This window comes from Impatiens glandulifera, chromosome 6 (genome assembly GCF_907164915.1).
Source record: "Impatiens glandulifera chromosome 6, dImpGla2.1, whole genome shotgun sequence".
NCBI lineage: Eukaryota > Viridiplantae > Streptophyta > Magnoliopsida > Ericales > Balsaminaceae > Impatiens > Impatiens glandulifera.
In genome coordinates, this window is record NC_061867.1 from 20,038,190 (window position 1) to 20,110,278 (window position 72,089).

A 72,089-nucleotide genomic window follows, 5' to 3' on the forward strand; every position below is an offset into this window, starting at 1 on the left:
ATATGTATTCCTAATGGACTGATTGACCGAGGAACCAAGTGAATGTGGGTACCAAGTTGTAAATATGTATTTTATATGTACAACAGATAAACTGCTTGAAGGAATCAGTATGGTATCTGTATAATGGATGTTCCAAACACATGACTAGAGATAGACGGCTTCTGACCGAAGTTACGAATTGCTCAGGGCCTAAGATCACATTTGGTGACAATAGCAAGGGTAAGGATAAGATTGTTCATGGTAATCTAACCATTAACAATGTGCTTCTTGTTGAAAACCTATGTTATAACCTAATTAGTATAAGCCAACTATGTTTAATGGAATTATTGTTGATTTTCAAACGCATGCATGTCTGGTTAAGGATTAGTAGGGTAACACTCTACTAATCGGAAGCAGAGTAGGAAATTCTTATAAAATGAACTGGAAAAATAAGATATCTAATCCCGTATGAATGTTAGCCAAAATGATCAAAAATGGCTATGGCATAAGATATTTAAAACCATTAACAACATCTATGTGCATGATTTAGTTTTAGTTTACCTAATTTGAAGTTTTGAAAGGACAAGGTTTGTCCTGCTTGCCAATTAGGCAAGCAGATCAAATCAACGTTCAAGAGTAAAGAGAAATCATAGTCCAACCGATGCTTGGAACTTCTACACATGGACCTATTCGGTCCCATTTCTGTAAAAAGCTTGGGAGGAATGAGATTCACCCTAGTCATCATTGATGATTTTTTAAGATTTACGTGGGTTATTTTCTTACAATCTAAGGATCAAACGGCTGAGAATCTGATTAAGATCCTTAGAAGACTTCAAAACAAAAAATTTTTAAGCATCAAAAAGATTAGAAGTGACCGGGAAACCGAGTTCAACAATATACGCTTAACTTCTTATCTCGAGGAGTCTAGTATTAGACACGAGTTGTCTAGTTCCAGAACTCCATAGAAAAATGGTATTGCTGAGAGAAGAGTCAAAATACTGAAGGAAGCAGCAAGGTCTATGCTTGCCGACTCAAGTGTTCCTCAGATGTTTTGGGCATAAGCCATAAACACAGCATGCTATACGCAAAAATTGTCAATAATTAATAAACGTTTTGAAAAAACACCCTATGAACTCTTTTATAGAAGAATTCCTACATTTTCATACTTTCGAATTTTCAGGTGTAAATGTTTCATTTATAACAATGGGAAATATTATTTGATCGCTTTTGATGCTAAAGCAGATACTGGAATCACGTTAGGCTACTCGTCAGTTAGTAAAGCTCTTAGAGTATATAATAATCGAACACAAACTATTGTGGAATCCTATCAATTTGTTTATGATAAATCTGTTAAAAATAGTTCTAAAGAATTCATTGATATTGCTAACAGATTAGAAACGAAAAGTCTTGAATCTGGTAGTGATGATGAAGCACTAGTCAATAGGATTCATTTGTATGATCAGATGGTTGATCCGGTTGAGAGTCAACCAGACATCCAAACTTTAAATCAGCTGACAGCTGACAGTTTGGACATCGCAGGGTATTCTAACTAGACGTCTGATCCTCTTTGACAAAATTTCAAATGGAATAGAAATCATCCACCTGAATTAATAATTGGCAATCTTAATGCTCCTCTTAGGACCAGACACCAATTATTAGATGAAATGGAAAACTCCGCCTCTATTTCTCAAATTGAGCGGAAGATGATTAATAAAGTATTGCTTGATCCATATTGGATTAATGCAATGCAAGAGGAGTTGAATCAATTTAAAAGAAATAAAGTGTGGTATCTAGCTCCAAGGTCGCTTGATCAATCGGTCATTGGAACAAGATGGGTTTTTCGTAACAAGCTTAGTGAAGATGACTTAGTTATGAGAAACAAAGCCCGATTGGTAGCTCAAGGATATAGACAGGAGGAATGAATTGACTTTGAAGCGTCATTCTCCCTTGTTTCTAGACTTGAAACGATCAGAATCTTCCTAGCTTATGCATCTTTTAAAAATTTAAGTTTTTCAAACGGATGTTAAAGACTCTCATATTTTGTTTTTTCAAGTCTATGTTGATGATATTATATTTGGGTCATCTAACTCCAAATTATGTGAAAAATTTGTCAAGTTAATGCAGGACAAATTCGAGATGAGTATGATGGGAGAATTAACTTTCTTCCTCGGTCTTCAAGTTCGTCAACTTGAAGAAGGTACATTCATCAACTAGGCCAAATACACCAAGGAGTTGTTAAAGAAGTTTGGAATGGAAAGTTGCTCGGCTGCAGCTACTCCAATGAGATCCTCTAGTAAGCTCAACAAGGATGAAGATGGCCAAAGTGTGGACATCACTGCCTATAGAGGAATCATCGGTTCTCTGCTCTATCTTACTGTCAGTCGGCCAGACATCATGGTTGTTGTCGGCGTCTGCGGAAGATTTCAGGTTAATCCTAAACAATCTCATTATGTTGCTTCTAAGCGGTTTTTGAAATACTTAAAGGGAACCCAAAATGTGGGACTGTGGTATCCGAAGGATTCCAGTTTCAATCTAACTAGTTATTGAGACGTAGATTATGCAGGGTGCAAGATTGACCGGAAAAGTAATAGTGGAACTTTCCAGTTACTTGGTGATCGTCTGATCTCTTGGTTCAGCAAGAAGCAGACGTCTGTTGCCACGTCTATAATTGTAGTTGAGTATCTTGTTGCACGAAGTTGTTGCTCTCAGCTCTTGTGGGTACAACAACAGCTGAGGGACTATGGCATTGAGGCAGAAGAGTCATCAATATTATGCGACAACACTAGTGCTATTGCGATCATATACAATACGGTGTTGCACTCTCGAACGAAGCATATCGAAATCAGACACCATTTCATTCGGAAACATGTTAGTCAGAAGCATATTCGCCTTGAATATGTCCCAACACATCAGCAAGTGGTAGACGTGTTCACGAAGCCACTCCCCGAGACTAATTTTTCTCACTTGAGAAATATTATAGGGCTTGTAGATCTCAATTAATTTTCTTTAATTGAACATGCATAAATTGAGGGGGAAATTGTTGTTTCAAGTGACTAGACTGACGTGTGTAGACGGAGGTCTCAATCGGTCTGATTAGATCAGTCGTCTACAGAAAACTACGTACTTAGACATGTCTTTACTTAAGCAACATGCGCTTTAGGATTGGTTAGACGTCTGTGTGTAAGACAGACATCTGAAGCGTTTTTTGACAAGCGTAGTTAGATGTCGTCTGAATAGACGCATGTTAGACGTCTGTAGACGCGCGTAGTTAGACGCCTTCTAAACTAGACGACTATCCAACTTAAACGCATGGTTATGCGGACAGCTTGTTAGACGTCTAACTATGTGTGACTATAGGCCTCTCATCTTCAGACGAGTGGGACAACTATCCATAGTCTCATAGGCTGTCCATGTACGCTTCCCGCCTAGAAATTAAAAAGTCATATCTTGAATAACTTCAAGACACGTGTCTCTCAATATTAAAAATATGACTAATATATTTGAAGGTTTGTGTCTTTCTATCTTCTAAATTTATGATAGATTTTATGATGGTTTTTAATTGATGTCTATTAATTATGATTTTATTGGGAACACGTTTTTAAATTAAATGACGGATCACTTTTAATGATGATTTTCATATTCATGTGTCAGTCATACTCTATAAATAGTAACTCACTCATCCGAACAGATTTTTCATCTTCTTTATGATTCTGAATACTTGCTTTCTCTCACTAAGAAAAAACCCTTGTGATTCTTAGGTGTCTAAATCCTTTAGCACTCATAATATTTGTTCTTAAGTCAAGAAATGGGCTCTCTTTCACCAAATACTCTTCAAGTGAACTTCGAATCTGTTTCCTCTTTGGTGATTCTAAAAATGGTCACGATGTTTGAAACTCTTAAAGCTTCGGGCTTGAAGAAGTTTCATGGGGCTCCAGTCATCATTCATGAACCAGATGTTCGTGAATTCTTTAGGTCTGCAAGGATAATCGACAATAAGCTTATCTTGGAAAAAATTAAAGGAGAAAATGTTTGCTTCAGTGAGGAAACTTTCGCTTTATTCTTCAGGATCCCATCGGAGGGGTTATCTGAGTTCCCCACCTCTTCTGATTAGGTCTTATATGAGATGAAGTTTGTCTTCTCCGATACATCTTTTGAGGGGCATTTCTTCCCTGTCGATACTCATGGACCGAAGTCTTCTCTATAAGTTGAATTCTCCATTCTCAACGATATCATCTCTAAGTCTCTCCTAGCTAAGGGTTCCTATAATACCTACTCCAAAAAGGTATTTGAGATAATGGTGGCCATAACCACGGGAACAACAATCAACTAGTCAAAAATCCTCGTCGGAAACTTGGTGAAGATGATTTCTTCTCCAAGGAAGCCATCTGGGTATGCTGCTCCATTCAGCATGCTTCTCGTCTTTCTCCTAGAAAATGTTGGACATGGGGTCCTCATTAAGTCTCCCAGAGTTTTGGACTATCAAAGTGTCCTTGACTATGTTCTTAGAGTATGAAGACTAAAGGTAAAGAGAAGAAATTGGGTGCTTAAAATAGCTCAAAGAGCTTCTTAGGATTACGTCCCTCCCGATGATGTCAAAAGGGGGGAAAGAAGTGGTCTGATGTCCAAGGGGAAGATCAAGCAAAAAGAACTTTCATCAAGGGTAGAGGTGGTCCGGTGGATAGGAAAGACCTAGTCTAGGAAATGCCCAACTTTTGTTGTTTGTGGAAAATCTTTGCTAAAATATAAAATCGAATCTTTCCTGATTTTTGCTAATATATAAACTTTTGTTGTTTATGGATACGTTCTTTTTCATTATCTTTCAACTAAATTTTATCATCATCAAAAAGAGGGAAATTGTTAAGTCAAATCAAATTAACTAAAATAAACTAAGGAAATAATTTTATTCAATGCTCACATTATTTTGATGATTTATGTTAAATTTAGTTATGATCAAGCAAACCTGAAGAGCTTAATGTCTTATTGAAAACAAAGGTAACTAAGCCGTTTATTTGTTTTGTGCAGACACAAATCTAAAAGACTTTGCTACTTCAGACGAGGTCTGAAGCAGGTAGTCATAGATGTCTTATGTAGTTAGATGAGGACATCTAACTCCTTTAGACGCGGTCTAAAGGGAAACGTAGTTAGACGAGGACGTCTAACTCCTTTAGACACGGTCTAATGGGAAACGTAGTTAGACGATGACGTTTAACTCCTTTAGACGAGGTCTAAAGGGTAACGTAGTTAGACGAGGACGTCTAACTCTTTTAGACGCGGTCTAAAGGGTAACGTAGTTAGACAAGGTCATCTAACTTTTTTAGACGCGGTCTAAAGGGATACGTAGTTAGAAGAGGATGTCTAACTTCTTTAGACACAGTCTAAAGGATAATGTAGTTAGACGAGGTCGTCTAACTCCTTTAGACGCGGTCTACAGGCATACTTAGTTAGACGAGGACGTCCAACTTCTTTAGACACGGTTTAAAGAAGAACGTCTGATGCCTTGCTTTAGCAGTCGTCTGAATGAAGCATCCGTCTAACCACGATCACTCAAATGTTTTTTGTTCCTGCCTTCAGCAGTCCAACAAGCCAACTAATTCTATCAAATGAATGAATTTCACATATGCGGATATCTCTCAATTGCATTCCTAGTACAAGACAAGATTAGAGGATATTCGGCGCATTACCTGTTCGGTACAACCACGATCCAAATACTCAGAGTCTGATGTACTCTCGTACTATAGGCGTTCGTCCAACTGACACATGCCACGTGTCCACAAAGAATATTTGGTTGTTGGTGCACTTCAACAATAAATAGAAGCCCAAGGACAACAGTTGAACTACTGCCTTGAAATCATCGAAACTAACTCGCTTAACTAGCTTGATACATTTTCTTGCTTCACGAACTGCTTCACACATTCTCTTCAACAAAGTCTCTCAAGCTAAAGCAAAAATCTCTTACTGTCTAGTTGTGATCATATTGTAATTACATACTGTCTTTTCTGTGAGAAACCTCAGTGTTATAAGTTGAATAGAGGGTGTTGTGTTCAACAGAGAGTTAGCTAGTTTAGTGAGTTGTATCTGAATTAAAGTCTTAGTGGATATCCTTCCGGTTGTGGAAAAAGGGGTGACGTAGAAGTTTTATCTCCGAATATTCATAAAACTCCATGTGTTCATTACTTTATGCCATTTACATTCATTTGACTAAAGCTTCAAATCCAACGAACAATTCAACACTTGAATTTGTTTCAAGAGTTTGTGAAGATTTGTGAAGAATATAAACAAATACTAATCCCTCAGTCTCTATTGGTAACACCGATCCCAACTGATTTTTAGTGCTTACAAGAAACTTAGGCACAAATATCAAATTTCTTTTTGTCGAGACTGTCATTATCTTAATGTTGTTCCGCTCGGAAGAGTAAAGGCGTGTGGTTTGTGGTTAGTCATGACCTTTATAACTATGTCATTTCCTCAAAAGATGGCATCTCCTTTAGCTTGAACATCTCGTGGTGAAGCCCACAACACTTGTGATATGGGTTTGAATGGTTCGCGTCATGGCATCATTCATCATCCTACCTACACAATAAACATCAAAGACAAGCAAACATGGCGTCATTTTTTTAATGCCATAATGTACTCGTAGGAACCTATCTAATTATATTCATACACGTATTTACATAAGTATAGTAGACAGATAAAGGCTTCTATAAGCACAAAAAAATCTACATCCCAATTTATAATATTAAAATAATTATTTTTAATTATTTTTAAATAAATAAGATTAAAATAAACTAACCCTATGGCCAAAAACCTATTTAAAACAATTAATTATGATTAATTAATGTGTTAATTTATCAAAATAATTAGGGATTAAGGCAAAAAAATGGAATAAATGTTGTACCCATAATGTCTCAAAATAATTTAGAAAAAATTAAAGGATACAAATAAATAATTTAGAGTGAATTTTGTATCCAATTCACCTAAAGTAATTATTTATTAAAATCCTAAAATATAACAAAAAAATAAAATAAATTGGTAAAATATTTGCCATATTTATTTTAATATTTTGTGTATTTATAAATATCAAAATTAAATCCAAAAAGGTATAAGAAAAGTCAATTTCAAACAAACTCTTAAGGTTTTAAAATAAAAATAAATTTATAATCGGGTGTAGATGAAAACAAAAAAATAAGTGCAGCAGGAGCCTAGTCCATCGGATGAATGTTAGGTCCTCATCCAACATGCCAAAGTCCTCCGTGTAGCCGGTTGTAGCCGGGGAGGAGCATGTGCGAGGGCACTAGATCAATTAACGAGACATCAACCTCGTAAGCCGAAAACTCTAGCGCTTGAAGGAACATTGATGGAAGGCCAACGGAATGCCAGACGCACATACAAACGACGTCGTTTTGGCCCTATTCTTCGTCTTCATCGCGATCGACGAGCAGTTAAGCATGAAGAACACAAATTGATCTTGGCTTTTTGGAACACAGACATTTGTTGATGCTTTTGACCCGTTCAAAAGCCAAAATGATCACGTTGAGATCTTGACCATTCTCCTTACGCCCGTAGGCCTCGTCACGACCTACTCCGTCGAGTTGACTGAAGAATAGCCAAAATAAAATAAATATATTTTGGCTGATTCAAGCCACTAGGCTTCGAGAACCAACTTAGGAGTAGTATAAATACCCTTCCAAGTGATTCTGAAACTAACCAACCAATATAGCCCTCTCAAATCGAAAAAATCGAAATACGACATTAAAGCTTGAAGCTTTCGGATTTTTTGAAATTTTTGGTTAGGGCTTAGAAACTCTAATATGTGCATCTAGAAAGCTTTAATAAGGAACAAGGAGTGTTCTCTAGTCCTTGGTAAGGCTCCAATCAACCTTAAATTCATATTTACAGTTTGAATTTGAAATATTTATATTTCAAATTATAGAAGCTTATATGCTTGTTGTTTATGTGATTTAATGACTGAATATTGATCCTAGGATCATTTAGAAACTATATAGATATGATATAATCGATGACTCAATCTAATAAACAAAAACCCAATTTTGAAATTTTCAAAATCAAAAAAACGGGTTTATTGTTCTTGGGTTTATTCGATCGAATCACAGCCCAGAAAACTTCCCAACATGATTGTAATGATGTTGGGGTTGGGCCTACCCACCCTATTTGTTCCATGATCTATGGTCATTTCGTCATAGCTCATTTCGTTAGGCCAAAGTGTTTGGCCTTTCCTTCTCCGCGCTCAGTCACGCTTCGCTGACCTATCCCATGGTAAAAAGGCAAAAAATCCTACTCCCTAATTAGAGTCATTTAGAGGGAGGGATCCTTGAATTCGAATTAGTCGGAGGTGAGTAGTAGGCCCACGATTGGTGGGTAAATTAGTATGTATATATGCATGTGCGTGATAGTATAGGCTGGAGTTGATAGTTTGATTTTCTCTTTTTTATATATATAAGAGTAGGTAAGTAATGAGTTGAAAACGATAGGTTCGAAGAGCGGTCATGTTTGATCCATCCCGATCATGTTTCATCAAAATCGAAATTTTCAAAATAAAATGAAAATTTTGATTTCTTGAATTGATCAAAACAAAGAGCGGTCATGTTTGATCCATCCCGATCGGTGTTCTTATTTTAATACCAATCAAGTATATGTGATATAGGGAAACTATTGCATAGATTCTTTCATTTCATAACAACCTTTAAATTAAAAACCCATTTTTTATCAAAAAAAAAATTTGAACAAATTGATCATCATCTAGGTCAATCCATACCTTGAGATGATGATCAATCTGTTCCTGGGAACTTTGTAATGCTACCCAAACTCTTGGATCAAAAAATTAGAGCTGAAAAAATAATTTTTAAAACTGTGATTGTGGTGTTCTTAAGGACCAAGGCCCGTGAGTTGAGGATCGAGAGTTAGGACCGAGAATCCTCGGTCCTGACCAAGACCAAGGACTGATAAAAATAAACCAAGACCGAGAATTATGATAAGTGTTCTTGAGTTAGGACCGAGACTTAGGACCCATGTTCTTGAGCTAGGACCGAGAAATCCGACCGAGGATTCTCAACTAGGATCGATAAAACTCGGGCCAAGGACTGAGAGGTCTGACATGGGGTCGAGAATCCCAGGATCCACGACTAAGGAATCCAAACCTGGGACCAAGACTCCCAGGACCTAGGACCGAGAGGTCCAAATATGGGACCGAGAATCCCAGACTCGGGACCGAGCCTCTTGAGACCAATGACTGAGGAACTTAACCTAGAGCTAGCCCCGGAACGAGAAGTTTATACACCTCGACCAAGAAACCTAGTCCAAGGCTAGTCCATGACTGATAGGTTTTTACACCTAGAGTAGTAAGATTAGCTAAGGAGCGAGAATCCTTAGCACCTCGACTGAGAGTCTATAGTACTTAGACCGAGAGCTCTTGAGCCAAGACTGAGGGTCTCTAGACCCCGATCGATAAAACTGGACCCAAACCTTAGGACTTCGGTCCTAAGGCTTATATGGTTCCACTTTTCAGAATCCAAAATTATTTATTTTTATTTTGGCACATCAAATTATTTTCTAAAAATAAAAAAAATAGAAAATGCATTTTAAATATTTTTGGGATATTTCCACAAAAATATTTCAAATAAAATCTTGTTTGGTGTTTATTTCTAAATCATAATGTCTTTAAAAAAGACTGATATTCTCCCAGTATTTCCACCCTAGTTAACATCCGCAACAGGTACCAACAGTTAAATATTGATGTTTCAATAGTTTAAATAAATGTTAAAACCTAAAAGCATGACTAGGATCGGAAAAAATAATTGGTTAAAAACTAAAACGTGATAGAACCGATTTTTAAAAGCCAACTTTCAGGTATTGTCAAAATCATTTACAAATAATGTTTTATTTTAAAAGATGTTTGACACACAAACCTTGGTTAAAACCATTGAACCTCGAGCCACCCCTCCCCCTTATTGTCATGTGTCCTCCAAACACGTGTTAAGCTACGGGAAGGGGTGATCTTCCTAGGGCTTACAGCTTCCAATGTGATTCTATAAATCAGAATGACAATCGACGAGTCATAGGAGTAATGTCTGGTTTTTGTGTCTAAGTGAAATCATAAGAGAGAGTTTAGCTTCCTAACATATTAAGAGAAACCGTCAATGTGAGAGAGCATACCTACAATCGGGAATTTCTCCCCCTCCTTTTAGTGCTACTTCTAAAAGCAAACACACTAAAAATATGAAAGAGGGGATTGATCCTAGGACCTAAGTCAAACTCACGAAATATCACTCAATCATTTGTAATTGATCATCATTCCTCATTGACTAATCTTTTCACATAATACTATACGTGCATAGATGACATCGCATAACGCACATTGTGTACTACCTCAAAATAAAGGGTGATATATATACCCAAGATTATAACCAATGCACGTAGAAAGACGAACTTGGGTGATGTAACATTTTTTGCCTTTATTTATTATTTTTCTCTTCTAAATTTTTATTTTTTAGATTTTTTGTTTAAGGTGTAAAATATTATTTTTAAGAATGGCCAAAAATTTATTTCAATTTAAGCATCCAATATCCCCAGTAGAGTCGCTAAAAAAACTGTAACATCAAAAATCGACTCTTCCCGAGAAGGGGTTTTTGTTACTCAATAGTCGCGCCCATAACTCACATTCCTCTCGAGTCTTGAGTAAGACTAAGAACCAAAATGGTAAGCGCAAATATAGTACATTTAAAAATATCAATTTAGACTAGTTTTGACTTTTTAGAGTTGTCACCTAATTTATTATTCGATAAATTAGGAAAGAATAATATTTTGCGTGTTTAAACGCATTTTAGAGATTATATTCTTCGTTTGGTGCTTGGTTACACGTTAGAAAGTCTCTAGCGTTATATCTCACGTGCATGTTACATTATAGTATCTACTTTAAACTTTTGGTCATTTAAAAGAATATTATTCTACACTTTATTTATTTATTCAATCTCAGTGTCGGGCATGCATCTAAAGATAATTCGAACATAAACATGTGTCTAGTTTTGTATTATGTTCCTAGAGCATGCGTCTATGTCATGGTTCTAAATCTAAAACGTAATAAAATAAAATAAAATGTTAGTACCTATGAACGAGGTGCTTTTTATTTCTTTTATAGGTACCACTCTTCGGTCAGAAGACAAACCCATTTTGTTTAACATCCCATTATATAATTTTCTTCCCGGTCGCCAAGCACCTCGGTTAGAAGACAAATGTGTTTTTTTTTCTTTTAAATCTCGATCATAGCCTTGTTTGATCTCCAATATTAACATATATTTTTCAACACCAAATTATCTAATACTATATCATTTATAGAATCATAAATATATAGTAAAATAAAAATGACAGGGAAAAAATACAAAGGAATCAGATTTAACTCTAGATGAACCAAATTGGGGTTTCAAGACTGATGCATTCTGCAAGAGTCTAAAATCAAGGCATCGGTCCTAGAATAATTCCAGCAACCTTTCTCGGCACCCGTTCTCGGTCCTAGTGTGCATGCACATGGGCCAGATTTCTGTTTTGTTGTATTAATATTTTGTTTTGCTTTCCTTTTCTATTTTACGAACCGAATTCTGTTATTTTCTAGTATTTGTTGTAACCGAATATTCTGGGGCAAGACATCACCTATATAAGGCTGATTTTTCTTCCCCAATGACCCATGAATGGAATGATGAAGATGTGACTTCGACCCCATTTGTCTATTATTATTTACTATGCACTGTTTGGCATAGACAAACAATATTTCTCTTTGCACCCTTGGTTCTTCTATCCCCTCCCCCCAAATTCTCTATCAAAACCTTCCGCTGCCCTTTGATTATAGAATTTCCACTGGTCCTAAAGATCAAGAACTTGATTCTTGAACCCATAAACACATCTTGCGAAATAAGTCGTAACACATTCCTATTTGTTTCTTTAATCTGTAAACGTTCTTAAATCTCATAGATAACAAGTTCATCGCAACCAGTGACAGGTCGAAACAAAGGAAATGAAACCAAACGTATAATCTACATAATCGAAATCTAGAGCAGTATGTAATTCCTTTGTTAGTCCTATTTCAATCATTTAAATCCACTCGCCATTATCAAATAAATTCTTGGGACATGATTATGTCATAGAATTGAAGTGAAACGGGATAGACAGAATATCAAATTTCCCATTTTAAAAAAAAAAACATTTTTCAAAAACACACCACACTATGAATTTAGAAAAACATAAAAGGTTTGTGGAGCTTACAAATTTCATAGGAAAACTTTCTTAACTAGTCTCGGATCGAACAAAAGCTGTCGATTTCAGGATGCTCTAAATTTGTCTTCTCTACTTGTCTTTAACAAATATTTTTAGATAACCCTTTCTTTAATTTACTTTCTTTTTTTTTAAGCATCCTTTCCTCTCTGTCCTTTTCGGTGCCAGACGAATCGACAGTCTTTTACCTATAGCCAAATACCAAAAGACCAACCTGGATTAGGGTTTTTGTCTTGGAAACCCCCTATGATGCGTCGGATAATGCCTCAGTCTGATCCTCGGTTTCGTGTGGCCACGATTCAAGAAATGATTGACCCGACAATCCCATTCACCCTCGGTCCTTGACATTGTCGCGGAGGGATTGGTTGAGTTCCATCTCTATTATTTCTCCCAAGACCTTATTTCGACTAAAATTATTTAAATAATTTATACAAAATCAATTTTTCAATCAATCATTATTCATAAATTACATTACTTATTTCATTAAAAAAATACTAAAATACATTTTATTTTAAATTATTATTTCTAATTTTATTTATATATATTAATACGTTTTAAGCTTTTTTATTAAAAATAATCATTAATTTCTCATAATTATTAATTATCATTATTTTTTCTATCTAATTTATTCAAATAACTCCAATCTTAACTAGGCACAAAAATACGTTAGAAAGAAATTACATTATCCCTCTCAATCTTCACCGGATCCTTATATAAAAGAGCAAAAGAAAATCATCGAGGATCTCTTTTGGGTTCGGCTCTGTTTGGTCTGGGTGATTGCCACGTTCAGGCCTTGTTTGATTTGAAGATTTGAGGCCTGGGCAGTTGTCTCATTGCCTAGGTCATATTTGGCTTGAAGCAGTTTTTCCTTCATGATTAATCTACAAAACGAAACAAGCAAATAAAAATAGATAAAATATCATTTCAAGTTATTTTTAATTTGTTGATTTATTTATTTTATTAAATTATCCACATATTTAAATTATAGATTGAGTGTAAAATTTAGGTTTCTACACCCACATGAAAGATGTATCATTCATTGTAAACGAAATATTATACATTTATCTTTCTTTTTATAAAATTATATTTTAAAATTTTACCATTTTTGTTTAATTATTTTTATTATACTAATAATAAATCAAAAATATTATTAATAATATAAAATTATCATAATTAAAATTAATTAACATTATAATTTAAATGATAAAACAATTATATACCATAAATAAATATAAAAGAATATTAATATTTCTTTTTTAACCCAACACTATCATATTCATTATTCATATTCTTCATATTTATCAATCTTATTTCTATTTTAATTCCCTTATTAGAACTAAATACACTATTAGTCTAATATGAATGCATAAATATTTTAAAATATTAAAAAATAAAAAGTTAAAAATAACAAATTTTAAATATTTTAAAGCATATAAAATAAATAAAATTGTAAAAATATTTGAGATTTCATATTTAGAATCTAGATTTGACAAATGAAAGATGAACGACTTTTTTTTCCTATTACTTTTTATCTCACATATTCACATTATTCAATATTGTTTTATACAGGAGAAAAAAAAAATTGAAATGACAAATTAGAGATAAGACTCAAGTTTTTTTTTCAGTCGTCCTCACAATTAAAGCATAGGTACGGATCACATTCATACTTCGCCGAACTGCAACACGCTAAACCTGGTTCAAGTTGGGTATTAAAAAATTTTAAAAAAAAAAAATTTAATAATTTTAAGAAAGTAATAATTATTTTTGATAAAAAATATTTAAAAGGTATTAATATATATTAATAAAATAAAAAATAATAATTTAAAATAGAATGTATTTTGGTTAATAATTTAAGTAATGTGATGGATGAGAGAGAAATGAAATGATATTTAATTTTTTTTTGGGTTATTTAAAAAATTCAAACCGAACAAGGTCTAACGTTCCCTAAATTGCTATAACTAGGGATAACAATTATAAACTTTACTGTAATTTTCTATTTTAATTGTCACGTTAGTGATAATTTTTCTACGGTTTAACCGATTTGGGTATAGGACTTAAATAGTATTTATGTCCCCGACTCCGTTCTGATCTCATATCGATGCTGCCACAAACACTAACACAGTTAAACATATAAAATTATAATATAATTATTTAGTCTTCAAATTTTATAAAAAAAATTAAGTTTATTTTTTTTTATAATAATATAAATATTTAATATATTAATATATATATATATATATTAAAAAATCTATTTATATAATTTTATTATAAAAAATTCAAGAATGTGATATAACGATCCCATTAGATTTTCAAACCGAACTAGACAATAATTATAGTAAAAATTGATTTTTTAAGTAGAATGAAATGCAACCTCCACCTTAATCCGTCTTATTACCGTTCCTGCAACTATTAAATATTATGTTAGTTTAATATTTAACTTTTCATTTATTTGATGACACCTTATAAAAAAAATAGAACACATAAATTTTTATCACGAAATGTCAAGTTTAATTTTAATTTAATATATTAAACTAAAATGAGATTTTATGATATGATTGATTGTTGTGTGAGTTTAAAAAGAACGGAGTAGTACAAATATTTGTCTCAATTATTATTTTTAATATAGATTTAACTTTATATCTTTAACTAAGAGCTTGTTGTGAGAATTGGTTTTACAAATTTTAATTAGTTTAAAAAACATTGAAGGTTTATTTTTTGGTTTAATTGGTGTATTTATTTTTATAAAATTATTAAAATCGTATTAATATATAATAATAAAATATATTTTTTATAAAAATGAATAATATTTATATTTTGATTAATAAATGAAGTGATAAGATAATGGGGGCAGCGGTCAAATGATGTTTTTGTTTGTTGTTGATTTTTTAATAAATTAAATCTAACAAACTTTAAATAGATCTTTTTGGTATTAATTTTTTTGGATTTTTTTAAAAAATAAATTATTTTATAAAAGATAAGTTTTTTAGTTTTTAATTAGTTATATCACTAAAACAATTTTTTGTATTTAAATTTAACAAAAATAAAATAAGAAAATTTTAAATTATAAAATGAGTTATTTGATGGTTAGAATAATATGTGATTTGATAGATAAATTATAAAAAATAGTACAAAATAAAAATTATAAATAAAACTCCAAAAAAACCCAAATCAAACTAGGACTAAACTGACATACAATTTTGTTTTCTTTACAATTAAAAATTCAGCTTAATGAACTAAATATTAACAGGTAAGTAGAATTATGAAGAAAAACTTGAGAAGTTTATTTATATAATTCAACTTTACAAAGATTTTTATTTTCTTGTCATTTATCCGTGGAAACAATCTTACGATTTTTCCATCTAAATTTCAAACAAAAAATATTGACTCTCGATACATAATTTAAATATTTTTTATCAAAAAAGTTCTCCTATCGAATTCAAAGTGTCATGTTATTATTACTTAATATTCATATTGGCTAGTATTTGTTTAGGTTCAAATTTATAAATTCAAATAAAGAAACTTAATTATTTATGACTTTAAAATAATTAGTTCTATATTTTACAATAGTATATATATCTTAAGTGTATATTTTAATTGATAAACGAAAATAGATTATTTTTAGAGAAATTAAAAATATATATTATAAAATTATTTATATGTGATTTATTGGAATAGAAATTTATCAGTTTTACTTAAAATTGAATATGGACAATTAATTATTCTGTGGTCCAGTTCCAGTAGCATGTATTGGGCCTTCAGTAGGATTAGTCCAAGAAATTGACTCATAAAAGTTATGAACCAAATAGGTTCAAATGTCTCAATAACTTGCACTTTACAACCCAAAAAGATCAATATAAGATATATGAAACTAAAACTTTTTCACCGCTAAAATTAAAAAAAAAAAAAAAATAATATTTTTGACAAAAAATGATTTAAGAAATTTTGTTTTTATAACATCATTTACAAATTTATTAAAAAATAAAAATTTTATTATTTATTTTTTCCGTATTTTACACTTAATATTATTAATCTAATTCAATCATATTTTTCATATCAAATTCAAACATGATTATTCACTTTTTACTTTGCTGTTTTTAGGAATGTTTGTGCTGATAATTGTTACAAAATACTTGGTTTCAAAGATACTCAACCTAAACCCTATTTTTATGTATTTTGAATCATTCACTATAATACGATCTATCTTGCATGGAAAATGGTAAAAAAAATTGAATAGTAGCTAATAACCACAACAGAAGTATTGACGGACAATAATTCAGAAATAATTGATTTAACGATAAATATTAGAAAAAAGAAAAATATGAATTAGTTAACTATAGTTAAAGGGACTATCTAAGTGGAAAAGAAATACTTGAAATTAAAGGGTTCAAACTCTATGTTAAAATGAAGACATTATGGATCTAACTCGATCATCTAGGATGAAGCTCTCACGAGTTCCGTGACCAGAGGGGTAGTGTTAGCCTCGCAATCCCTAATAAGGTTAGCGTAGTGTCACGGCCCATTGGTATGGGGTGCACATGTCAAGTCTACAAGGTGCATTTTTCAGAATATTCAAGTCTTGGGTCATTTCTAGAACTATCTACAATCCTCTAGGAGTTCCTGGATTTTGGTTAGTTATGAAACTCTTTAAATTTCTCTAGGAGTTCTCTTTTATTGAGTGAGGTCATTGAACTTTCTAAAATTCTCTAGGAGTTCCTCTTTTTGTAAGTAGGGTCATGAAACTTTCTAGAATTCTCTAGGAAGTTCCTTTTGTATGTAAGGTGAGAGAACTCTCTAGAATTCTCTAGGAGTTCTCATGTATAGGTGCTAGTAGAATTCTCTAGAAACCTATAGGAATTCTTAGGATTAGATTAATAATAGAAGAGTCTAGAAATGTCTAGGACAAGAAAGATCTAGAATGATCTTCCCACTTGTATATAAACAAGTCTAGGTCATAGAATTCAACTCAACCAATGTTCAAAACAACACTTGTAATACCTCACTTTTGTAAGCAATAAACAAGATGTTCTTCAAGTTCTTTCTCTCTCAAATTATTTCATCTTCTTGCATCTTTTAAGAGACTGACTAGCTATGATTGTGGCAATCTAGCCTAGTGTCGCGCGGGACGAGAGAATATTCAGTGACCGAGTTTCTTCCCATGACAGTAGGATGCTAATTAAATACTATTATTATATATTTTTTCGTAAAACCTTTGCGTGTATAGTTTTTAACAAAAGACCATAGTTAAAAATGATAATTAATACTCCGTTTTTCATATGTTAGTATCTTTTGTACTAATGGTATGGGCAGGGGCGGAGCCACCCATGGGTTAGGGCGGGCTCCAGCCCCACCTAAATTAAAATCATAAAACAAATTTGTTTATATATTTGTTTCACATTTGAGTCTTAACCCAGTTTGCTATGTTATTGAAATGTGAATATGAGGTCAGGTGATTAAACCCTGGTTTCACCTTTAACTTATTATATTTTATTTATATAATAATTATACATTATTTTTTATTTATTTCAATATAATTAATAATACAAATTATTTATAAGAGTAAAATATAAAAATTAAAATAATAATAATAATAGTGTTTTATATTTCTTAATTTTAAATTATTTAAAAAATTTATAAGAAAATATAAATTAATATTAATAAACAAGTTAAAATAAAGATTTTGATATTCCTACTCAAGAACTTAACAAATCTCCTAGAATTGATGTTGATGTAAGTTCTCTTAAACTTGATCCAACATTACGTATTCCGATATAGAAATATCCTTTTAATCAAAGAGATGAAATTAGACGAGCTTATATCAAGATGGGGTCATATCAACCTATTAAGGATGAGTACCCGCCGACCAAATTTGGAAATCAAAATCGACGGTTCCAAAGTCATTGGTTTAAGAAATTTACTTGGTTAGAATACTCTCCTTTGAAAGATGCTGTTTTTTGTTTCTCATGTTTCTTGTTTTAACATAAGCAACCCCAAAAACCTACATTTACAATAGATGAATTCAAATATTCAAAATGAGTTAATGATGAGAATAAATGCTCTTTTGTTATGCATATAGGATATAATATTTCACCACATAATAGGGCAGTTGAATATTTTGATAATCTAATTAATATCCTTTTCATATTGACAAAATACTAAATGCACAATCTTCAGATGAAAAACAAAATAACAGATTATGGTTTACAACAACTATTGAAATCACTCGGTGGCTCACTTTGCAAGCGTGTGCATTGAGAGGGCATGACGAGTTTCCATCTTCTAATAATCGTGGAAATTTTATTGAAAAAAAAAACGGAACATAGAAAGTTAAATCTAAGATGCAAGTTGGAGTCAACCCCAGATAATTTTTCATCCTGGCTCCGCCCCTGGGTATGGGGTTCTCCTCAAAGCTGTCTTTCACAATCACATGATAAATATTTTGTGAAGTGTGTTACATCATAATTACTGTGTGTTACATCATAATTACTTTGCAAATTTGGTTGCATGGTTAGAGCTACATATATATATAGGTAGGTTTATATATAATATAATAAGTCAACTAAGTAGCTAATCTAGTAGTAGCCTTAATGAATAATATTCCCAAAAATGGATTTTGATTGAAAAATCAAAGATGTCCATTAATGGGGACCCAAAGATCATGGATTGTGGCCATGGTTTAATCCCTTGAAAAGGGTCGCCGACAAATCTTACATATACGGTGAAGAAAGAAAGATCCATTTCTTCATCATTATTCAAATTGTTGAAATTCATGCACACTAACTCCAATCTTGATAGCTGACCTAAAATGTCAATTCTATATTATTATTATTAGTTCTACTCACATATCATTGTTGATGTGAATTATTCCAATAACCCGTCACTGAATTATTCAAATTATTTTCAAATAATCCATCACTTATTTTCTTTAACTCTTTCATGAAAATACTAAATATATTATATTTTGTTTTAAACTAATTTATTAATTATGAAGGTATATATACTTATTATTATGATTGATGATTAAAGAGTTAGTTTGATTTAGTTTATTTACGTCAACTTATTCACAATTACGTGATAGAATTTAATTTATTTCGTCGCTTGGTAAGTTTAATTCGACATATATATGTCTAGCTTATTTATTTTTTATATTTATAATAATATTTAATGATTAATTTTATATATGTAATATTATAAATATATTTAAATATATATATATATATATATATATTTATAATAATATTTAATAATTAATTTTATATATGTAATGTTATAAATATATTTAAATATATAATTTTATAATATATAATTTTAAATATTAATAAATTATTTAAATTAAAAATAATTTATTTTTAAATAAATTATATGAATATATTAATTTTTATAAATTTTTATTAATATATAAATTTAAACATATATATATATATATAATTTTTTTATTATGATTTATTTTTATTTATGTTTTTAAAATAAAATTTAAATATAACAAAAAATTATTTATTATAAAAATGTTTTTATTATAATGTTATATATATATCACAATATATATATATATATCACAATATATATATATATATATATATATATATAATTTATTAATATTTGATTTTTTTTAGTGAGGGTGAGATATGAATTGTTGAGAGGGCATTTATGAAAATTTAATTTTAAATTATTTCTTTATAAAAGATCTCAAATGTTTAAAAAAAAAATAGTATTTACACTTAAAATACTTAAAATCAAGCAAGCTCTTATCATTTTTATCGTTGAATTATCTGTATAAAAAAAAGTTTTATCAGTGAGTTAAAAATAATAATAATTATATAAAAAATATTATTTATATCTATTATAAACAGCTCATAATTTAAATTTATAATTCTTACTTTTATATAATAAATCCATATTGTAATTGATAATCTTATATAATTAAGGCTAGTTTAATTTCTAAAATTATAATTATAAATAAAAAAAATTACTGTGTATTTTTATTTCATATTTTTCTTAATTATTTTATATATTAAGATACATATATTATAAATAATAATTATAATATATTTAAATGTATGTTTCTATAATAATAATTTTATATAAATACATAAATATATAAAAATATTATAAATATATAGAATAGATGAGAGAGAATTAATAAAATTATTAGAAAAATATTAAATAGATGAGGGAGAATGAATAAAATGATTAGAAATGAATAAAATAAATGAGAGAATAAATAAAAAAATATTTAAAATAATGAGAGAGAAAAGCCGGTGAGATTATAAATTTATAGTTTTAAACACAAAAAGAAAAGAGAGGTAGAGAGAAACAAAAATGTGTTTAATTATAATTTTTTTGAATGAGACAAACTTATTGTATTATCTTATTATAATAACTTATAAATCGCAAGAGCCCTAAATAGATAAGAGAAAATTAATAAAATAATTAAAAATAGATCAAATATATATATGAGAGTTAATGAATAAAAAAATATTTAAAAGTGATAAAGAGAGAAAACAACTATAAGATTATGGCCTTGTTTGATTAGACGTTTATAAATTACGTTTCGACGTTTGTTTGATAAGCTACTATAGTTATTTTGTGTAATAAACTCAGGCAAAAAATTACAATCAAAACACATTTTGCGTTTAAACTCAATTTTATCTCTACTTTACTCTTGAGCGTTTAAGTTTATAATGGTCTCGTTTGATTCGGCTTTTATAAGCAGCCTATGGGCGTTTGCATAATAACCTGCTATAATAAATTTGCATAATAAACTTACTCAAAAAATTATAATCGAACACATTTTTGCATTTAAACTAAACTTTTTCTTTACCTCCGTCTAAGATTATAATCTCAAGCGTTTTTCTCTCTCATCATTTTAAAATATTTTTTATTTATTCTCTCTCATCTATTTCATTCATTTTTAATCATTTTATTCATTCTCTCATCTATTTAATCTTTTCTAATTATTTTATTCATTTTTTCTCATATATTTCATATATTTATAATATTTTTATATATTTATATAAAAATTTTATACTAAAAAAACATACATTTAAATATATTTTATTTATTATTTATAATATGTATATTTGTATAAAATAATTAAGTAAAATATGAAATATAAATACATCTTTTATTTATAATTATAGTTTTATAAATTAAATTAGCCTTAATTAATTATAAAAGTGTTAGGATCGACTTCAATAATAGAAAATGGTTGAATATTGCTGAGTTAATATTACTTTCAATTCGATTTTAATTCTGTTAGGGACTTAAAATCTATTTCTATCATTCACAAATCGTCATAATCTCTTGAACGGATTCAAGTGCGGGAAAGTATTTGCTAGATTTGAAGCGGCGAATGTACGAATGTAAGGTGCAATAAGGAAATAACACAAAGTTTTATGAATGTTCAGAGATAAAACTCCTATGTCGCCCCTTCTTCTTTTTCTAAAGTATTTCCACTAAAAAAATCTTTGATTTGTATAGCGTCTACACAAACCCAGTCAAAACTCAGGACTTAACAGCTGTCTGTTCTGAACTTCTAGCTATCACACTTTGTAGAACAAACAACGTTCTGTTCAACTTACAACACTGAAAATACTTTCAGATAATACAGTAAATTATCTTTCAGTATAGCGTTAATAAAATATAGAATGAACTTATGAAATATGAGCTAGAGAGAGAGTAAATTGATCGAGAGTCTAGAGATTAAGAATTTCTTAAGAGCCGTTGTGAGTTGTGGATGTGTTCGTCGTTGTACTCTAGAGCCTTTATATATTAAATCGTAGCAACGGTCGAATATGATTCTTGGATACGTGATTTGACCAAAAGTCCAGATATTCAGGGATCGTGAATTGACCGAGATTCCAGATATTCAGGGAACGTACCGAGAATCCAAATATTCAGGGATCGTGAATTGACCGAGAGGATTCGCCATTGTACTCTGATGTCCTTTTATATTGAAGCGTAGCAACGATCAAATCTATTCGTATACACGTGTCAACTTTCTGATGGTTGTATATTAGGTGGCAGTCTACTGTTAACGCAACACTGATGTTCGCTACTCTACTGTTAGCGCAAACAGTTGTGCTGAAGGAGCAAGGTTGTTGTTAGCTATTATGTTGTTAGCGCTTCTTCATACTATTGCTGAAGCAAGGCTGTTGTCAGCGCTTCTTCAGATTATTGTTGAAGCAAGGCTACTACCAGCGCTTCTTCAAACTACTGCCAGCGTTTCTTCAGACTGCTGAAACAAGGCTTCTGTTGACGCTTCTTCAACTCTGTTGTTAAGACAAGTCGTTTGTCAGTGTTTTTTAGACTACTGCTGAAGCAAGGCTGCTGCTGGCGCTTCTTCAACTCTATTGTTAAGGCAAAGTCGTCTGTGAGTGCTTCTTCAGACCGCTATTGAAGCAAGGCTGCTGTTGACGCTTCTTCAACTCTGATGTTGAGGTAAGTCGTCTTTCCAGCGCCTCTTCAGACTGCTACTAGTGCTTCTTCAACTCTACTGTTGAAGGAAGGCTGTTGTCAGCGATTCTTCAACACATCTGTTGACGCCAACGTGCTAAAGTCAACTCTACTGACATCAGCTCTGTTGCTCGCGCCTCTTCATCTTTACTCGCGTAATAAACATTTACAGAACTTAGTTTTATTCAATTATCAACGCATCATCAAAACTAAGTTGTATTAATTTTTATTATCTTAATTACATTTTAATCAATTAAATCATTTTTTCTTAAAATTTGTTCTTTAATCTTAATTTAATTGATTTTTCTTTTTTCTTTCTTTAATTTAATCTAACAAAAAATATATATTACAATTAAGATCAATCAAACGTAAATGAATGATAATACAAAAAGGGTGAGAGTCCGAAAATAAATTGACAATCGAAAGATAATAAATAAATTATTATAATAATAATAAATTTTTTTCATTATTCATATCATTTATTTTAAAATATATTATTTTTTAATTTAAGTCATTTATTAATATTTAAAATTATATATTAACAAAATTTTATAAAAAATTATATACTAATATAACTTATTTTGAAATATATAACTTATTTTTTAATTTAAATCATTTATTAATATTTAAAATTAAATTAATAAATATATATAATATTAATTATTAAAATAATATTATAAATATAAAAAATAAATAAATAAGCAAGTACAACGGTTAAATAAGCTGCTGAGAATAAACTTAATCAAACTAGCACAATCTCAATCTCATGTTTTTCTCTCTCATCACTTTTAAATATTATTATTATTATTCATTATCTCTCATTTTTTTTATTCATTTTTAATTATTTTATTCATTCTCTATCATTTATTTAATTTATTTCAAATGATATTATTCATTCTCTCATTTATTCTAATTATTTTTAATATTTTTATATATTTATATAAAATTATTATAATAGCAAAACATACCTTTAAATATATATTTTTATTTATTATTTACAATGTAGATATCTTAATATATAAAATAATTAAACAAAATATAAAATATAAATACATTATAATTTTTTATTATTTATAATTATAGTTTTAGAAATAGAAGGGATGTGAAAAAATGAAAAAATATATAATAATAATAATAATAAATTATTTTTCTTTATTGAATGAATCATCTAAATATTTAAAAAAAAAAATAGAAATAAAATGGAGACAAAACGATGAATTTCAAATGAGAGGGGAGATTGAAAATTTTAAAATATTATTAAATATTTTTATATCATATTTATATTAAATATATTTAAAATCAATATATTTATAAAAATTAATATATTTATATTATTTATTTTAAAATATATTAATTTTTAATTTAAGTCATTTATTAATATTTAAAATTATATATTAACAAAAAAATTATAAAAATTAATATATTTATATAATTTATTTTCAAATATACTATTTTTTAATTTCAATTATTGATTAATATTTGAAATTAAATTAATAAATATATATAATATTAATTATTAAGTAATATTATAAATATAAAAAATAAATAAATGTGACATAATCAAATATATTAAAACTTAAATATATTAAACTTAACTATTAAAGATCATATCAAAGCATTTACAAATAAACTGAATAATTTTAGAATAAGCTGAATAAAATTAGCTTTATAAGTTTAAACGTTAAGGAGAAAAATGAATGTAAACTTAAAAAGTAAAACGTGTTTAATTATAATATTTTTTTTAAAACTTATTACACAACTTTATTTTATCAAATTATTACGTAAAAAGGTCAAATCAAACATGATCTAAGTTCATAACATAGTGTAGCTTTCTCTCTATATACAAAAGGACATAATTAATTTATAAAAAATAATTTATTAAAATATAAATAATTAAAAGTTTTTTAAATATATATATATATATAATATAAATAATTAAATTTAAAGTGTATTTAATAAAAAAATTATATATGAAAAATGTGAAAAAATTAAAATTTAATTTGAAATAAATTAAGTTAGTTTGAAAATAATTAAATAAATAAAACAAATTAATTTAAAAAACTGGTTTGAAACAATATTATTATATTGGAAACTACCCTTGTAATGAGGCTTTTTTTTTCTCTCTACACACAAATTGCATCCAAAGTCCTATGTGACCAAAATTCTCGTGTGTGTGACCCTTATCCCCTTGTAAAGATTGTAATGATTAAAAAAAATTCTAAGGATCCCAGCTGCACAAATTGACAATTCCAAAACTGTTACTTCCTTATGCACAAGGAGATGAAATGACTGGATGATTGTCCCTTTGCATTGACCTTTACCAATACCTATAATTATCTCATTTTCTTCTATTTTTCTTCAACTTACCTTTTATTTTATCATAATTAAGAAAAAAATTATAAATCACATATTTAATTATTTAATAAAAAAAAGTATTAGAACTATCATAGTCATAATTGTTAACTACATATATCATGAATAACATCTAGTCATATACAATTATTAATTTTTTTCTACAAAATTTGCAATTATTGTAATTATTTACTCTATTTCAATACTCAACTATCAATCCGAATAATTGAGGAGATCAGACTATCTATGTTCTTTTGATCACAAATATTGATTTTTTCCGGTTTTTTAATGATTATTATTCATTATAATGTAGTTTTGTGATATTATTGATTAGTTTATAACAAATAGTATATATAGTCTATTTTACAATATGTAGATTAATAAAAATTAATTGAAACCTTTTAACATAATAATAATTATTATTCATGTTAATTTATATAATATATATTTTTTAAATAATCAAAATTTAGTTAAATAAAGTCAGATGAAACAAATTCTAATATAAAATGAAATATAATATATATATATATATATTATATCATTGTATGATATGATAGCAATTTGATTCCGATTCTATCAAATAATAATGAATATATTGGACTTTTTATTTTTATTTTTATTTTTTCATATTAGAAAAAAAAACAATTAATTGGATTTGAACTAATTTAGAGGTTCTTCCATTGAAGGAGGAGATATTGTTGCTCAACAAATCCCACATCAAATGGCTATTACCCTTCTTTGGGTAAAGTTGGAGGAGAGTTTTGAAGTTTGGGATGTCTTAAATAGAAAATAATTTTTTTTATATTTTTTAATAATTATATTTTAAATTATATTAAAACATAAAATAAAATAATTGTATACTATAATTAATAAAATTAATCTAATTTAATATGGCACCAACCTAAAAAAAAATTATTATTATATTTAATTTTAAAAAAAAAACAATAGGGGATGTAACTATTTGTGGACTTAATTTAGGGAAATTTGACGAAATGACCCCAAAGATGGGGTTATTTAACTTGGTGGTCGCCGATAATTTTAATTGCTTTCGTGGTCACTTATATTTTTTTGGACGATATTATCCTCTTCGCGAAACGCGAAGTTCGCGAAGTGGAAATGTATGAAATGTCCAGATTACCCTTACTATTTAATATAATCTCGCCTATTTTTTTTCATTTCTTTTCTTCTCCTTCTCTCTCCCCGCTCTTCTCCTCCTTCTCTCTAAATTGGGCAGCTGCTGCGGCGGCGATTGGCGGCAACGGCGAAATCCACGACAATGAGCTCCACGACGAACACGAGCACTATTCCACTTGATACGTGTATCCTATGATACTTCAAGTTTATTGATGTTTGGTTTACATCTTCGAATCACTGATGTTTAGGGTTTACTTCCTGTTTCGTGAAGGGCTTCCCGTTTCGCGAAGAGCTTCCCGTTTTGTCCCGCGAAGTATTAATTATCCATATCCCGTTTCTAAATCAAATCATATTTTTTATTATAGCTGAATTTTTTGTTTTCTATAATGGAGAGTGAAAATTTGATGCTGATGGGATATTGTATTTGGATGCCTCTTCAATCAAAACATTTGATTTACCCCAAAGTACTCGTTATGCTGAATTAGTTGATAAACTCTATGATAGACTTAACGTGCAGAAATCTATATACGATTTAGTGTTGCAAATCAAGTATGATATTTCGAATATCACAAATTCAAAACCTGTTTTTATTGAGGAAGATGGGGATTTGAACATATATCTATCACGCTTGATTTTAGGTCGAACCGTGTCACCATTGTGTGTCTTTGTAGTAGAGAAGTCAGCATTTACTAAAGAAAAGATACCACTACTTACATACCCAACTCAAGAAAGTATACTACCACCACAACTTACTCAAAAAATTGTACCACAAGTTGTACCCTCGGATGTCTTTGTTGAAAGTCAAAATGAGCCGGAGAAAACTCTTTGCCTCACATCCCACTTACTCAGGACTTGCATGTTAATACTAGTGTAAAAGCATCAATACTTATACCAACTAGTGCAAGAAGATCATCAATGGGTACACCAACTAGTACAAGAAGAGCATCAATGAGTACACCATATAGTGCAAGAAGATCATCAATGGGTACACCATCGACAGACCCGACAGACACATCACCGCCAGACCCCTCATTTGCGATGACCTTAACTAGTGAAACCGTATTGGAAGTCGGTGTGTTGTTTGAAAATAATAAAGAACTTCAACTTAGTCTATATAAATATGCGATGACCAATCATTTTGAATTCAAAATGGAGAAGTCAAGAAAACATCTTTGGTGTGTGAAATGTTTGGATGAGACATGCAAGTGGAGTTTGCGTGCTGTGAAAGGTAAGTTTTCTAAGATGTTTGAGATCCAGAAATTCGAGCAATAACACTCATTCTCAGTTTTATCGAGGCCAAAGAAAAAAAATGCAAACACTAGCATGGGTTATTGGGCAATGCGTGAAGAGCAAGTACATGGACCATCACCATAACCACTTACCTAAGAAAATAATTGAAGACATGCAGACAACTTATGGGATATTTTTGACTTATAATAAGGCATGGAGGGCAAGGGAAAATGCTTTAATAGCGATGCAAGGAACAGTAGAGGAATCCTATGGAATATTGTCATCATACCTTTACATGTTGGAGAAGTATAATCCTGTTACCATAACTGACATCCAGACAGACGAGCTCGGCCACTTCAAGTATATGTTCATGTCCCTAGACCTCTCAATTAGGGGTTTCAAAGCCTTTTTCCGTCCTGTATTGTGCGTTGATGCTAGTTTTCTTAAGCACAAGGTGTGTGGTCAACTATTGGTGGCTATTGCATTGGATGTGAATGAGCAACTATATCATGTCGCATTCGGCGTTGTTGATTCAAAGAAGAATAACTTTTGGACTTATTTTATGCAAAAACTGAGAGACGCAATTGGATTAGTTGATAATCTCGTCTTCGTATCCGATAGACACCCAAGCATCGCCAATGTCCTGTGTGTTGTTTTCCAAGAAGCAGACCACGGTGCGTGCACATATCACATAAAGATGAATATTATGGACAAATTCAAAATTGATAAATGTCATACGGAGTTTGATTCGGCTTCTAAAGCGTACACTATCCACAAATTTAATCGGTTTTTTGACAAGATCAAGGTTAAAGATCATAGGATTGCTGCATATTTGGAAGAAATTGGGTTCCAAAGATTGAGTAGAGCATTTTTCCCGGTAAGAGATACAACCAACTCACAAGAAATTATGCTGAGAGTTTCAATAGTCAGAGCAGGGAAGCCAGAAAGTATCCCATTTCAGAAATGACTGAGTATTTAAGATTCACAATACACCATTAGTTTAACGATAGAAGAGAAAAAGCGTCCAACCATGAAGAAGTTTTATCTCCAAATTATGAGAAGTTATTACGTGAGGGATTCGAGAAGGCCAAATTCTATACAGTCCAATCACTTAACCGATTCAAGTTTTATGTGCATGACAATCAGTCCCATTTCAAATTTAATTTGAAAGACACGAACTACACTTGTAGAGTATTTGAAGGTTCGGGTCTTCCTTGTACGCATGCAATGGGTGCTGCCCGTAGTCGGAATTTGGTTTCTTATGACTTCTGTTCAAGGTATTATTCAGCACATATGATAAATCGTTATATTTTCGATGCACACAGGTATTACACAACTGAATGTTGGATAAATGCATATGCGGAGACATGTTATCCTCCTGGTGATGAAGAAAATTGGGATGTTCCCGAACATATCAAGCAACGCTCGTGTCTTAAACCAAATGTCAAGGTTAAGAAAAACCATCCCAAGGTGACTTCCGTAAGGTCCCGAAATGATGCAACTCATGTGCTAGACTAGGACATAATAGGGCAACATGCAAAGCAGTGATGCCTACAGCATCTACTGCAAGAGCATCATCATCTAAACAACATGAGTCATCATCTCAACAATATGAACATTTATCTTGAAAGATTATTATGGTGATAAGTTGTAATATATGTTGTTAGTTGAATTGAATTATGGTGGTTTGGTTTGGGGTAAATTATAGTATATGTTGTTAATTCAGGTGGTTTGGGATAAGTTGTAGTATATGTTGTTAATGCAGGTGGTAAGCACAAGGAAGCACATAGCGAAACGGTAAGGACTTAGCGAAATAGTAATCACTTAGCGAAATGGTAAACACTTAGCGAAACGGTAAACACTTAGCGAACGCGAAGTTAAAGTTACACTTGTTTTTACATCAAATTATCTTCAAGTCTGAAGTGCAAAATTCAATATATGAATATACATTTTACAATTCAACTTCAAATATTTTAACAATACATTTTCATTACTTCAAGTTGTCTCCAAAACAAGGTTCGATAATTTACATTTACATTACATCAAATCAAATAATTTATTCAATTTACAATACTAAGGTTCGATAATTTGATGGAATAATCTGACCGCCATCTTCTGCCTCCAAAACTCCATGTTTTCTGAGGTCACATTATGTAAGCCTTGGTTAGCAGTCAAGTATTCCATATACATGAGCGTGAATACACCACAGTCCCCTCTCTCGGTTGCTCTTGGGACTTCCCTTACCTTAGCTGTTGCGGTTTTGACTTTCGGGTGTGGAACTCGTTTGTATGTCATGGCTTGGATGGGGGCTTGGAAGTTGAAGTGATGATACCTTTTCATCTCACCTTTAGTGACTGTCTTTATAAATACATTTGGAATCATCTCACACAATTTCAAATAAGGATCCAGATTCTTATTAATATAAGCATCGCAGTCATACACGTCAATGCGATTCTTTTGAAGACGTGCTACACACAAAATGCAATGCTTCTGGCTTATGTTCACGGGCACGTATATATCGTCGATTGTTGACCATTCAGGCATATATCTATGCTCTACACCCATATAATAATCTTTAAATTCTTCGACTGGATAATTTGTACGATCCTTACTAAAAGTCATGTGCTCTCGCCTTAGTCTATCTGCCAATACGCAATCCCCTATTGCGACTTTAGAATTTTTATATGTCTTGGGATATTCTGCAATCCTTTTTTGCAATAAGTGGCAGAATGCATCAATTTCCTACACAATGGGAATAAATTCAGTAAATATCAAACAACATTGAACTGAAGTACTTCGCGAATCGCTAAGTACATAGCGAACCGCTAAGTACATAGCGATTCGTTAAGTACCTCGCGTCTCGTTAAGTATTTAGCGAGTCGCGAAGACATTAATAATGAATAATAAATTGCACGACTTACAGTGTCTTCAAGCCATGTCAACCTTGTTTGAACTTTAACAAACATATCCTTCCCTACTTTGTAAGTCACTACATCCTTTTTCACATCATTGGTTTTTGGATCATTCAACCACTCTTTTACTTTATCCAGCAGTTCATCTTCAAATTTTTGAAGGGGATTGACTTTCATTGGATCATTTTTCATTGGTAGTTTTAACAAAGAAAGGTTGGTGTACGAGTCATCTGTTTTCGGCTTCCTCACTCTCCTCCCAAATTTTCCTTTAGGAGGAGTATTGTATAACTTGAAATCGTCATTGTCATCTTCAACCTTCTTCTTCTTATTATTCTCAATTCCTTGTTGTATCATCACATCCTTCACTTTCACATCCACACTCTCCTCATCTTTCACCTTCACTTTCAGATCATCCACATTATCCATCTTCACATCATCCACCTTTACATCATCCTCCATAACATACAACTTTACATCATCCTCCACAACATCAACCTTCACAACATCCTTCACATCATCCACCTTCACAGCATTCATCTTCTCATCATCCTCCACAACCACCTTCACATCAGCCACCTACATCGCCATCATCTCCTGTGAAATAACAACATTCTGGTCAGATATGTACTTAGCGAGTCGCGTAGTACATAGCGAATCGCGAGGTACATAGCGAGTCGCGAAGTACTTAGAGAAACGTTAAGTGAAAAATTCAATATATTACCTCAGTCTTCTCCTCCTTCTGGTCAACCTTGCTCTTCTCCTTTTCTTCGACCTTCACATCCATAGAATCCTTCACCTACAAAATACGTAATGGTCAGATACGTCCTTAGCGAAATGTAAAGTGCAAAATTCAATATCTTACCTCAGTCTTCTCCTCCTTCTGGTCAACCTTGCTCTTCTCCTCTTCGAATTAATCGACCTTCACATCCTTAGAATCCTTCACCTGCAAAATAGGTACTTGTCAGATATGTCCTTAGCGAAACGTAAAGTGCAAAATTCAATATCTTACCTCTGTCTTCTCCTTCTTCTTGTCCACCTTGCTCTTCTTCTTCTTCTTCTTCATCTTCTCCTCCATATCATCTAATTTGGTTAATAATATTCCCATCCTTTTGTTGAATTTAGCTAACAACTGTTCGGACATACTAAAACCATCTTCTTCAGAGAATCATGGTGAGTTTCTTTGATTGTGATTTTCAGCTATTTGATGAGCTCTGTTTTCAGCTCTTCCAGCTCCTCATTCAACTATATTTTCAACTCTTTTAGCTCCTCTTTCAGCTCATCATATTTACATCCAACAGAAGGTGTTGGAGCCCGAGGACTTGACGTCACGATGGGGGGACTAGAAATGTGGGCCGAACTCGATTCATAAGCAAGCTTCCTCTTCAAGTTGACTGCTTCTTTGAGAGTAGCTTCACCCTTTCTCTTCCTGGGGGCAGGTTTGGGAGTACATTCTTCATGTTCACTTTCATCTTCATCAAAATCATCTTTGATTAACTTCCCTTCAGTAAATCCCTCAAAAAAAATCATCAATTGTCTCGTCCATTTGTTCAAATTCCTCACCACTCTATAACCTCTTCTCCATTGAGGACTCTTCCATCTCAGTCACATTCGTGGTCTCAAGGGCTTTATCTCGATCAAGGTGTTTTTCCTGGTGGAATGATAGAGTAACAACATTGGGTGTAGAGGGTCATTAAGCTGATTCTTTTTGACGAATTTAGGGACAAAGTTTTGGATGACCTCATACGTCCACATTTGAAGTTCCAATTGAACCCATAAATGTTATATGCAAAATGAGCATAAGGATCATTAGTAGTTTTCTTTTTCTCATAATATGAGAGACTGAGATGTTTCATGTTCTTTTTTAAACCCTTAAGTGTGGCTCTAAAGGTGACCTTCCTCATGGATATCGGAGGAAAGTTTCCTCGTCTTCCACCATGTGGAGTATTTTTTAAAATACGACCCTCCTTGGGTCAAATGTAAATAGGTACTGGAAAATCAGGCATACCAGTCCCATCTTGAATGCATCTTCCTTGTCTTTGCATTTCAAAAAAAAATTCTCCAACTCGCTCATTCGCACACTATTGTTCCCTTTCAAATATTTCACCGAGAGAGGTGGACAACCTCAGAATTCTTCTTCGTTCAACTCAAGAAAACTGCCGAAGTTTAGGCCTGTAACCAACACATACTTCTTCATACCAAATATAAGTTCATGCCCATTCACCATGAAAGTTATCTCCTTGGAGTTTGAGCATACCCTCCTCATCATCATATGATGTACTATTGTTCCTGGGAAGTACAAGACTGGGGCTGTGAATAATGATCTGAACTGGGTATTGTAAACCCTCTCCAAAAGATCCATTTCCTCGAACTTCTTAAAAATCTTCTTCAGGTAGAGGGCACTTTTACAAAAATCCGACAAGGAAACTCAATAACTGTGGTTTCTTCCATCTACAAAAGGAACAAAACCAAAGATGTAAGAACAAATACATAAACCATCGCAAAGCATAAGTACTTAGCGAATCGCGAAGTACTTAGTGAATCACGAGGTACTTAGCAAATCACGGGGTACTTAGTGAATCGTAGGGTACTTAACGAATCGCGAGGTACTTAGCGAATTGCGAGGTACTTGGCGAATCGCGAGGTACCTAGCGAAACCCTAATATGGCATATGGTACTTAGCGAAACCATAATAGCGAAACCATTGAGAACATTAAACTGAACATAAGATGAGCAAAAACCATAAACCTAAACCCTAAACCAGAAATAGACAAGCAAAAACCCTAAAATTTAACATGCAAAAAACCAAAACTCATAAACAAAAAACCAGAAAAAGACAAGTAACAATCGAAAAAATAATCAAACCTATTTAATAATGACGGACGAGAAGAAAGAACCGAGACGACGGGCAGAAATGATCGGCCTTGGCAGGGAGCAGTTTAGTGAAGAGAGGTTAGAGAGACGAGTCGCGAGGGATAGAAGAAATGAAATGTTCACATGCTGAAATGAACTTTTTTAAATATAAGGTATAGCGCGTGTGCGTACGCGCGCCTCTTCGACTTCCTTAGCGAGACGGTGAGTCCTTAGCGACTCACTAAGTACTTAGCGAATCGCGAGGTACTTAACGACTCGCGAAGTCATGCTTCAAGCATTTGATTGAACTCCAGGTAAGAAAAAAGATGGTTTGAATTCGATTTCGTTAAGTCATTAAGCATATTTTGGTTAATAACGAACGAAATCAAATTCAAACCATTTTCTCTTACCTGGAGCTCGAAGTACTTAGCGAAACGCGAAGTCCTTAGCGAAACGTGAAGCACAAAATTTTTTATTGGTTTCATAGGTAATCTATCTCGTTTGACAAGGTATCAACAACAAAGTCATGGTTTTGAAGAGAAGTTGTGTTAGCAAAATAAATCTTATAATTTTACATGGTAACATTTAGATTCTTCAGAAAAGGCCTTTGAAGAAGCAGTCACCGAGCTCCAGGTAAGAGAAAATGGTTTCAAAATTCAATTCATTAGCTTAATTACTAACGAAATAGATGTGAAAACATATTCTCTTACATGGAGCTCAATGACGGATTCTTCAAAGGTCTTTTCTAAAAAATATAAATGTTTCCATTAATGTAAAAAGAGAATGTTTGTTTTGGTAACACAACTTCTCTTCAAAACCATGAGTCATGTAGATACATTGTCAAATGAAGTTCATGATTAACTATAAATAACAAAAAATCTTGACACTTAACTAAATGCGAAGTACTTAGCGAAACGGTAAGCACTTAGCGAAACGGTAAGCACTTAGCGAAACGGTAAGTCCTTAGCGAATTTTCCCTGAAACGGAACCCATATGATCCGAAATTATCTGCAAATATCATCATCGACATATATGAACCAATATGAACCAAATAACAAATATGAACCAATATGAACCAAATAAGATATGTGAACCAATATGAACCAAATAACAAATATGAACCAATATGAACCAAATAAGAACATGTTAAATCGAAGGGTTTGAAATGAAGATAATAGAAACATGAACATAAATCGAATTAGGTTAAGGTTTGAAATGAATATTTTCTTCGACCTTCAAATCCTTAGAATCCTTCACATGCATGCAAAATAGGTTTAGGGTTAGGGTTTATGAAGATTGTGTAAATAAAAACATAAATCGATTTAGGTTAGGGTTTGAAATAAAGATCATGTAAATAAGAACATAAATCTGTATCTGTATGAAGTGGACCGCCGCCCCGCCGCCTCCGTCACCGTAACCGCCGCCGTCAAAGAGAGAACAAGAGAAGAGAGAGAAAGGAAATGATGGAAATAGAAAAATTAGAGTATTTATACTAAACTCTAATCCACTTCGCGAAACGCTAAGTCCCTTCGCGTTACGCGAAAAGGGTATATCGTCAAAAAAAAAATAAGTGACCACGAAAACAATTAAAATTATCGGCGACCATGAGATCAAATAACCCTATCTTCAAGGTCATTTAGTCAAATTTCCACTTAATTTATGGTCATGAGTTGAGTTATAGCACTAATGATATTTTTTAAATGAAAAGCAAAAACAATTAATAATTAGACTCAATTAATACTTTTTATATCATATTTACAATTTTACTCTACCCATATCTAGGAAAATGGATTTAAAGCTCAAACTCTACACTTCAAATACACCAAAAAAAAATTATTATTAGATTATAAATCAGAGTATATTATTAAAAACAAGATGAAAGTTTATTTTATTTTTACTTCTATTAAATACTTTTTATAAATTTTTACTCTACCTGAAAATGGATTTAAAGCTCCAACTCTTCATTTCAAATACACCAACAAAAATTATTTTTAAATTATAAATCAGAATATATTATTAAAAACAAGATGAAAGTTATTTTATTTTTACTTTTATTAAATACTTTCTGTTTTATGAATTTTTGTTGGACTTGTATTACCTTATTTATTTAATGAGCTTTTATTAATACTAACTTGCTGCACATCTAATTAAGTTAATTTGAAAATCACAACAATACACGAGGAGGCCTGAGTTTTGATCACTACTAAATTAGGGATGATAATAATTTTTACAATTTCCATTATATTACAATTTCTTAAAACTTATTTCTCTTTTTTTTATGATTATTTTATTGAATGAAAATGGCTTTAAGTCATTTTCCAAAAAAAAAAAATTTAAAAAAAATTATTGATTTATATTTATAATTTTATGTATTAATATATTATTTAAATGACTAACAATTTAAAATAAATCAATCAACTCTAAATTAAAAAAACTTCGTTATCTAACATTATAATCATTTTTTTACAAAGAATTATTAGAAAATAAAAAAAAATGTAGTTAGTTCTTCCGCGTATATATGTTTATAAATATATTTAGTGTAATTTAAAATATAAAAATTAAGTAACTTAGTTGGATAAAGTATTGAATATATAGTGTGTAAGTTGAAAGTTTAAGACTTATATGTATAAAGCATAGTTTTGAAACTCAATCCGGTCAGGCAGTCGGACCAGCAAACCCGGTGAACCAGTTGTCAAACTGGGTTAGGTTGACGAAAAAATTGAAAAATCAACCTAATTAAGCCCAGTCAACCCGTCAATTTGACCGAAAATCTGACAGTCCGTGTTAACCCAGTGGGTTTATCCTATCTTTTTTAAAAATCACTTATTTTCTTTCTCACTTATCACTCTCTCAGTTCCACTCTCCCTTTTTTTTTGGTTCCAATTGAGTTTACCTATTTTTAGTTCCATGTGGGTAGATTACTGATTTCTAGTTATAGACACTGAGAATGACAAACTATTTTATTCACTTCAAGCTTCAACTCCTACCTAAATTAGTTGAATCCATGTTGGGTCAAATTATTTTGACTAAGGGTCAAAGTATTCTGACTATTGGAATTTTGATGATGAGTGTGTATAAAACTTAATTTAAGCCGTCTAATCGTTTTTGGTGCAGGTGTATCGAAAACATGTTATATTAGACTAAGTCTGAATGAGGTTCATTAGACTGATTGGACATTAGATGCATTGAGTTAGACGTGCAGTCTAAAAGACGTAGTTAGACGTGTAGTCTAAGGGATACGTAGTTAGACATGCAGTTTAACAGACGTAGTTAGACGTGCAGTCTACGTCGATCCTATCATTCCGCTTTTACCAGACTAAAAAAACTATTTAAGGTGGCATTTTAAGTTATAACTTAAATCTCTTCTCTAGATAAAAACATAGTTATTCAGAAATCGGAGGTTGTAGTTTGATTTAAAACATTATTTCTCGCATAATTCAATTAAGTCTCTTTTTATTTCAACTTTTTTTAAGTTATTATAATTATTTTCTTGTCAAAATTTGGCTTATTTTGAAGTTCATACTTCATATAGTTATTGATAGTAGTTTGATATTATTCTGAAGTTCAAACTTCATATAAGAGGAAAAATTGATTATTCATGGGCTCTTTGTAGAGAAGACTCAATCGTTAACAAAAATGAAAAGAGACGCATCTGTCTCTATTGCGGAAAATTGATAAAGGGTGGAGTTTATGTTTATTTTAATTGTGTTGTCCCTAATAAAGGTAATGAACATATTGTAATTTTGAAACAATGTTTTGAATTTTAATCTCTACTTTGACTATTATTATATAAACAATTCGATGGATTTTTGTTATTTTGTATTATTTTATTATTATATGAAACCCACAGGTTGAACCAGTTGATCCACTGGTTGAACTAGTAACCTAGTGACTTAGTTCCTTCACCGAATTGATGATCGAACCGAATTTCAAAACTATGGTATTAAGTGTTATGGTATATAACCGATTACGTAAATAATTGGATTATTTAAATATAAGTTCAGTTATTCGTTAAAAATTTGTCCATATATTGTTTTTTCAAAATTAAAAACAAAAGTTAATAAATTATGATTCTTCTTTGTTTATTATATTTATTGAAGCACTAATTATATATACCCATCAACAAATTTGAGTTTTCCTCACATTTGTTTTTAATAACTATCTTTTAAAACTTTTATTTTTATATATTTATAAAGGTGTGCTTCCTTTGGAGCAATAAAGTTTATAGGCAGTATAATTATAAAAGTATAAGAAGAACTAATAGATGGTTCACTAAAATATCCAATCAATACATGAAATGTAGCATCTCTAGAGTGCCAAATCCATCAAAATGTGGAAAACTTACCCGAAATATTATATATTTACTATGAGTGATAATTTATCGATCCGATTATGAGAGGATGCATGGTGTGAGGTGAGTTCTTTGTGTTTGTCTTTCTCGTGCTTACATCTATTGTTATTTGCATAGATGTCACCGTCAATAATATTACGACTATCGCTCTTGTCGTTTTTCTCATTATATCATATATAGAAGGAGGCTCAATTGTTTGAGTAAAATTCTTATCACAATAGGTTGGAGGATATTGATAAATTTTACGCAGGTCACTTTTATTTTATTTTTGATAAATTTGTTCTAACTGTTTTACGTGGGGCTTTCTTGTAACCTACTTGCTGTGCAGAAAATTAATGCAGATATGAAGTGCCTAACTGTGTTCATTGCTCAATTTTGTTTTCATGACATTGAATCTAGGAGAACAATTGGATGTGTTGAGCTCCACAGGGGTCTTTAACTTTTTTAGCTAAAAATCACCTCACTATTTCTTAGGTCATCCAAACGTTTTATATTTTAGACGATTATTTCTCAAGTTGTTTAAGAATAAAGATGTTAGTTTTTTTTCAGTGTGATATTTGTCAAATATCTAAACATACTTGTAGTCATTATTCTTCAAAACCTTACAAGACATCTCATCATTTTTCCATAATCCATAGTGACATATGGAGAGCATCTAGGGTGTCAAATATCAATGGTTCTAAATGGTTCTTATTGTTTGTTGATGACCACACACGCTTAAGTTGGGTTTTCCTAATGATGGAAAAATTAAAAACTAACCAAATTTTTAAGCGTTTTCACACAATGATAAAGAACAAATTTCAAGTTACCATTCAAGTGTTTCATTCAGATAACGCATGAGAGTTTTTTAACAACCAACTTGATGATTATTTTAACTCACATATTATTCATACTAGTTCTTGTGTGAAAACACCTCAACTAAGTTGAATCGTTGAGAGGAAAAATAAACATTTACTTGATGATGCTGGGTCCATAATGTTCGCATTCAACATCCCTAAACAGTTTTGGGGGGAAGTTGTCTTCATTGCCACCTATCACATCAATCGAATTTCATCTCGAGATCTCTCATTCCAAACCCTATGTCAAGTCCAACCTCTAGCTCCCATATCTAAGAAGAACCCTCTAGTCAAGGTCCTAACGAAATTTATGTAGATAACATTTTACACTCTCCCAATATTTCTCCTGAAATTACTAACATAGGTGTTCCTATTGCATTAAGAAAGTCATCAAGACATTGTGGGTCGTGTCGCATGGAAGGCTATGTATTATGGAAAGCTCTCCAACTCTTATCGACCCTTTATTACCAAGACAGACGATATACAAATTCCTTAAAGTATCAGCGAGGCTTTTATAAGCCCAAATTGGAAGGCAACTACATGTAATAAGATCCAAGCTCTCAAGGAAAATGGAATATGGGAGATTGTGAAACTTTCTCCAAGAAAGAAAACGGTGGGGTGCAGATGGTTGGTTAGTGTTAAATACAACCTCGATGGGTTAGTGGAGAGATTTAAGGCACATTTAGTGTCTAAAGGATATATGTAGGACTATGGAGTTGATTATGGTTTGCAAACTTAATAAGTCTCTATACGGATTAAAGCAATCCCCATGTGCCTGGTTTGGAAAGTGTTTTTACCTAGGACCGAGAGGTCCGACTTAAAAGTCGCACCTAAGACTGAGGAGTCTCGCACCCGATCGAAAACTCCCGAACCCTCAAACGATGACTTCCACCGATGACCAAGAGGTCCGAACGAGAATTCTAGCCTAGGACCAAGATGCCTTAAACTCGGACTAAGGAGTTCCCAACTAGAATCGAGGGCTTTTTAGCCCCGACCGATAAAACAAACCCAGGACTTAGGACACCGTTCCTAAGACCATTTTGGTTCCTCTTTTAAAATTTCAAAATTATTTTTTTTATTTTGGTACCCCAAATAATTTTCTAAAAATCTCAAAAAATTAGAAATCATTTCAAAGTATTTTTGGGATAATGCACAAAATAATATTTTGATAAAGGTCTATTTGAGATTTATTTTTAAACCCTAATGCCTTTTAAAGTGATGTTCTTTATGTATTTTCCTCTATAGTCATCATCAGCAACGGATACCAACATTTAAATTATTATTTTTACAATTATTTAAATACGCAAAAATATATGCATGTCTAAGACCGGAAGAATAGTTGGTTAAAATAAAACGTTATATAACCGAATTTCAAAAGCCAAATTTATAAGTAGGGATCGTTTTTAAAATGAGTACGAAGGATGAAGCGCAAAAACCATTTCCCGAGTATTAACGAACTACAAACTTAAAGAAACTTTGGTTAAAATATGTTTGAACACATATGTCAGTTTATTGATTTTTCAAAATCTATTGGTGACTTTGTTTTCAAATAAATAATCTTTTAAATTAATTATTATTTTAATTAATTTAAACATATGATTTCTAGAAAATTAAATTGTAATTTGATTATTACAAATCCCTAAATTATTAAAATTTGAACCCAAGTTAATTATTTTTTAACTAATTTCAAAAGTTGTTATGAATTATTTAAAATTTTTTTAAAAAATATTTTATTTAAAAACAAATCTTGACACGTAAATCGATATTAAAATTCTCAAACCTCGTGTTTCTGTAGAACCAAAGGGTTTTTCGGGGGTTACAAGTTCAAGATACTCATATCATCTGAGTTTGAGGTCAAGGACCTAAGGGCTCTTAAGTACTTCCTTGGGATACACTCTAACACTAGAATCTCGTGTAACCCAAAGGAAATATACCCCATACTTACTCAAAGAAACTAAAATGGTTGGTTGCAAACTAGTGGATGTTCCAATGGATTCAAACGTGAAACTGAGTGTTCGAACATCCGAAGTACTAGTAGATAAAGGAAAATATTATCATCTAGTTGGGAAGCTCATATATCTTAAATATACATGACATGGCATATGATTCACGGTGAGAATGGTAAGTCGATTTATGAGCAACCCGTCAACCACTCACATGTGGCAGTCATGAGAATTTTTCGATATCTCAAAACTGCCCAAAATTGGTTTATTTTTCAAGAAGAACTCTAGTCGAGATATAACCATCCTCACCAATGATTATTGGGCAAGATCCATTTTAGACAAGAGATAAATTTCAAGTATGTGTACCTACATCTGGGGCAACCTTGTTACTTGGCGCAGCAAGAAACAATCTATATATTGTGACTCGTAGTAGTATTGAGGCTGAATTACGCTCATTAGCTTATGGAGTGTGTAATGGGTTATGGATTAAAATATTTTTCGAAGATCTCTAAACTCACATGGCCCCATCCTCATATTGTGTGACTATCAAGCTACTTTGATAATGTTAAGAGATCTAGTTCATCATGACATAATAAAACATATTGAGATCGATCGTCACTTTATCAGCGAAAAACTAGAAAATCATACTATCTTTATGCAATACATTCCGTCTTAAAGTGAAGTAGTCGACATCTTAACTAAATCGCTGCTTAAACTATCTTTTGTGACTTATGTTGCAAACTTGATTTGCTGAACATCTACAATTAAGCTTGAGGGGAGTGTTGGAATGTGTATCGTCACAATTAATAATTACATGTTACTATGTATGTTTTGTCTTCTCCTAAAATCATCATTTGCGGTTAATATTACTCTTATAAATATGAAGTTAATTTTCATGTAAATACACACAAAAATTCTCTTTTTTCTTATACTATTTTTAAAGGTTTCCACACCAACTTAACTCTGGTCTAAAAGTGTATTTATTTGGGGGGCTGGGCTAGCTAAGGCTCGGGTGGTGGCTTTACCCAAAAACATCTTGAAAAAGCAAATAAAAAAAATAAATATTTTAACATTCAGACAACATAACCATTATTTAATACAATTTTATAAAAAAGAAAATAAGATTTTTTTTCAATAAAAATAAATTAGGGTGATTGGAATAAGGGAATTCAAAATCTAATTTAAGAAAAAGAATTATAATTTAATGTTAATGTTAAATAAAATTATATAATTATAATTTTTTTAATTTGTTATTTTTGAAAATATAAGTAGAAATGATAATTTAAATAATAATATATATATTATTAAAATATGAGTTCAACATGTTAAATATTTTATAAAGGTAAATAATAAATATTTTGTTTGAAAATATAAAATAAATAAATACTAAAATTATAATAGTAAATTAAGAAGAGTGAAACTAAAATTTATAAAACCAAAATTATAATTTCAAATTCAATTTCAATTTTTTTTATTATAGATGGTCACTAAAAACAAATGATTTGAAATTAAACCCTCAATTTCAATTTCAATTTCAATTTCAATTTTACAAACTTTCCCTAACAATTTCATTATAATAAACATGAATGACATATAGTTTTTATGGGTCGCTACTTACTATTAAAAATTAATAATAAATACTATATAAACAAAACAGTAATTTTATATTACTATAAAAAATTGGATACCCTTAGTGTAGTTCCGGAAATTCCATTGATAAAGGATAAAATGGCATAAAAGTAAAAGTGAGATTTGATTAATTATTTGACGAGAAGCGACGCCGTATAGAACATGCATGTTATACGATTAAGATGGAGGGCACTATATATTATATTCTTTATTCTCTTACAGCTTTGGGTCACGACTCAAATCATATTTTCATTCTCAACAGTAACAAGATAGAGCACATATATAGGCCTTATTAATTTAGACTTTATTCAAATAAATAAATAAATAAATAAAATAATTCCAGAAGTCATGCACCCCACAGTGCTATTAGGTTTGCCAAGATCATATCTAGCAACTAAATAGGATCATAGTTAGAGGTAACACATTGATTTGAGTTGCAATCGATCGATCCAAGATTACGACAAGATAAACTAAGTATTATGATGGATTAAAAGTGGTTCAATATTATTGCAATGACATGAATTTGGTTAAAAAAATAATTTTCATACTTCACCGTTTACAAGATAAGATAAGTATGTTAACCTAATTTTCAACATTTACTTTAATATTGTAACATCATTCCTTAAGTAAACGAGTCCTCGAATTTGTCACTTGCAAATTAAAGTGTTCATCTATGAGCATGTAATCCCTTCATGAGAATGTCCATAATATTTTCTTAGTTGAGATTTATTAGAGGGTAAGAGATTTATTTATAATTAGTTTTCGAATAAAATAAAATATTTTTGAATGTGTTTAGTTTTAGTATTACATATTAGGTGATGGAATTGTTAATAACTATGGTAGCTTCAAACAAAAATCTAATGTTTTGCAAATATTTACTAACTTAAATGCCTCACTAAACATCAATTCATTTATTGTATCAAAGTTCTTAATACAAATATTTAGAATGATAAATATAGTTGATCGAATTAAACAACAAACTCACTGGATAGTTCAAATACGCAAATGTTTTACTTCAAAAAAAATAAATCGATTATCATTAAAAACACTCTTATTTAAAAAAATAATGTTATGATTACCGAAAATAAACCCAGATAAAAAATAACAAAACAACTTACCAACAAAGTTTTATGACTAATAAGCTCAATAGTACTTATCAAATATACCTGAACTATTTATTAATAAATTAAGATGCATAAGCTGAACTAAATTATTCTACACAAAGATGGTTCTGATGTTAAATGACATAGTATATATTTATTTTTGTTGTAGGATCGACTTCTCATTTATCATTATACATTAAAACATTTAAATATATATGTTTTAATTATAATCACAAAAACTTAACATAAATAAGAATTGTAATAAAATGAATAGTCGGCTAATGGAACGTCTGTAGGTCATTCAAGAGAGCAACCATATCCCGAACAAAAAACAAAGATAACCGAGATCTCAAATCTGACATCAACAAAGTCACGAAGATAACATTATAAAGAACACAAATTAGCTGATAATTCTTGAAAATTATATGGTTTACCAAAAAATAATGAATATTGTCACGTACTAACATATTTTTTGAGCCCGTGCCTTACACAACTTCGAGCCAGACTTCTCAGCAACCTTGAACCAAACTCGACATAATCAAACAAATACTTATAGATTCCATAAGAGGTGTCACACCCGCCTTTGATCACATGACAGTGAAGTAGAGTAAGTGTTTTTCTTATCTCCAAATTTTCTTAACTCCGGATTTTCAATGTGATGAGTAGACATTAAGAAACAATGCACCAACATTTTTTTAACCGTTAGTGGTTAAGCGATAATAGATTGTCAATACCTATGCTATACTAGAATATACATCTTAAGCAAATGGTAATCAAAGAATCTTGCCAAGATATGCAATATGTGAGTAGGAACTGTCTTCACATTTTCTTTAGTTTGCGAATAGTCATTTAGATACAACTCGAGTATTTCTTGTACAAAAATGCCAAACCATACATAGAATAACACAACATTAATCATGGTATTAGTATATATATAACAATTAGTATTAATTAAATTGGAAAATAAGTTCGCTAATGAGAAAGAAAAGGGTGGAGTTGTTGCTGGTACATCAAACTGGTCAGGGCTTCTTGATACCAAAACTCATTAATATTATCATCAATATTATCCCCTCCATAATCTTGCAATTGCTTCATCATCATCTGCTTATAAATATTAATCACAAATAAAACATTCATTACCACTCAATCATCAAACACCAAATAATACTAATAAAATATGTTATGTTAATTGTGTACCATATTGTTGTCTTCAATCCTAACGAACTCACTCTCGTAGTGTTTCTTATCCTCAGCCATCATAAGCTCTTCATCGGATGTCGACGGCTCATGAATGTTGTTCTTCGCAAACCTTCCTCTTATCCTCACTCGTTTATCCGCCAGTGTCTTGCGACACTCGTACTAAGAAATTGAATGATCGAGTTAGATTATATAGTTTGATTCCACACATGATTAATAAAATTGTTTCACCATATATGGCGACAATACCTTAATGGTTTTGGTAAAGTTCCTTTGGTTTCGCTTCTTCAAGTACCTATGAATTCTCTCCTTTCTTTCCTCAGCCGAGTATTTCCCTATCTTCATCTCCGGTAATGTCTCCTCATGGTTTACCTTCCCTTCAAGTACCTGATCATGCAAAGAATAATTGAACAAAAAAACCTAATTAGACCATATTCCGTTTATCTTACAAACTACTAAAAACGGTATTATTATTTTCTAAAAATTGAGATATATAAAAGATAATTGAGAAGGAAACATACATGGTTATTAATATAATCATTTGTAATCATGATATCAGGGAGCTGACACAAAAGATTATTCCTAATATTGCAGTGAAACCCATCACAATGATCACTACATTCACAGTACATATCGGCCGGTGCCGGCGCCGGCGTCGATGGCAACGGGAAACCTCTACCCAATTCCGGCAAGGTTGGTACGGTCCACTCCGGAAAAGAACCATTGGTTGAATTTATCACTAAGGGAGCCATCACTGCCCGTGGCAGTGTCATATCGAATATTGGTGCTTTTTCATCGAACATTAACGGGAAAGTGTCGTCTGCTCCGGCGACATTTCCGGCGACTGGTGTATGGAAAGTGGTGGGTGAGAGGCCATTTGGGTAGTCGGAGAAGAGATAGTTGGAGTAGTGGTAGAGTCTTGAAGCCATGAGGAAATTAAGAATCGAAAGATGTTGGATTAATAATGGTCTCAATTTCTCTATTGTGACACCGTGGCATCATGTCTTATATATAGGAAGAAGAGGACCCAACTTTTAATCAAAAGCCGTAATTCATTTTTATTTTATTAAAATAAAATTTTGTTTTACGTGGGGCCGTAAGAGATTGTCTTCATATCTGGAAGGAAAAACTAGTTAAGATTAAAATAATAATTAATTAATCAAGGCATAAAGTAAAATAGAAAATCATAACATATAAATAAAATAATCAAGAACAAACTCAACTCAGAGGTATATAAATTTGGCTCAATTATTATTGGAACTTGAATTTATTTTATTAAATAGAATTCGAACAATTAAATTAATCATAAATTTAGTCATTTAAATTTTTTTACAAACGAATTAATTCTTATTTTTATTTTATTTTAACATATTATTTTCCATTTCTGAATTAAATTATCACATTTATTTAAAATAATAAAATAATTTTGTTTCTTTTCAAGTTTTCTAATTATTCTCCTACATTACACATTTTTAAGACATTCAAACAGTACTCGTACCGAATTTAAAACACATATACATCCAAATTTGTAGAGCATACACAAAGTTAAAGTTAAGCTGTTATAAATTTTTTTGAAAAAATAAAATAAAATCAATCTCTATTAAAATTTCTCAAATTTCTCTTAGATTACACATTTTTTACCCACTTAAACTAACTTTGACAAATTATGATTCGTATATCTCGAAAACAATACTTAATTTTAAAAATACGTTCAAAATATTATTAAATATCAATTAATTTATAAACATGACAAATTAGTTAAAAAAAACAAAAATAATATATTAAAATAAGAATATTAACGTTTTGTCCATTTGAAAAAAAATTTACTAGTTTGATTTGATAGTTTGAGACTCATATAATAAAATTTAAAGTTTGAATATAAAAATTTGATAAGAAACGACCTAGACCTAACCTGAAATAACAATTAGGTCGTACAAATTTTGATGCACATTGTTTAGTCTAACAGTACAATTTTTTGTTATAATTTATCTGGCTATACAATTCAAAGTAATCCTTTTTTAATCTTGAAAATAAATATTAATGAGTGAAGAAAATCTAAATTATAGAATGAAATTCAAATATATATATATAATGATGCTTAATTTTTAAAGTGTCCGGATTGTCGAGTCGAAAGCTGTGGTTAACTTGGATATACGTGAGAGTAAATGAATACTTGGGTCGGATTGTAGGTTGACCCGCCCATAAACTTAAAACGGTTAAAAATAAAATTAAAAATGTTATAGGTATGGTTCGAACTTGCAACCTAACAAAAACAAGTACAACCTTTTAACCAACTAGGCTAATAACACTTTATATTTTAAATTCAACCCAAAATTTGATAAACGCGTGACATTTTAACAATATAAGTTCAACTTTTTAACTAACTAATATATATATATATAATGATGCTTAATTTTTAAAGTGTCCGGATTGCCGGGTCGAGAGCTGTGGTTAATTTGGATATATGTGAGAGTAAATGGATACTTGAGTCGGATTGTGTTTTGACCCGCCCAAAAAAATTTTACCGTAATATTTTTTCACGGTTTTTTATATTATTACTCGTGCAAATGCACGAGATACATACTAGTTTAATTAAAATTGAATTATTTGAGATTATTATATAAATTATATGATATTTTTATGTAGGCGATTTCAACCCTAGAAGATCTAGGCGATTATGTGACCATAAATCAAATGATACCCTTAAAATAACTTATATTACAATGCATAAATAGAGATTTATGAGAATAAGAGAAATTTGAAATCTAATTATATTTTCTACCAAATTAAATTAATGATGACCAATTTAGATGATAAATTATTCCCTATAACTATATATATATTAATCACTAATATTACATACTGTTAACCATATCTACACTTTTAATCCACAATACAAAGTGTAACAAACAAGGTCTTATCTAAATAACCATCAGTGATCATGGCCAAGAACAATTGATCTTTTGAATGAGCAAAGTTACAATTATTCCCTTTAAAAGTACATTTCCCTATCCACCATCAAAACTAAAACACCATGAGTTTATCATTTAAAAAATAAAAAGAAGAGGAAAATTAGAATAAGTAATAATTGATTTCTTTATTATCCAATCCTATGATTCAATTAAAGGTACTCTACACTAATACAAACCTTAAAAAGTGGTAATTTAACTAAGAAAAGTTCATTTGTTTTATTAAAAATAAAATTTTGAAATACTTTTCCATCCATGTGGTGAAAGGATTGAAGAATATATAATAAGATCAGAGAGTACAATTGTGAAGGGCCGGAGCATAAAACATGATAGAACTTGTTTGATGATTGTTATTTGACTATTTTTTACTTTAAAAAAAAAATAGTTATTTGAGTTTTTAATTGGTTGAATTAAAAATAAATAAGAATATTTTAGTTTCTTAGTTACTAAATTAAATAATTTCATGATTAAAAATATATACAATGATATGGTTAAATTTTGAGTAAAAATTACTAAAATAAAAAAAGGACATCATAGAAGCTCTAAAAGTGAAAAAGTTACTTTCATGTGAATGACCAAAAGAGTTATACAACATAAAGAATCAATAACTAGAGTAAACCCTTTCTTCCTCTTCCATTTAACTCTTTCAATTTTTTGACTTTTTTTTATATTTGTTTAAATTAACTATAATTACATGTTATTCACTAAGATGGACAATATAATTAAAAACAATGATCTTATATAATAATAAATAAAAAACACATATTTGAATTTAATAAAATGGCTAAAAAGATACACGTTCTGTTGTAGGTAAAGCAAATAGGCTTTAATAGTGGTGCCTAAAAAGATTCTGTAAATCTGAAAAACTAAGATATGTTCACAAGTACTGTTTATATTTCTTCCATGGAGTGTTTAATTTGTGTACCAATGGATGCATCTGATTCTCTGTTGCATGGCCTTTACAAAGAGGAAGCCTTTAATTTCCAGAGAGTAAAAGAGGCATTAATACTATGTTTTTGGAGCTACCAATTACTAATTACACAGATTACATGAGCTTGATTTTTGGGTTTTATTTTTATTTTTTTAATAAAAAATAATATAGGATTTTTTGGGTTTTAATTGGTTTAATTATTAAAAAAAATGAATTTGAAATTTGAAATTAATAAAAATAAAATAAGGGTATTTTAGATGATATAACAAGTGATTTGAGGGTTAGAAACGTAATAATAGATTTTTTTTATAAAAACCTGGTAAGGATTAAAAAACTAAAATAAATCAAAAGAGCTCATGCATGAGGTGATTTGATTTTGGGATTTTTTCTGAAAAAAAAATATATTGATTGATTAAAAGAAAAAAAAATGTTAGGTAAGTCGGTGTCGTATGTGTCACGAGAAAGTTGAATCGATAATTTACTTATTTTTATATTATCGATTGATGACTAGTATATGAAGTCTTTTTGTAGTATTATTGATATTCACTAGGTGATGTCCAAGCCTTTCGTTAGTTGTTAAGAAGTTTGGATTGATATGATAGACTTACGTATTTGTGTTACTATCCAAATTATTTTATAGTGTACTATTTGGATAGAGAGAAATCAACTAACCTTCAACGATCGTAGTCGTCTAGTTTGTATCATTCATAATGTTATTATTATTATTATGTTTTTTCATATTCGTTCTGGAAAGTCGGGAGAATTGATCAGGGAGTTCTCGAGGACTTTCGAGCTCAATAACATACTAGGTAAAATTGTTTTTTTCATATCATATTTGATTTGTGTGCTTAATTAAACTATTTTTTTTTTATCATTTTTAATATAAATATATCATTTTCAAAAAAAAAAATAATAAATAAAGTAAAGATATTTTATTATTTTGATTTTATAAAAATTGATAAATATAAAAAACAAAATGAGGGTTTTGATCTAAGACTAAGCTGCCCTAATTATCTAGCCTCTAGCTAGTATCAGGTGCCCAACCTATCTATCACCATCAACCGATCCACTTGTGAAATTGTGAGGTTAGGTCTTGTTTGGAAAATGAGAGGTAGAAAGAAAACAAATGGTCAATGTTATGATGCAAAAAGATAGATTGAGATAGGAAAACATGATATCCTAGGAAAAGAAATATAGAAAAAACAAACAGGACCTTAAGCTATAGTCCCACTTCCTAATAAACTTGTTACCCCAACCCTCCTTTTATTATATTAATCACTTTATGGCAGAGAATAATTTTCAAATCACCGCGCCACTTGAGTTTGGTGTGCCACCCATGAAGATACTCGGGTTTCCCTAGCTCGGTCCAAATTGACCAAAAAGTTAAATGCAAAAAATCGTATTATGCAACTTGTTATCCTCAACCGATAATATGAAAGCAACCCATTAGTTTGTGCAACACTATTGAAAATACATCGTTAATCATTTCACAATGAAGTAGACAAAAAAAGCGTAGGAGGTATAACACTCTTCCATAACGGTGTCCATGGTAAATGGTCCAAACAAGGATTTGTGAGGCAATGGTTAACTTGAAATAGAAGTAGTGGTCTTGATGTCCGACCAACAAAGCGACTGAGCGAGTCGTTCATGTTAGGATTGTTGTAATCCTCTAATAATTGAATCTCGTCAAATAATATCAAATCATTGGGATGAGAATTTTCTACAATTAATGGAGTGGGTGGCTTGTTAATTTGTTGTCGCAATAAAAATGACAATATTAGTGTGAACTCACTACGCATTGAGCATTATCTTTTTGATAGAGAAGTTTGATCACATTACATCACATAAAATTAACCTTATTTATTATAACATTTGGGTACCATTACAAGATAAAATTAAACAAATACCCCAAAGCAAATCACAATAGCCCAACTCAAAAGAGGACATATGAAATATATAAGTCGAGAGAAAAGCTTTAGAGAATTTTAAGGAAACACGATCGACACAGGCGACACAACACGGTACAATCGACACGACGACACGATAAACACATCCACAACACGATAGACATAGGCAACACGATATTGTCTTGAGTGGGAAGTCATAAAATCAGTGTCGAAATCAGAATTGATCAAAGGAAGCGCAATTGATACAGGCAACACGACAAGATCGACACGGGCGGCACAATAGGCACAAGCGGCACGACCCGATCTACACGGACGACATGATATTGTCTAGCGCCATGTTGTTGTGCAGTTGCTTTGCCTCTTGTTTCTGGTTTCTTTTGGCTACTTTTTGGGGATCAGTTGGTTGCCGTCTGCTGTGCAGTTTGGCCCTCAATCAGGCTGGTCTGGTTTTGGTGACTTTTGCTAGCTCTTCTGTTGTCATCTGTTGCTGCAGATTACTGTTGTTGATTTATGTTGTAGGTCTAAATTGTTGTTGATTGCTAAGACATTTGGCTGTCTACTTCGCAGGCTGAGCCACGATGAGCCTATGCTCGATCAACCTCCTCAACCGACCTAAAAGCACAAGGAAAAATAAAGGGAGTCTGGAGAAATTGGCTGAAAGGGCTGCCACTTCTTCTAGCTGTCCGATCGGTCACAACGTTGCTGATGCAGATGATGTTTCCTTCAATCCAATTGTTGCATTGACCAGTCAAATGAATGGTCTATCAATTGGTCGCGCTCGTCTCTCGACTCATCTCCCAACCAGCCATGACGTCCCTCCCTTAACTAGTCATGTAGCCTCTACCCTGATCCGTTTAACTAATGTCAACCAAACCAGTAGCGCTACTTCTCCGACAAGCCATGTCGTTTCCACCCTGATCGATCACGGTGTTGTTTTTCCAGTCGGGATCACCTCAGCCACTACGGCATGTCACAACATCTCCACCCCGATCGCTCAAATCCCCGATAAGTCGTGGACCATAGGAAGAAATGAAATTGCAAATCTGGAGAGCATTAAGAACCAAATTCTCAAGTTCCTCGCCCAGTTTCAAATGCATGAACTTGTCATGACCAATGAAAGGAGCGAGCAAATCATTGCCAATTCAAAATCCGATTCAAGCAAAATTGTAACTCATTCGACAAAGCTCGATACGAGGAAATCGTTATGTGGTCGGTTAGTGTCATGAGGGACTTCTACAAGTGCCCCAAAATCTATGACTATACTACACAAATGAACGCAAACCGAACATGGAAAACCAACAAGGTTTGGGGCAAATAGAGAACAGCTAATGGAGACAAGCTCAATGTGGATTCTAGCCTAAAAATTAAAACGCTCGAACACCCACTCCAAATCGAACTCCCATTAGAAATTAAAGAGGGATACGTCAACGATTGGAAGCGAGTTGTTGTTAGTCACTTCATGGGCACCCACAAGGCCCCATTCCGAGCAATCAAGGCCTCCCTTTTCCGATAATGGAGCAAAAAGGGACTAAAAAAAATTCAAAATCAACGTGTTTGGCTATTTCTTCCTCACTTTTGGCACGGAGCCCAAAGCCTGAAGCACAAGTCACTACAGACTCAAATTTCACCTTCATGTTTAGTTTATGTTTCAAACTCGCCAAATGGAATGAGTCAATAGAAAACCGCCACAATTTGAACAAGTGTGGGTGAGACTAAGAAACATACCACCGCACCTTTGTATTGTCAAATCATTTGTCTACCTCACCGGACTCATTGGAAAGCTGCTTAAGCTCGATCCCGACTTTGACTCATTTGAACGGGTCACGTTTTCCTATATTTGCATTGAGATCGACTCAACGAGTACAAACCCGGAAAAATTCAAGCTAAGATGCTAGAATGAAAACATGGACACCATTGAGGTCATGTACGAGCAGCAGGAAAAAGAGGACAAAGAAAAGTAGAAAAAGCCCGTGGCCACCCCCAAACAAGATAATGTCAAGGTGCTCAAAAATCTTATATCGAAATTCTCTAAGCAAATGAAAGCCACAACGAACACTTGAACGAGAACCAAACCAATCCCGATCCCACCGAGCCTGAAATTGAGGCTCTTTTCCCACTAATTAGGTTCGAAAAGCCCGACGTCGACATGGATGATAGCGAAAGCCAAAGCATCTCGAGCTCTGAAACCAAAGAAAGCCGCAACGTTGTCAAAAAAACCACCTTAAAGGAAACAACTCATACGTTCAACTCCAAACTCAAGCCCCAAAGAAAAAATTGACAATAGAAGTTAGAGAAGACGAAGAAGCCGGAACTCTATCCGGAAATATATCTCAAAGACTTAAGGGTGACAAGAAAGAAGGAAAGAAAGAACCAGGGCAAAGACAAGAGAGACGAGTTCGAAGAAATCAACCCCTATCGTCTTGTTTTAGTTGATTGATTGTTAGTTTCATTCCTTATTCACTTTTGTACTTTGATTTCATGTCCGTGTGCGTTTCTTAGGCCGACTGTGGATTTCTCATGGCCATCGTGTGTCGACTTTGAGCGAATTGTTGTAAGCTCAATTTCAGCTATTGTACTTCTTTTACCCTTTTTGGTCTTTTTAATAAATGACGTAAGCCATTTCTCAAAAAAAAGTATTTATAAGTTAATTACACTAAATTTTATGATTATGATAATTGGGAGGTTTTATTGGTTAAACCAGTTGAGACAGTCGGGGAATTCATTAATCTTCTCAAAACCTACTTGATCGTTAAAGTTTGTTATTTGTCCATTTGTGAACTTTTTTGTGGCGTGTTGTTTTTAATGGTTTTCTCCCAATATTTTTGTAATGTTTTTGTCGTTATGCTTAAACGACTCTCATTTTCATTTTTATATAGAATGCTCGAACTTATAATCATGATGACATAAAATTTTTGTGCTTTACCAATGAGTTAGGAGTATTCATAAACTCTTATTTATAAAGTGTTCTACATAGTCTCATCATCAAAATTGGTTATGATAGTTACTCTTAATAAATGCGACTTTGGTTTACTATAGTCTAAATAAAATTATGAATTTTCTAAGAAGAGAAAAGGAAGGAAACAAAGGTATATTTGAAAGTCTTGCCAAAGATTACAGAACAACTAAAGTGCAGAATAAAGAGATGAAAAACAATCAAAAGGAAGATGAGATGAGATGCTGTATATATATTACAGGTAATTAAATCATTACTAGATGAAGAAATAAAAAAAAAAACATGTCATGAGATTATATCATATATTTCTAGCCCCCCCTATAAGAGATATTCTATATGTTCCTTCCTAAGTAATAAGTAACAAATGTTAATGTTCCTAACAAAACCATGCACTTTCTCCTTTTTTCTTTTGTCGTTTTATAGTTAAAGAACAATTCTACAATTCTATCTAAATAAAAACCTAGGAGATCTTCTTCAAATAGATTTGGCTAATTTTTTGTCTACATTTTTCTACTTATTAAATCCACTATTATCTTCTTTAAATAGATTCTTTGGTCAAAAAGACTACCATTTTATTGTATTGCCACTCAACTTCACCTTATAAATTGAAATTTAAAAAGATATTCTACATCAACTCGAAGAGCAAAAATCCAATAAAAGGGACAAGATCTCCGTACTGATATAGAGCATATGATCTTGCTTTTAAATTCACCACTCATTTATTTTCCTTCTATACAAACTTTCTTCATACCTGCCATTTTTAGCATCCCTAAAGAATGAAAAACTCTTTTGGTATATATTTCATCTTGTCCTTTTGTTTGGGCCTTTGGCCTCCTCATTTGGGTAATCATCAAACCACTTGGTGTTAGAGAACATATTGTAAATTATTTGAAAACATTTTTTTTAAACACGGAACGGGTATGAAAAGAAAATTGAGTTTTTGTGTTCTACCACTACCACTGAGATATGAGTTATTTATAATTTTCAAATATCTCATTACCCACTCTTTTTTGTAAAATATTTTATCCGAAAAAGTTTTCAAACATACATATATTCATAAATATGCTAATATTTTCTTATCTAAATTCATATCAAATTCAAAAAAACTAACCTAATTAATCATAAAGGAATTGGGTTATTATCCATTTCCTAATTGCTGAGATTATTTTTATGTTTAGATATAGTTTTATTTGACAAACTCACCTTGTATTGGAGTTGTTACCTTGAGCAAAAAAAAACATAGAAATGAAACAAAAGCCCTAACATTTTAAAGTTATCCCAAATTACAAAGCAAACTAGAAAGAAACTAAAAAAAACAGAAGTTGATGATGTTGATAATTGAAACAGAAGTTGAAAACTATAAGTCATTTTATTGGCCATAAACCAACAAACCCAATTGAAGAAATGGACCCTCAATCTACAAAAGAATAGGTCAAGAAAACAAACCTATACCCAAAAAACATGAGGTCCGACCCATGCAAATTCCTTGACTCAAGCCCAATATAAAACCAGGAATGAGGAAGAGACAAAAACCCTAGATTTTCATTTCTCAAAAAAAAAAACCTAGATTTTTAACTTATATAATTTAATAGAAAACTTGAGTGATATGTCATAAAATGTCCTTTTAAACCTAGTAAATTAAGCACTATATGATTTGAGCCAATGTTTTTACATAAATGTTTGTTTATTTTTCTTTCTAATTATAAGTGATTTTGAAGCGTTGGAAAACACTATTTACGGCTGGACTTAATAAAATTACCACTTAATTAATACATATTCTTATGAAACATAATTTCAGTAAGTTAATTCTAATGACTTTTAATTTTTTTATTTATAAAGAATTAATGAGAAAAAAATACAATATATTAGAAAACATTAAGTTAAACACAGAAAATAAATTGTTAATATAACAAACTTGAAATATGACAAAAAGTAATATCTTTGTTTAGATTACAAACTATACTAGGCCTGTCAATCTTTTCACTCTTTTGGGCTTAATGAGAATTAATTGGATATTAAAAAATAATCAGCAATATCATGGCCCACTATAGCCCATTTTAACAATAAATCTAAAATCAATTATTTTAATTCTATTTTTTCTTTTTTAAACTTTCCATTTAAAATAAATAATGTAATATAATAATGGAAGAATGTCAATTTTATCACTGAACTATAATGGAATATTCACGTTTGTTCCCTCATACCACTGAAGTTGAAATTAATATTCATTTATGTCACTACTCTACCAAACTTCTAACCCCGTTAAGTTTCTGTTAAATGAAACGAGATGTGTAATTAACATGTCATCTTTTTTCAATTAATATATTGCCATGTCATCTTTTTTAATTAATATATATTATATATATTTTTATTTATTTAAAATTCTAAATAATAAAACATTTACAAAATCATTAATAATTTCTCTCTCTTAGCCTAATTAACTAAACCCACCATTTTTCTTCTCTGATTCACTTAATCAATCAGATAGATTCACCTTTCTAAAACAGAGATAAATAAATGATATTCTGATAATGCATTCTTGTTAATAATAGAAACCCTAATCAATCAGATAAATTCATCTTTTTAAAACAGAACAATAATTCAGAAATATAGGAAGAGAAAGGAGAACAAACTCCGAAAAGATAAGGAAGCATATAGGAAGAGAATAAGAACAATAATTTTTTGAAGAACAAGAATCGGAGAAGAAGAATGGTGGGTTTAGTTAATTAGGGCAGGAAAAGTAAATTATTAATGACTTTATAAATGTTTTATTATTTAGAATTTTAAATAAATAAAAATATATATAATATATATTAATTAAAAAATATGACATATCAATATATTAATTAAAAAAGATGACATGTTAATTCCACATATCGTCTAATTTAACAGAAACTTAACGGGGTTAGAGGTTTGGTGGAGTAGTGTCATAAATGAATATTAATCTCAACTTCAGTGTTATGAGCGAACAAAAAATAGTTCAGTGATATACGTGAATATTCTATTATAGTTTAATGATAAAATTAACATTCTTCTCAATATAATAATAACTAAACATTAGTACATCAGGTGTCTAGGACTATTAACTAAAAAATTTAAGTTAATTTACAAAAATAAACAAAAGATTTGTATTATTGAAATCTCAAATATTCAATTTTATTGCAAAGCTTGATGGGAATAATGTATCTATCATTTCAAAAGTAAACAACAAGATTTTGGAGGAAGCAACAAATCCCTTTTGGAATTAAATAATTGGTCATAAACCATTTTTATGTTTTATCTATTTCTAGTGTTAAAAAGCTTCGTAAAACTTTTGAAATCAGTTGCGTTTAAAAATTTTAGGTGGAAGAAAGACCTAGTGTTAGGTCATGTGATTTCAATGTTAAGACTTTGTTCACATAGCTGTTTGATTAAAATCTTCTAATATGAAGCTAACTTTGAAGTTGTTAGATTGATTTGAAAGTTAAAAATTAGTTTGTTGGTTTTTATGTCGCTAATAGGAATAAAACAACATTTTGATTTGTTTGACTTGTATTGAGAATGTTGTTCTTGTGCTTTATTTTTTAGAATAGAGAATTATTTGAATCTCGAAAAATATCTAAATATTGTTGTGATCAAATTGTATAGAGAATGAGAGAGTTAGAGAATTTATTGATGGTCTCTTAGTTGAAAAATGTGTTAATATCCAATTTAATTGTGTTTTTATCTCCTAACATTTTTTAGACTAAAAAAAGATATGATCGTTTATTTTAGTAAATATGATCAACTTATTATCAATTGACATCAATTCATTTATCTTAAATGATGTGAAATTGATGAATATAAAAGTTCTTGAATACGAATAATTCATTTTATCTTAATTTTTTTTTATATTAGTCTAAATCACTATGGTTGAGATTTAGACTAATATCTTATTAAAATTTGTAATTTATCTAAGAAAATTCTATAATATATATATATATATATATTATATAAATATGAATATATATTTTTTTGAAAAACGGTTAAAACCATTTAATTAAAATCCCAAAAATGGGAAGGTCATAAATCAAAACTAGACAAATCATAGCTATGATTAAGGATGACAATCAAAAGACCCTAAAAAACTGATTAGTAGCATTCATACATTCTAAAAAATCAGAGATTACAAACAGAAAATATTACATTCAAACCTAAGTATCTCAGCCTGAGATTTTCGCATGCCATCTATTTTCATTGAGAGGCCTTCTTTCCCTTCCCCTCTCTCTTCTCCTTCCTTTGAAGATGTAAGAAGATTGTATTGAAGAGGATGATGAGTATTATTGTTTCTCATTTTGAATTCTCTCTTTGTACGAGCCCGTTCTCATTTGATAGAAAGAATTGTTTCTGAGAATTTCAAGGCTTTTACTTTTGTTTTTTCAACTTGAATTTCTGTGTTTTTGTCTTCCTTATCTTCGGTTTTCGCTTCAGACTCCACATTGGTTTTGGAATCTTCTTTATCGACTTTCGAATTCTCTGTTTCAGCTTTGAAATTTTGGGTGTCTTCCTCTTGAGTTTCCTCAACAACAACTTGAGGTTCATCTTCCATTTCCATAATGATCCTTCACATTACAGAAAATTTTTCTTTTCCTCTTCACCTTGATTCCTTTTACTTTCTTTCCTTCACTGTTTTCCTTTTTCCCAGAATCCTTCTTGCCTTCTTATACAACTGTTTGATCTTTGAGTTTGGCCTCCTCTGTTTCCTTCTTTTTATTTTCTGCTTCCTGACTTTTTCTGTTTTTATGCTCTTCTTCTTTAGCTTTATCACATTTATTGTGCAATAAAGTATTACAGAAAGCACACCTCTTTGGTTTCCATTCATAAGATATCTCTATGACATTGTGCTTTCCTTTTTTATCAACAACTGCCATTTTTATTGGCAAGACACTCCTATGATGCACTTCAATGCTAATTCTTGCAAATGACAAGTGCTCTCCTCCTTCAGTTATTGGGTCCATATATAATGGTTTCCAAATTGTACTTGCAAAATGAATAATTGCTTCAGCATTGTATATGTGGGATGAAATGTTTCAAAGCTTGAAACAAATCTGGGTTGTTTCTTTTAGTTTTCTTTGTAGATTCATCTCTTCTGACCACTTTTCCAGCTTAATGCAATTTGATCCTATGTAAGTATGCCCTTTCTCCAAGATTTCTTTCAAATTTGAGCCCTTTTTGAACTGCAGGAAGTAGAAGTCATGTATATTTACAGAAACTTTTTCAAGCCATTTTCTCCCCACTGTTTAATTAGAGCCTCTTTGGTAGTTGGGAATGATACTTTATTTTTCCCAATAAAGTTTCCAACCACTACAAACTCCCAGTCTTCAATACATTTCTTCTATACTTTAGAAGACAATTTGAATTCAAAAGGAGAGTTGAGTACCTCTACCTTTGATTGGATATCCCCCAAGTAAATTTTTCCTTTGTTGCCATGATCTTCAGATTTCTTTTCTGTTTTATTCTTCCATACCTCGTTGACTTTCCATGTTGAATTACTCCTGATAGTGTAGGTCTTGGTTTTAGGAGCCTTCATCAGCTCCTTCATTGCATCAACTGACCATTTAACTATTTCGTCATATTTTGTTTTCTTTAGTAAATTTCAGTCTTGGAGATAATGAATATTGTGTTGGACTGTTATTTGCTGAGCTTTCTCTTTACTGATTGTGATTTCACCCTTTTTAGCATGCATTAGGAGTTTGGTAATCTAGTTTTTAAGACCAACAGGTTGACTCTTTCATTATAACCAACATTCCAAATTACTTCTTTCTTCCCCTGTTTTCCTACAGCAATTTCTTCATAATTTTTAACCGCAATTGGTTCCTTACCTTTGCTGCATTCCTGTTTTTCCTGAATTATTTCATCAGTAATCATATCAATTTTCTTTTCAGCCACCTCCCTTAAACTTTCCATTACAAATTTTTTGACTTCCTTATACTTATTGTTTTTCTTTCTTCCCATTTTAATGAAGAACGGAACAAAACAACAAAATAATTGAGAAGAGTGTTAGGATCTAGGTCGCGGCTGGGGAACCGGGGTCTGGCCGGTTAGTACTTTCACTCAACGGTTGGCGCTAATCTTAGAGATTAACACCGGGATTTCAATACTGCACAAACTGTGACAAACCCTTGAACCGAGTTCAAGTGCGGAAGTGTTTTGTTTTAGGTTGAAGCAGAACGCACACAGGATGAATAAGGCCGAATTTGGGTAAAGTCGGTTTGGAGTTTGGTGGGTCGGTTTGGGATTCAGTAAGTCGGTTTAAGTAAGATCGGTTAGAACGTAAAGCCGACAGAAAGTAAATAACAAGACAAGTTTTTATGGATATTCGGAGTTAAAACTCCTACGTCACCCCTTCTTCTCGAAACCGCGAGAAGGATATTCACTAAGGAATACACAAACACAATATCCGATCGAGACTTATTTGCTGCTCGATAAACCCTCGTACAATTCTCACCGAAATTGTAATCTTACTTTAAATGAACACTTAATCTCTTTAATCTTGTAGAGAGATAAACTTGTAATTAATAATTCTTAGAGCTTGTAGTTGGTAGAACTGGTAACTGTATTTACTCCTCTTCAGCTCCTTCTTTTATAGGTGAAATGTGCCAACGGTCACATTTCTTATTCTTGAATCTGATTGGTTGAGCAGAGGTTTAGTGTTTCAGACCTAGCGGTTTAGGCTTCCAGTGTGTAGGTCAAACCGGCTAGGTTTGTCTTTTACTTAATATGGCAACTGTCGGTTGGACAGTTGTCTGCACCTGGAGGGTTGCGCGTCTGACTTATCCCAGAGTGGAAAGATCTTATCGGGCGGTCTTCTATAGCCTACAGAGTATCCTCAGACTTGTATGGATATGGAAATATTATAGTCTGTCCCTTTGGTATCATCTTCAACAGATACTTAAAAGTATTTCATTGGTTTTCCGGTTGGATGCATTTCGGTTTAGTATGTCTACCGGTTGTTTAGGTTGACCGGATGACTTCATGTTTTTCATAGCTTCAGGTTAACCGGATGACTTCCGGTTTTGGTTACATCTTTTGCCTTGTCTTCTGACCGGTCTTGTCTTCCTTATTGGTTGGATTCTTAACCGGTTGGATTACTTAACCGATCCTGGTTCTTTAACCGTTCCTGCATAGGGAGTTTATTTTGTTAAGTTTTTATCTTAACCGGTCTAATTTATCTAACAATTTCTCCCTTTTTGATTATTTTATTTAAAATATTCAAAACCATGTAAGAAGTAAATTGTATGTCGGTTTCTTTAAAAGTTCATTTGGCCGGATTTTTTGGAAAATGACTTAAAAAAAAAAAATTCGAAAATTTTTATCTTATCAAAGAGCAATTACAGAATATGGTATACCAGAAACCCTAACTATATAGAACATGGTAAACCAGAAACTCTAACCTTCCAACCAAGCTCTGTAGATGAATGACCGACCTAGCAATTAGAGACGATACCGTGTGTTCGTGCCAATTGTGTCGATTGTGCAAAACTAAGCGATCTACGACCTTGATATTGTGCAAATCGTGTCGATCGTGACGTTTGTGTCGATCATGTTGTTCGTGCTGATCGTGCCGTTTATGTCGATCGTGTCGTTCGTGCCGATCGTGTTATTCGTCTATTCGTGATGGGAGAATTTACTGTCGGAATTTTCGCTTAAGTATGAATATATTGGTTTTTATAACTTTGGTTATATTTTTATAAATAAAGATAATGTATGTTTGAGTTATTGAACTATTATGTAATTAGGTCAATTACAACAAACTGTGGCACACAAAATTTAAAAAGTTATAATAATTATAAACTTTAACAAAAATGAATAAAAGAGAATTTAATAAACAACTTGAATGAAGTTGGTCCTACTAAACAAATAAAAATTCTCATATAATACTTATTTCTTATAAAAATGGCAAATGATAGACAAAATAAACTGCAGACAATATTGAAATACAAATGGGAAAATGGTTCCAATTTATTTTACTTTTTTTTATATAATTTTTGGTGACCCTTGAAAAAATGTTGATTTGTCGGCCAAAACAAGAATCCTAAAAATAAATTCCAAGTTGCAGAAATGAGAGAAATAAATTTGGATTTATTGAAAGAAAGAGATATGCATATCTAATTAAACTAATCATGTTCATATTGATAAGTACCCGTGCATCCACAATAATTAGCCTAATGGCAATTTAAAATAGTAAATATGATGAAAAGCCAATAAATAATTTAGTCACATTTATTTGAAAATAACTGAAATTCATTAAAATATTTATTTTTGATAGATAAATCTAAAGGATAAAGTTGTCGGCCAATTAGAGATTACGGATATAATTTCTTTTTTAATTTTTTAAGAATAAAGTAGAGGTAGCATGACACTCAACTGCTGTCGTTACGGATTTAATTTTTAATAAAAATATTTTAAATAAAAGTAGAGTTAACATACTCATAAAATAATATTTCAATATAAACCATGTAATTTATTAAATTAAGATAATCCAATAAGGGATTGCAACTTAAGTCAACGAGATCAGTATATATCCACACTATGGCTATGATCGATCTGACGTAATACTTCTTCAATCATTAGAATTTTAATTAGTTTTCACAATAAATTAATTGGTATACATTTTATTATTCTACCAATTATAAAGAATGCAAATTATGACAAGTTTAATTAATATACATTTGGTTTATGGTTTTATATATCATTTTGGTAAATAAAATTAAAATATCTATGCCCAAATTATTTTAGAGTCAAAAGATTCATTAATCTTCTAGTAGTTTATTTTTAATAACACTGCAAAAGAATAATATATTTTTTCTGTTTTTTTTTTTACTTTACTATATTTCTTTATAATTAGCTACATCTTTAATTTATATTTTATTTACTTTGGGTTAGTTTAAATCTTAATAAAAAAAATAGATTGTAATTAGATTTTGAGAAAATAAGTTGTTTTTATAAAATTATTTTAATGATATATAAAATGATAAAATAAACAAAATTATTAAAGAAAATGTATTTTAATACCTTATAAATAAATTGAGTTATATAAGTGACAGAGAAAGACTGAAATTATATATATATATTTATATATATATTAATAAGTTCAATTATGTTCTATACAAATAACTTCATTCTTTAATTAAAGTACTAAAATACATTTTATTTAAAATAATATATTTTATAATATATTTAAAAATCATTTTTTTTAAAAATAAACAACTCAAAATCACTAAAATCAACATTATTTAAATAAATTAAGTTTTATTTAAATATATTTCAACCAAATAAGCTCAAATCAAAATGCATATTAAGTAATTTGAGATTTTTTAAATGAATTATTAAATAAATCATAATTTAAAATTTTAATTTAATAAAAACAAAATAAAGGTACATATTTTTTTTTTTATAAATGAAGAGATTTGATAATCAAAATGACAGTGTGTGATATATAATTAAAAAAATTAACGATTTATTTATGAGAATTTAATTTTTTTATTTATTTATTTGTAGAAGCGTAGTATAATAGTCATGACCACCACTTCAATTTAAGGTTGTTAGGTGAGAATTAAAATTGTGATATTTAGTGTCTTAGAAACCACCCTTATACCTAAACTATGTTAACCTTTTTGGATTGATTACCATTTCAAAATTAAAAAGTGTATAATAATATTCATGTCTTCAAAAGTCTAAACCAAACAAATATATATCATGATCATGATGGCTAATGGTAGAAGATAGAGTGGAATGGGAGTTAGCAAGGGACAAAAAATAAACCTCTCATTAAATGGATATTCATTCTTTGATATGCCCACTTGCCCATTGGGAAATGGAAACAACAAAAACAGAAACAAGACAATTTTAATCAAATGGAGTCACGGAGTTAGCTAGCTAGCCATATAGTACAAGTCCAAATTTCAAAATATAAACTCAATCGATGGACCCACCCCAATGTGTTGCTTATTAAAATGATAGGAAATGAAAACTTCTCTATAGTTTAATATGAATAAAACCCATCAACCGTTGAATATATAGAATAGATTATATACATTACATGATAAATTAGTTATTTGGTCAAGCTCTTATTAGATTTTATTTTTTTTAATTGTGTATTATCATTGATTGATATCATCCTAATTGATGATAAATTATACATAAAGGCATCATCAATTTAGGTATTAGGTGTTACATGTGTTGTAATAAACTAAGGCATATTTCCTTTTCCATTGTCCATATGTTAGGACATTGTGGAATCATTTATGAAACAATAGGAGAATATATTGGATTATGTTAAAATGTGTCATTGAGTTTTGGTGGTCTAAGTCGAGTGGTATAAGAGCATCGCGTTAAAAAAAGTTTTTGATCCTCATCGTCTATGTGGTGAAAATTATCACCCTAAGAATGAAAGCAGAATAATAGCAATCGTAGTGGAATGTAGAACAATAGTGTAAAAGTAAGAAAAAAAAATAACGAAACAAGAATCTTATCCAGGTTTGGACCAATAATGTCATACGTCCTACTTTTGGAGAATCGATTCAATAGAGTTATAATAGAGATTACAAACTTTAATCCTCTCTGTTTGTTCTAGGTTTAGTCTCTCTCTTCTCATTTATAATATATATATATTATAAATATATATATAATTATGGTGAAGATCATGTGATATCTTTGACATATACACCATGATATGATCTCATAGCGATTTAGTTAATATTTTCATAATAATACAATTTGATTGACATCTTCACAATGATGTGATTTCATGCATTTATGAATCCAACAAATAATCGCACATATTTTTATTCCCCTTTTTGTACCCAACATTGAGGCTCACAAAATTGGGCCTCAAAACCCTAAGCCCAATTCTACAAATTCTCCACTTTGCCTCTATGTCTATTGTAAAAAAGAATGAGCCTCATCACCAAGAACACTTTAGAACTAATCATCATACTTCTCCGATTACGTTCTAACTTTTATGACGTGAATCAAGTCACGACATTTCCGAAACTTAATTTATGTTACCACCTCCGTGGCCATATCTACAGACTTTTCATTTGTGTGAACCTTCTCCACAACTACTGCTTCACTCGCTATGACATCTCGAATGTAATAAAGTCGAATGTCGATGTGCTTTTTACACTCTTGAAACATCGAGTTCTTGGACAAGTGTATGGCGCTTTGGTTATCATAAAATAACTCAACTTTATCGTGCTTCACCCCAAATTGACCCACGATACCCTTCAACCAAAGTGTCTCCTTAATGCCTTCCGGTATAATGAAATACTCGGCTTCCGTTGTTAAAAGGGAAACTACATATTGTAATTGTACCTTCCAATTTACCGAGCATCCAAATAGGGTAAACACATATCTCGTTAAGGACCTTCTCTTGTTCAAGTCACTTGAAAAATCAACATCAACATATCCTCTCAACTTATCATCACCTACACACGCCCGTTTAAAACAATGACTAGCTAATGGCAATTGAACCAATGTTTTGAAAACCGTTCCGTTGATTAAGCTGGTTGTTTTGACAAATTTCGGTTCTATAAGTCCAACTAGATGAACCACCGGTTAGATTGGGTTTTAAGGTACTCTAAACACATCTGTCACAACCATACATTATTGATGATAATTTCTTTTTACTCTTCTTTGTATACACTCTCATATCATTCACCACAAACCCTATCCACCACCACAAACCCTACCCACCGAAATTATTGATGATAATTTCTTTCTAACCTATTTCACTTTTTAGATATATGTTTTGAGACCCAACCCTTCCATGGTATCCTACTAGTGCTATAGTTGACCCTATTGCAATGGTGGATTTGTTGAGGCGTTTGACTCCACGCCTCCGTTGGACTCGTCGCGTCATGTCTCCTCTATGGTATGTTCCTCAAACCCTTAAGTTTCAATCGTGGTCGAAGGAACCAAGACACTGAATGCTCATCTTTTAATTCGATTATTTTTTCACGATGTGGTTGATGGAGGCGAGGAAGATGGGAAAACTGATAAGAATCAGATAGACACCCTCAAGAAGAATCAAACTGAAATTTAGTTGTTTGGAGGAGAAAATGAATATAATTGGACAAACCTTTCCAACGGGGAATATCAGGATCAGTTTTCCGTCCGAACTGTCTAGTTGACCTGGATTTTGACCAATTCGTAAGTTACACGTATTGAAGTCAACAATCGATACAATTAATCACCCGTTTCACAGTCCGACCAGATGGACCGGCGGTCTGACTGCATATTTTAAAACAATGGTTTGAACCGCCTTAAAGTCATACATCCCGAACTTGGCGACCACTTTTCGGAGGTTGTCACTATGACACACGATCATAGAGACTTTCTCCTAATCCCGTCCAATCACCATTCCCAAAATTTTCTTTGATGGTCCTATATTTTTCATCTCGAACTCACTCCTTAGAAAAATATTGACCTTGAGAACCTCTTCCTTGTTTTCCGATGCGATCAACATATCATCCTAGTATAACAATAAAAAGACCTCACAACCATCAACCCACTTGACATAGACACAACTATCGAAATTGCTCCTCACAAAATCATTACGAACCATGAACTCATCAAAGAGAAAATACCATTGTCTTAGGGTTTGTTTCAAACCATAAAGTGAGTTTTAAGGAGACATACATTACCCTTTGCCTAAGCTCCAAGTTTTCACGTCCATTTGCTCGAGATCCAAGTCAAACTGATTCACTAGAGCGAGCAACACACGAATGGATGTGTGCTTCACTACTAGAGAGTAGATTTCATTAAAGTCGACATCTCCACGTTGTGTGAAGCCCTTAGATACCAATCTCGCCTTAAATCTTGGCTTTTTACTACCCTCTACACCTTCCTTACACTTGAACACCCACTTAGAACCAACCACCCATTGATTCTTGAGTGTGTCTACCAATTACCTTGTCTTGTTTTTGTCAATCAATGCCATCTCCTCCGCCATAGCACGCTTTCATTCGGTTATCTCCTTACTCTTCGTCGCTTCTCTAAACGATCTCGGCTCTGAATCTTGTACCTCATCTACCACCTAGAATGTAAAGGCCACCAAATCAGAGTAACCAAATCTCTCCAGAGCTTGGGTTGTCCTATAGTCTCTATCTCACGCTAACTGGTAGGAGTTAAGGTTCTCTTTTAGATTCCTACCTTCCTCCTCCCCTATGTCTACCGATTCTTTAGTAATCACTCTTAGGAACTCCACCTCAAATTTAGTCCTCTCTCTAGTGACTTCACCAGCTTCGACGAACTATGTTACTTCATAATAGGAGTTGGTTTCCCTAATGACCACACCACGACTAATGATGCACTTGGTCGTCTCCCCGTACTTGTAAAATAGTTTCCAACCCATTAGTCCCTCATGGTATCCAATGAACATACACTTCTTTTCTCTCGGATCAATCTTTCCATCTTGTTGGTGTATGTAAGCCAAACACCCAAATACTTCAAGTTGTCGAGTTTTTGAGGAGCACTATTCCAAACTTCGTACGGTATCTTGCATTCTAATGTCGTCGATGGAAAATGATTGATAAGATAATCCATAGTATTAACCACCTCACCCCAAAACCGCTTCAGTAGACCGACCTAAAACAGCATACATCGGACACACTCAAGTAGCTTTTTATTCATTCGCTCTACCAAGCCATTTTATTGCGGTGTATGTCGAACGGTTTTATGATGAACCATCCCTTCTTCCTTCATAAACAGATTGAACTCCTCGCATAGGTAGTCCAAACCGTTATCTGTTCGGATCTTTTTAACATTCTTCCCGGTCTAAGTCTGTACCATCTTCTTCCACTCATTGAACTTAGAAAATGCTCCATCCTTGTGCTTCAAGATGTATATCCAAACCTTGTGCGATCAATTATCAATGAAGGTGATAAAGTACTGACCTCCACCCGGAGTTGTAGTCCTCGCCGACGACTTCCACAAGACTGAGTGAACAAAACAGAGCGTCTCCCGAGTCACCTCAACCAACCGCCCAAACTTCACCCTCGTAGCTTTACTGTATATGCGGTTCTCGCAAAACTCCAAATTATAAAGTTTCACCTTGATAAAATATCCTCTCTTACTCAACTCCTTTAAACCTCTCTCACTCACGTGCCTTAATCTCTTATGTCATAGATTCGCGGACGATACATCTCGAGGTTCTGCCAATGCCTCCATATCACAAACCAAAGTGCTGACTTGAAAGACATAAAGAATCTTCTCTCGCACGCCTCTCATTACCACAAACGACCCATTTGTGACCCTCAATACGTTCTTCTCATCTTTCCATACAAAACCAAGTTGTTCTAGTGAGCCTAGAGAGATTAAATTCCTCCGAAAGTCAGGACGTGTCGTACGTCTGTCAATACCCTCTTGATACCATCATGTGTCTTCAAACACACTATTCCAATCCCCATCACCCTACAAAACTTATTGCTACCTACAAAACCTTGTCCATCGAAGTTTTCTCATAGGTCTCGAAACAACTCTCATTAGGTGTCATATGGAATGAACACTCGAAATCCATAATCCAATGCTTGTCGGACTGATTAGTAGAGACAACGAGAACATCCGCACTTTCGTACACATTCTCGACCTCTTGAGCAACCACCGCTTATTCGCTCTTCTTCCCGTCGTTACTCAAAACTGGACAATCTCGCTTAAAATGTCCCTCCTTGTCATAATTGTAGCACTTAGTATATTTCTATACGAGAGACATTGAACATCTCTTCTTCTTACTTTTATTGTATCTCCTCTTGGTTTTCCCTCGAACCAACACTTCATCTACACTTACATTTCTCTCTTCATTCTTCATATTTTGGTCCTTTGATCTCAACACAATCATCACATCATCGAGGGTAAGCTTCTCACTCCCATGCTCGAGTATGTCTACGAACGTCTAATACGACTTTGATAAAGAATTCAAAAGCATCAAAGCCTTATCCTCATCCTTGTATTTCTCCCCAATGTTTTCCAAATCAAGCAAAATCTTGACATAATCGTTGATATACGTCTGCAAGTCCTTCCCCTCATCCATTCTAAACTTGAAGAATCTCTACTTGATGTAGACCCGAGACGATAATGTCTTAATCATATACAAAGACACCAACTAAAACCACACATCTATTATCGTTGTGACACTAGAAACCTCTCACATCACCTTATCACTAAGACTAAGAATTAAGATGTTTTGGGCCCTTTCTAATACCTCCATCTTTTTCTTCGCGTCCATGGAGCCCGGTAATTGACATTCTCCCTCGAGTGCTTTTGAAACTCCCATGTTGCCTAATTGTGCATTCATCTTCATCTTCCACAATCCAAAGTCTTTCTTCCATCTAACTTCTCGATATCAACCCTAAAAGTCGACCCTATCTTAATTTTTCAAAATAATTGACCGAATTAGGAAAAACAATTCACCAAAAAAATCAAATCACGACTGCCTTAGCCCAACTTAGCTCTGAAACTAGTTTATGGTAAACACGATCACCCTAAGAATAAAAGTGGAATAATAGCAACTGCAGTGGAATGTAGAACAATAACGTAAAAGTAAGAAAGAATGAAATAACGACATAAGAATCTTACTTAGGTTTAGACCAATAATATCATACGTCCAACTTTCGTAGAATCGATTTAATAGAGTTATAATAGGATTACAAACTCTAATTCTATCTATTTGTTCTAGGTTTAGTCTCACACTCTTCTTGTTTATAATGAATATATATATATATGCTTTAAGAATTCATAATTAGGGTAAAGATCATGTGATATCTTTGACATCTCTACCATGATATGATCTCGTGACGATTTAATTGACATTTTTATAATAATACGATTTGATTGACATCTTAACTATTATGTGATTTTATTTTTTTAATCCAACAAATAATCGCACATATCTTACTTCCCCTTTTTGTACATAACATTGTGGCACACCAAATTGGGCCTCAAAATCTAAGGCTCAATTCCACAATCTATTTGGTGGATTGTTTGGCTTGAGAATAATAAGAACATATTTGGAAAAAAAATCAGGTTTGAAGTTTCTAGAGTTTCCTAGTGAGGAAGTTTTGATTCTCTATGTTTATAATATGTATCTTTTTAAATAGATCTAAACAATGTAACTTTCGTTTATTTTATATTCAATTTATCTTAAAACTCACTTAGAAATTCAAGTATTGTAGCCATTTTCTTTCCACTCACAAGTATAATCTTTCTTTTTATTTTTAATGCTGTATACTTTTCAATTCATTGTTAATACTCATTTTTGTTCAATTTTTATTTTAAATCAAAGAAAATTAATATTTAAATACGTGGTTAAAAGTTGGTTTTAGGGGACCGTGTTTTCTTTTGTTCTAAGGTCGATACTTTATGTTATGAGATCAATGTTATTGATGGGGCTGGAGAGGTGGACGAGTCTTTGGATTCTGAGATTTGTTCTCGAATTCATTTGATTAATGAGTTTCTCTATCTTTGAATGGAAGAGGAAATTAAGACTCGTCAGCACAATAGGGCTACCTGGTTAAGATACAGATACATGAACATAGAGTTTTTTCATAATGTTTAATTCTATCTCAGTTTTGGGAGTTGTGTATGAGATTAGCCATCTATTTCCATAAATATTATTCAGTTTTTTAAGAATCTATTTCTCAAACCGTTTATCGATAGGCCAAAGTTAGATGACATAAACTTTGTGGCTATTACTTTTGTGTAAAAGGGTATTCTTGAGAGACATTTTACGGTGGATGAAATATGATAATAATGTGTACGGTATTGACAAGGCTCCAACTATCAATGATTTCACACTTACTTTCTTAAAAAATGCGTGAACTTTCCTTAAAGTGAATGTCATAGTGGTTATTGAACATTTTTATCGTTTCTCTTCTTTAGAAAAAAAATTAGAATTCTACATTCATTGTTCTCATCCACAAGGTTTTAGGAAGTATATATCTTAAACATTCGAGGCATATAAGTTTAGTCATGTATTTTTATAAGATTATTTCAAAATGTTTAAAGAACAGGTTGCGTGTGGTGTTAAAATTGGTTATATCTATCAACAAAATAACGTTAATAAAAGGGCATCAAATCTTTATACATAATTTATTGCCAATGAGCGCATTGGCTAACTCCAATGATGTTCAATGTTCTTTCGTCAAACTGGATATTGAAAAAGATTATTGTAAGGGTACCCCCGATCTATGTTTAGTTCCATAGCTTAGCACGTGTCAAGTGACACATAGTAATATGGAAGGACTACCGCGAGGAAGCTTGAGGTTCGATGCGTTTCAACATTGGTTTGTGTGTCAAACATATTTTAAAATGAAATATTTAGTTTTTAAAAGATTTTGAAAATACCTGGAGCGGTAAGAAATTAATTATGTAAAAATAATCAATCCTTTGTTCAAATTTTAAATAATTTGGGAGGCTAAATAACAATTTAACCTGAACCCAATTTAAATTAATTAAACTAATCAAATTAAAGATTATTTATTTGAAAATCATAGTCGTCAAAAGAATTTATGAAAATAAATAAAATGATACGTGTACAAACGTATTTATACAATAGTTTTTGAAAAAAGGTGGTTCGTTGTCTGTTTACGCTTGGGAAAGGGCTTTCACGCTATTTCCTTTGCGCCCGCCTAAGGACATTTTTTAAAATCCTTCTAAAATAAATAAAGTTTGGCTTTCATAAATCTAATTATAACATTACTTATATTTAATTAGTAGTACATGGGTCCTAAATTAGGATAGGTTTTAAATAATTGTACAAAATTATTTAAAAGGGTGTGTATCTGTTGTGTCGATGTTCAAATTTAACAAAAAGCTGAAAATAATAGAGGAGAATGTTAGAATTTAAAAATAAATTCCAAATGAGTCCTTATCCAAAACATTAGTTTAGGAAATATCCCAAAAATATAATGAATATCATTTTCTAACCTTTCGAGATTATTTGAAATAGGTTCGAGTTCCAAAATTACAAAAATAATTTTTGATTTTGAAAAGTGGAACCAAACAGTCCTTAGGACAGGAATCCTAGGGTCTGGGTTCGTTTTGGCCAATCTAGGCTTAGTTAGGGTTAGGTTTACCGGTCCTAATCAAGTGAGAGCTTGGTCCTAGGGTTAGGTTTATCGGCCATATGCTAATTAAGGGCTCGGTCTTAGGGTTAGTAGGATCGGTCCTAATCCTCGGTCCTAGGGTTAGGTTTGTCGGTCCTAATCCTCGGTCCTAAGGTTAGAAAGCTCGGTCCTGGTACACGATTCTAGCTGAAGAACATCAGTCCTGCTCCACAGTCCTGGTAGAAAATTGTCAGTCCTGCTCTACGGTTCTGGCAAAATGTTACCGATCCTGACCCATGGTCCTGACCCATAGTCCTGGGTCCGTTTTCTCAGTCCTAGGCTTAAAACCTTAGGACCGAGTGTTCTTATTTTGGTCCGAAATTTTATAAGCTTGTAACTTTTTATTGGAATAATGAAATCACGATCCGTAAGCTATAGTAAGTTTACATGATCATGAAGAACAAAAGCCCTAACATAAATCACGATTTTAAAGCCCTTACAACGATCAATTTTAAAATACTATTTCTACGTCAAATTTTGAGATCTTTTAAATTAGGCCATTTCAATGCTGCTTTTTGTTCCATTAACTTTGAAATGATGAATATAGTTGATCTAAACCAAAATAAGAACATCACCACATCATTAAAATAGTTTTTGAAGATTAAGTCAAAATCCAATTTTTTTCAAAAACTCAATTTGATCAAACATGATCAATGTGATGAAATAGTTGCTTGGAATTCATCATAATATGTTAACAAACAAGTATACCAACTAATTGGATCAAAAAAATCCAGATTAAAACCAAGAACACCGAATTTCAAAAATCCAATTTTAAGGCTTTATTTTTAAAATTTCAGTTTGATCAAACATGATTATCGTTGCTTGATAATCATTCAAACATGTTAACAAACATTTATAGTAACTAATTAAACCAAAAAAATCGAATTAAACTCAAGAACATGAGATTTTAAAAAATCTAGTTTTAAAGTTTGATTTTTCTGAAAATTTTGATTTTTGTGG

At 31.6% G+C, this 72,089-nt stretch overlaps 2 protein-coding genes across 2 annotated transcripts; both read right to left on the reverse strand.

Moving 5' to 3' along the window:
- Positions 1–29,499: 29,499 nt before the first annotated feature.
- Positions 29,500–32,697, reverse strand: LOC124943323. Its single transcript, XM_047483852.1, has 5 exons — positions 32,535–32,697; positions 31,635–31,837; positions 31,060–31,134; positions 30,348–30,914; positions 29,500–30,168 (listed from the first exon to the last, which is right to left on the reverse strand). Exons 1-5 carry the CDS (start codon positions 32,695–32,697, stop codon positions 29,500–29,502), a joined length of 1,677 nt encoding a protein of 558 aa, XP_047339808.1.
- Positions 32,698–43,915: 11,218 nt separating this feature from the next.
- Positions 43,916–45,177, reverse strand: LOC124941124. Its single transcript, XM_047481389.1, has 4 exons — positions 44,769–45,177; positions 44,497–44,634; positions 44,248–44,409; positions 43,916–44,151 (listed from the first exon to the last, which is right to left on the reverse strand). The coding sequence occupies exons 1-4, from the start codon at positions 45,174–45,176 to the stop codon at positions 44,023–44,025; spliced, it is 837 nt and encodes a 278-aa protein (XP_047337345.1). The 5' UTR covers position 45,177; the 3' UTR covers positions 43,916–44,022.
- Between the last annotated feature and the right edge of the window lie 26,912 nt (positions 45,178–72,089).

What these genes read in the sequence shown, in the direction of transcription:
- LOC124941124 (XM_047481389.1), bottom strand. Translation starts at nt 45,176, where the DNA reads ATGGCTTCAAGACTCTACCACTACTCCAACTATCTCTTCTCCGACTAC. An exon ending in ATGATTATATTAATAACCAT is followed by an intron (nt 44,635 to 44,768) that starts GTATGTTTCCTT and finishes TTGCATGATCAG; the next exon opens with GTACTTGAAGGGAAGGTAAA. An exon ending in ACTTTACCAAAACCATTAAG is followed by an intron (nt 44,410 to 44,496) that starts GTATTGTCGCCA and finishes TCAATTTCTTAG; the next exon opens with TACGAGTGTCGCAAGACACT.
- LOC124943323 (XM_047483852.1), bottom strand. Translation starts at nt 32,697, where the DNA reads ATGGATCTTTTGGAGAGGGTTTACAATACCCAGTTCAGATCATTATTC. An exon ending in AGAAGGAGGAGAAGACTGAG is followed by an intron (nt 30,915 to 31,059) that starts GTAATATATTGA and finishes ATGGCGATGTAG; the next exon opens with GTGGCTGATGTGAAGGTGGT. An exon ending in TGACATGGCTTGAAGACACT is followed by an intron (nt 30,169 to 30,347) that starts GTAAGTCGTGCA and finishes CCCATTGTGTAG; the next exon opens with GAAATTGATGCATTCTGCCA.